Raw genomic sequence first — 71,686 nt, 5'->3', positions numbered from 1 at the left:
TGGCAGGCGAAATGTAAAGACTACAAGGACACCGAGAGACAAAGGTACAAAATTAATACTACCGGCAACAACCGCGACAACGCAACCTCTGTAGCGGCCAGCGGCCAGCCAGGCCAGCCGGCCAGCTGTGAATGTTTTCGCGCGAGAGATGGTGATGCCAATGGCGTATCAAAACGTGTATGAGGCGTACGCACTAAAAAGGATGACAATTAGTGAAATTGAGCTTCATTGCGATTGCTGTAATAAAAATGAGTGCTTACTTTTATTAAAATTAAATATTACGGCATGTAGCCATCATTTACCGCGCGATTTCTATTTAATATTTGCTTTTGTTTCTTAAGCACGTCTGGCTACGTTGGGCAGACGCTTCGGAAATGCAGACGCGAAGCGCGGCACGGTAGCGCTGCGTGTGGTTTGACTGGGCTCACGCCAGTGTTGTACGGAACGGCGTTCCAAGGAACGGCGTTCCTGGAACGCGTTCCTTTTAGGAGGAACGAAGGAACGCCGCCGTTCCATTTTGTATCTTTGGAACTGGAACGGGAACGCGTTACATTTTTACTGGAACGGAAAGAGTAACGGCGTTCCTTTTTTCGTCCAGTGGGGTACTTTTTATTTTATTTCTAACAGGCAAAGTTTGAATGTACAAAAACAATATCTTTACGAAGTGCAGGATCTCGTCAAATTTTTGGCAACTAATTTTATGCATTATTTTCTGTTGTCCTCGCTTGCTAAAAGTTTTCGGGTGCAGAAGAGCTGGTGGGCGTTGATTCTTTTTTGAGTGCCCGAAACTGCGGTGCACAAAGCAAAACTTTTAGTCGTAGGAAAAGGCAAAAAAGGAGGGCCGTTTCAAACTCAGCCCCTTTCTTTGGTCCCGCGAATCCTCATACACTCAGAAATCTAAGGCCGACTACAGCCATTTCTGAACTTCATAACAAGACCTACAGTTACAACAAAATCACAGGTTGGCAGACATCGAACGCAGCCTTGTATCCCAAACTTATTCACTTAAAAGATACAACTTTTTTTCCTTATTTTTATTTTTGAGCTGAACAAAATATTTAACGTTCACGAAGAAGCATTTGTAGTTTTCAAGACTGACCTTCCAAAAGCCCTACACTTTTTCTCACTTGCTCGTCTTGCGGACAGCAACATCGAGACGCCACTATTGTTAAGTTCTAACGAGGGACTTTGTTAAATTGAAATGTTTAAGGTTGCTGTAAAGTGCTCGTGCAATGTGGGGTAAAAGTACATTCGGCTCATCTGAATCGTCCTCTACAAACATGAGTATGGTTAAAAGCGGAAATTTTTAACTTGAATATATCAACAAATGAAACCCTGCTTCCGCTTGTTTTCTTCTCCTGGTGCCTTTCCATCACGACATACAAACTTGTATACTGCCTAATCATGGGATAGATAAAAACTGCTTGATTTAATTAAATCTGGTAATCATCAAAACACAAATGTAACGTATATGTAACGATACGTTCCATTTTTTAAACTGTAACGGGAACGAGTTCCTTTTTCACAGATGGAACTTGTAACGGGAACGCGTTCCAAAAATCAGAAGGAACGAGGAACGAGCTTTCGTTCCTTTTTTTGAGGAACGTGTACAACACTGGCTCACGCGTCCTGCGTAGCGCGCGCGCCAAGCCGAGACGCGCATCTAGACGCACTGAAAAACGCGCCATGTGGGCTAGCCTTTACCTCCCAAATGAGTGCACGCGCTTCTTTTTTCGACGGACCTCAACGCTAGCCTCCCATATACTGACAGAGCCTGGCAAACCGCCACGAGAAGCGACCGCCGAAGTGGAAAAGGTGGAGCGGCAGACAACGGATGTGAGGAAAGCCACGTGAGTGGAGCCCGCTGCGGCGAGACGCCGAAACGCAGCGTCTCACCGCTGCCGCGAGACGCTGCAGCGAGACGCGAGCACCCGAATGTCTGTTTCGGATCCTCGCCGCTGCAAAAATCTGTGCGTTGACGCCCAGGTTCCCCGAAAAATGGCTCTTTGATGCTCTGTGGTAGATCCTTGGGCTCCAAATCTGCGACTGGGCACTCTATGGCTCCGTCGTCGAACTGCTAGGCTTTGTTAATATAGACTACAGAGGATGCAATGCCTCAACAAATGACGGCGCGCGCTTATGCCTCGTCATTGCTAGCTCCTTGCGCGTTCTCTAGGCTGTCCTTTGATTGACGTGCCCCATGCTTGCGCTCCGGTGCGTCGAAGACTCATTTTGGAGCACTTGCTCGGCGTATAATACACTTAAAGGGCCCACGAAACGAATTTTAGGCTGGGATAAATCAATTTAAATTAGGATTTTACTAATAGCACATCGTTCGGTTGGCCAAAAGAAAAAAGGTAGAAAGTCAAACGCCTGACTTTCGGTACGAGAGTTTGAAAACGCAGCGGACTATTTGGTATCCCCTTCCCTTTTTTTTAATAATAATAAATCCTTTATTGCACAGTCTTTTGTACAGTGAAATTGATGACCGAAGAGGCGCTAGAGCTTACGAAGGCCGAGAGCTTACGAAAAGGCCTTTGTAAGCTCTCGGCCTTTTGACTGTGATACATCCACGGACCCCGCAGCGCGTCACCGGGTCCAAACACACGTCACACGACACAGTATACCTCATTTAATCCCTTCACCCCTTAGCTGACATTGCGGTGGAAGCTACGCGCTTGACGGACCGATCAGCCGCCTCCCTTTCATCACCTGGGGGGCTAAGCTCGCCTCTGGCGGGAATCTCTCCGATGCCACATCACGAGGGAGGGGAGGAGCTTCTTTTGACTCCGCTTCGGCGAGTTTCCCACTCCCCCTCTTACATTTCCGACCCCCCCGGCGGCGGCGAGTTCCCCAGCGTAGCTCCGATTTTTCCCTACGCTCCACTGTGAAGGGTTTTTATTTTATTCAAATCGGGGGATCGGTGGCCGGCTGGGCTAGCGCACACCAGCTCGGAGCACGTCGAGCGAAAGGTCCGTTGCAGAACCCAGGATCCTGAGTTCAATCCCCACCCCTGCCCTTTTCGATGTTGATGAGCATCGTACCGGCGTGCAGTCGTGTATCACTACTGCGGGATGGACGTTAAAGACCCCAGGCTAGCGGTTGTACGGCACTGGCTGAATTCCTCGGAGAATCGCCCCCGTTGAGGCAGACGACGTTTTCGGCAGTATCAACATACATACAGCCCAATTTTCCTTATTTAAATCGTAAATGACAAATAAGAATAGGTAACAGCAGGGATGCTAATTATACAAACATTGCTTGGACATGGCCTAGTTGTCTAGACATTGTGATGGTTTGCTGCGCCACGTAGATGCAAGAAAAAAGCTCTTGATAAAGATTGAAACTAAAGCAGAAAATAGACGAAAAACAACATACAGGAATGGCGCAGACAAACAACTGTGTAATTTCTTTCTCATCTTTCTCCCCCCACACCGCCACACAGACACATCGTGTTTTTCTTTTTTTTTTTTTTTCAAGGTAGGGTGCACGTGGAGCGAAAGCTCGCGCTGCAGAACCCAGGATCGTGGATTCAAACCCACCACTGCCCGTGTCGATCTGGATGAGCATCGTACCGGCATGCGGTCGTGTATCACTACTGCGTGCTGCACGTTAAAAACCCTAGGCTAGCAGTCATACTGCACTGGCTAAATTGCTTATCTACAGTAGGTAACAATGTCGCAATGTTCTGGCATGTTCTCCTGCTGTATAAACAACTAACGGCCAATTTTTTTTTGTCAAAATACGGTGTGGAAGGAGAAAGATGAGAAAGAAACCACACAGTTGTTAGTCTGCGCCATTCATGTACATTGCTTTTCTTCTATCATCTGTTTTAGTTTCAATTTTATCAAGGGCGTTTTATCTTGCATCTACGCAGCGCAGCAACCCATCAAAATAATTGTAAAAGCCTGTAGGTAATGATAAATTGCGTTCCTGGTTGCAGATTGCCGTAAAAACACATTTGTTTCTAGGTTTCACTTTGTAGATTTTGTATGTAGGATTCACGACGGGGACAACAGTCCATTCACGGCTCCATCGCCTCAAGCCCGGTTCGCAACGCAGTTCATCGCCACCTTACCACGTCTTTCTAGAGGCGATAGTGTTGTTGAAAATCAACGTCGTCCATGTCAAACACATTGGCGTGGTTTAAATACCTACGCCGACGGCAAAACACGAACGAAAACGCTGCCATTTTGGACGCTTCTCCCTGATCTCGCACCCAACTCGCCTAAACTCGCCTAGGTCGGAGCCGGCGAGCTTTTCCGATCCGCGGCGGCTTCTGCCACGTCACAATGACGTCACCGCATCTCGCCGCGAGTTCCGAATATGCTACTCTCCGACCGCCTCAAACCCTCCGTTTAACGTCACGATCTAGGGAGTGTCGGGGCGTGTCGTCATGCACGGCGCCGACCAATCGCGGCGGCGGCGAGTTTGGCGGAGAACTCGCCTCGATCTCGCCGCGCCGAGCTTAGCCCCCCTGCCCTCATTTTCTGCGCGTGGGTATGCGCGAGAGAGCGTCACCACGTGGAAAAAGTGTGGCTGGCCCAACGAGCACGTAGCTTCCACAGCACTGTCAGCTTCGGGGTGAACGGGATGGGGAAAGCAACCTTTGTCTGAATTTTGAGCGACGGGCTAATTTTCTATAGGGGAGAATGGCTGTGCCCCGGGTGCACAAACCAGGACCAACTTATATAAGGGTTGGTCCTGGCACCAACGAGAGTCCGAGCAAGAGGGGACTCCCCCCTTTCCGTCTTCTTGAACTGTTTGGTAGAGAATGCGCGATTTATGAGCTGAGGAGGAAAGCTAAAACAGGAAAATGTTGGAAAATCGTTTCATGACCCCTTTAAAGTCTAAATCCGTCAAGGGTATATGAATACCAGAAATATGGCCCCGAATTTGTGTTGGGGAGGGAACTTGCTCGACGCGCGGATCATTCGAAGGTGCAGGTCTTCACAACTCTCAAGATGATGTACAGGGTGTGTTCCACGTAACTTTATACAGAGTTTAAAAATATTTTTGGTGTGTTTTCAGAAGATGAAACCCAAGAAATGAGTTTGTCCATTGTTTGGAGCAAGTCAGGTCAATTTGTTTTTTTTTTTGTGTGTTTTGCCCAATAAACTAATGAATAAAGATGAATAATTTAATTTTTTAATTATTCAGTATAGAGCAAAAATTTCAATGGAAATATTTGTAGAGCGTCCTCAGAAACATCTAATTCAATATTTTTTTGTAAAAAAAAAAAACAAAAAAAAAACATTAAACATAATTTGTATTTCCGGGCCTCAAAAAAGCGCGCGAATTACGAAAAACACACACACACACAAACAAACACAAATGTGTCACCAGTGCACTGTCAACTACACTATTCAGCACGCGGCTCTAGTTTACTCAAGCCACGGCTGAGAGCGCTCCAATACAAGGCGCACAAACGCGAAGTCACGTGTTTCTTGTTTCATACTTCGCGTTTTGTGTTTTCTCAAGCCCATAAAAATAAAAACGTGTTAAGGTTTCTTGACAAAAAGCACTGAAGTGGATGTTTCCGAGGACACTCTAGAACATTGTCATTTGAATATTTCCTATGAATTGAATATTTCAAAACTTATTTATTTGCTTTTAATTAATTAGTTAACTTGGAAAAATAAAAGAAAAAATAGATTGACTGGCTCCAAACAATGAACAAACATATACCTTTGGTTTTATCTTCCCAAAGTACACCAACATATTTTTTAAACCTTGGCTAAAGTTGCGTATAACGCTTTCTATCGTAAAAGTAACTAGTCGTTTTCAGATCGGATAAAGTATTCGCAGTCCGGTTAGAGTAAAAAAAGTCCTCGCATTACCAATGCAGAACTCACTTTTCACGAAAAAAGCTAGAGATGGTCTCACACATCCGCTAAGGTGACATCTTCCTTCAGGTGCATCGTGCGTACAGTCGTTGAGAGGTTAAAAGCAAAGTGAAAGCTCCTTTCACCTCTATCCACTTTAGCAAAGCTAAGGCTGCAGACGAGGTCGCCTCTTCTCCAGAGTTTCCTCTGCTAAAGTGGAAAGAGGTGGGAGGAGCTTCCCCTGAAACCTGCTACCAACTGCAGATGATTCTACGAAGGCCATAAAGAAATCATGGACCGTGCTTGTATGATGGGAAGTATTTCTTAAACTGGATGCACGGAATCTCCGTTCAAATATTATTTTCGTCATTCTTGTCCAGCTCGCTTGCACCTTTGCACTTAATTGCATTATAATTTAAACCTAGAAGCATACATGGGTAAATTACTTCCAAAATGTAATGTGGCTACAATTGCTTTGCTCCTAAAGTAGTTTAACTGCAATTACAGTACTAGCACGTGAAAAGTCATTATTACAATTGCAGACTACTTTTAAAAACTAATGCAATTACTTGAAAATTACTTATTTTTGAGAGCTACCCTACTTGGGCTTAAACGAGTTGTTAAGAAATGCAACGCATTTTTTCCTTCCTTGCCCGAATGTTTGAAGAGGCTTAAACATCGCTGTATGAATGCCACGTATTACGCTTTCCTTTCGTGAATTTTGTTAAATTAATGATAGAACTTGACAGTTTGGGCTAATGAAGTCCTACGTTTTTTTTATATTTTCAATAAATATTAATAAATTAGTTCATACAGTCAAAGACGCCGGATCGCTAAAGTAGAATTGGGTTGACACTCTTGTTAGCCAGGCAAATAAAAATGCGACCATTAGTCATATGTAAATATATTAGCAGTGTTAATAAAAAACTACAATCCACACGCTCTGTTACGACCACATTCACGTACAAATGTTTCCTGTTGGTATAAAATATTTACATTGAGTTGAAATTACAATGGCTCAAAAATATATAAGAACCAAATCCGGGGCTCTCGAATCTATATTGACAGTATTCACAAGTACAAAGACAGTCTCCAAAATGCTTATGCAAATAATATCCAAAGTTATTGAACAGGAAATAAACTTTAAAATAATAAAAAAAAGAAACAAATACGCGACAGTACTGGAAGAGGGACGTGAAAAACTGGCCAAAAATTGAGAGCCCTTCCACCCTATAAAGAGGGAGGTCCAGCCAAGCTGGCGCTCTGGTGAGATTCGCTATGTCGGACTGGGAACAGCGGCAACGGCGGTTTCACGTTGGCGGCGTGCCCATTCTCGATCGGGACGCACCGACGCTCCTCGCACTCCCGCTGCTCCTCTTCGGAACGTAGTACAGCACTGGTGCGACCCACGCGAAGTCTGAAGTTCAACTGATAAGGACAGTGGCGCTACTCGCGACTCCAGCAAAACGAACGGCACCTAGCGGGAAAACACTGAACTGGCTGGAACAGGTCCTTTCGCGATTTCTGCTCGTCTCTTGTGGCTTCCGTGATTACATGCTGTCGGTGGCTTGCGCGACAGAACAGTTCTACCGGTGACTGTGTCCAGGGCCGTAACCAGGGGGGGGGGGGGGGTAGAAGTTTTGACCCCCCCCCCCCCCCCGAAATTTTTTTCTGGGTACGGCCCTGGTCGGTGCACTTGCAGCCAGCCGATTTTAATCTCCACCTCTGCGCACGCGCAGTGGCACCGGTCGGCTACCGGGTACCAAACCGGGACCGGTTCTTCGGTTTGCTATAACTCTCCATTATATGCCACCAATGCACATGATTCATAGGCAAAAATAAGACAAAATGGCCACCGTTGTCCCCGAAACCCCCCCCCCCCCCCCCCCCGAAATTTTTTTCTGGGTACGGCCCTGACTGTGTCGTAACCGCTGTATCCCCTTGTGACCCAGGTTGCTCTCCACGCGACCTATGGAACCGCGTGAGTCAGACATTCTACGTTTCTCAACGTTCATCAGCACCGTGGAAGGACAGTGGGCAGTCCTTTCCTCGTTTCCTCGAAGAAAGTCAAGACTCTGGAAGTTCGCTTACCCCCCCCCCCCCCCCGCCCCCCCCCCCCCCCCCCCCCCCCCCCCCCCATCGCCGCAGGTTCGAAACGTGGAAGATAAAATGCGAGGCAAGCCATTTTGAGTCGAATGCTTGCTTGCTGGTGCCGCAGCGTTGTGCGTTGAGCTGGCACATGGCACGGAAGGACCTGGATTCGACCGCCATATTTGCCCGATAGTGGCGTCCCCTATAGGTCGCTGGAGTCGCGAATTTTCCGCAGGTGGCCGCCGAAGAGCGCGCGGCATTGCACAATATCAGGGGGGAGCGAGACGCCGCGCGTTTTCTAAAGCAAAAGACTGAAACAAATGGCATCTTGCACGCGTGTTCGTCAACGCATCACGATCATCTGGTGGGCTAGTTGGTTGATCGTTAGTTCGTCAACGATTTATTTGGGTTATTTACTTCGAATCTTTTATACGAGGAAGGCGTGCTTGTGCGGCGCCGGCGTCTGCAGCATTAAAGGCTGAACTTCATGGGACGAATATGGTGCGAAAAATCGACGAATTTCGCCCGGCGGCTTTTGGTCTGCGCGTGGAACCAGCACAGTGGCTGCTACGTCACGCGCAAACTGAGCGCGCCGTCGGGCGATGTTCGTCAGTTGTTCGTCACATAATTCGCTCCATGGAATTCAGCCTTAAAGGGGTAGTGAAACGAAATTTTAGCGCCGATCTTGTTGCATAAATATGGGCTAGGGACAGGCACCACCTCGGAAATATAAATATTGCGCTGTAAAACACAGGAGAACTAATTTTAAACATAATTAAACGATTTCAAATTCTCATCTGGTGGATGGGGGGAAGTTCTCGTGACATCACTTGTGCCAAAATAGCAGCGCCGTTCTGCGGCAATACGGCGTGCCGGCAGAATTCGCCTAGGCCTGAACGCGTTTACAAAGCCTTGGCGGAGAAAGCCAAAGCGTAGTTGGCCACAGTGAGCTCGTTCTCGTTGCGGCTCTTTGCACGACACAGCCCGAGCACGCTTCTGGCACGGCCGGTATTAGTTGCTGCGAGTCGCGAGCTGCAAGCCGACGTTAAAAAGGATATGTTTGAACTACGAGGGTGGCAGCAAGAGCCACGCAAATGCCAAATACCTGTTCACACTCGGAGCGGACACGCGCGTTTGATCGAAGTGCTGGATTCGCTGTTAGACCGCGTTTCGGTAAGCGCTTCTGGACCGATCTTTTACGATTGCAACTCGATACTGACATGACACTCGGCAAAGAAAGGTTAGACCGACATCGCGTAGCTCCCACGAACTGCTATAGCTCGACACTGACGTAGCGTCGAGTCAGAATAAAAATGGCATACTAATAACAGTGTACATACCGAGTTGCCAAGGTAATCCGTATGGCGTTTATTTGAGCTCTATATCACACAAAACAAGGAGATAGAATCAATGAGAGTCCCTTTGCGACGACAGCGTTCGTCACCGCTGTCTCGGAAAACAAGGAGATCGAGATGACAAGGGGAAAATATTGACCTCTGAAATTTAGTTCAGGGATCAAACTACTCATCCGGTAAGGGTCCACAAGGGTCGCGCGGGCATATTCCATTCAGCAGGCCAGCCGGTCATGGACAGACGGTCTTGGCCAAGGACCGCCGGAGCAACGGTGCGCCGAGTCGATGTTGCTGCTAGGCCTATATATTCTGCCGAGCTCGCTCGGTCGGCAGAATCGTGGCTGTTGGAGCTCTTCTCGTGTGTTTGTGGATCCTGCGTTCTTGATCGTCGTGGTCTGTTTTAAGTACTCCTTCCTTTTTTCTTGCTGGTCGAAGTCGGGACGCACGAGAAGAGCACGAAGAAAAATAAATGTCCGTTGGTGGCCGATACCAAGTAACTGAGCGACGCTGTCGGCCTTGTTAATTTGATCGTAAAAAGTGCGTAAGACAGCTTCGGAGCTGTCGTAGGATTCTGTCGTAACCTGCGCAAAGGTTACGACAATTTCGTTTCGGGAGCACGGGTTTTCTCTCAAATTTGTCGTACGCACTTTTTTCGTCGTGAATTCGCTTTGAGAATCCGGCCTCAGAGCTGGTTTTGTCAGTGCTGCCGTGGTTGCCGACCTGCCGTGGTCCCGTGGTGCAGCGTGCGTGCAGCCCTTGCACATCTCAAACGGCCACGTTGTCACAGGTCGTAAATCGTCGACGCGCCACCAAGTGGCAACGCTCGTAACCACAACATTCACGCCGTAGCCTTTCCCGACCGGCACAAGTGACGTCACGAATGCGCCCAATATCCCAAGACGCATCGCGCTCTCCGATGGCCGATTTTTGAGCGCGCGCCCAATCGGGCCCATCAGGGTGAAAAATATAGCCATCCGTTCAAAATACAAACGCGCGATTATGATTTATGAATATCATTGATCATATTGAACCTATTTCTGACCATAATAGGTGTATTTCAAGTTTCGCTTCAGTATCCCTTTAAAGGCCCGTTCACACACATGCGTCCGTAGCGACCGGAACGACCGGAACAACCGAAACGACGGTTGCAAGGGTCTGCAACCGTCAGTTGCCATAGCGACGGAGGGACGCACGCACGTGTCGTTCACGACGCAAGGAGTTGGAGCGAGCCCAACTTTCCCCGAAGCGTTGGAAACAACCGAAGCGACCGCAACGACAGACCAATCACAGGTCGAGGAGAATGGGTCGCGCGCATTGCATGCCGGTCGCGGGCCGGCTCCGTCTGTCTGCAAACATGGCGTCGGTGGTGATCGTCGACATGAACGGCGGGGTGAAAGCTCACCGTTCCGCGACTGTGAATTTTCGTCGTGTGTCGCTATGATAAGCCAGCACGTATTAGAAGGGAAAATCCTCCTACTCGTGCGGCGATGTCGTGGTTGCACTCTCAAGACAGCAGAAACGCCCGTGCCGTCCTGTTTGTTTATTTCGACTACAGTGGTGCTTTCTAAGCATTTGTGTCCTCGAACATCGCCCGTATTCCTGATTTGGCGCATTTCATGCGTGTGCTCAAGTTCAAAGTATTACTGACGCGTACCGTATAAAGGATGCGAATTTTCACGTGTTTTCATCACCGGAGAAAAGTGACTAGTGTAGCTATCCCGAACGCTCGCCACGTCTATCTGATGACGAAATCGCATTTCTACGTTGCTATATCGATAATAAGATTACATCGTCTTTTATAATCGTAGAAAAGGCGTGTGGCGAGATTTGTGCTATTGGCAAAGCCGTGTATTAGAGTCGTGATCGTCCAAGACGGCGTACTGCAAATTTTTCTTTTCTTTTTTTTCATCCACTGTGCCCTGCAAGCCTATCATGGAAAAAAACATATTAATAAAGCTTTAGGCTATAGAAATATGTCTGTCTATATTCTGTTGCGGTATTGAGTGGCAGTGCGTCCCCTTTTTAGGGGCACCGCTGAAACAGCTGGCGGCGGCGTAGAAGCGGTCGCCGTGCTGCCGACCTGCTGCGCTGAAAGCTAAAGTTAATGTTTGTTTCTTTCGATATATTGGTACGTTTATGCTATTGCTTTCTGCCCGCACCGCAGACCGTGCCACAAGGCCCCGTTGAGGCAGGCTCCAAAGGGGATTGTCTCTCATCCCGCAACGAATGCCACAAAACAACAGACAACGCGACGCTATTTTTGTTGCGCATGTGCGAGTGCGTGTCTATGTGGGCGAGTGTGTCAACGAGCGCAAAGCTGCTTCTGCGAGCGCTGAGGCTTTCAGAGAGGTTTCGTTGGCGCCGCAAAGTCTTGCAAAAGTAGTTATAATTGAACCCTGAAATTTTCCAATTACTGAGTAATTATTTTACAATTACAATTCTTTTAGCCGAAGGTAATTATAACTACATTTACAGATTACAATGGAGTAATTAATGTACAGTAATTTCATTACTGTTATTCAATTACTACCCAACCTTGTCTAGAAGTGAGAGTTCGTGAAAAGGCGGTGTTTTTTTCTTGATTCGTACCAAATTTTTTTTTGTCTTCCAGAAAAGAGTAATTCTAGTCTATATTTATTTTCCTGTAGCACTATCATTCAAGTGATATCAGTCTAGGTTGCCCTAAAGGGATCTTTTGCACTTGTTGGCACTGTCGCAACTACAGGAAGCGCTGGTATAATCTCTCTCTCCCCCCCCCCCCCCCCCCCCGCCCCCCTTCCCGTGCTCAAGAGTGCCCCAACCTTTCGCAACGTGAAATGACATCTCATACATCACTTTTTGTTACCACTTGGAAAACCGGGCACTATATACTAACTATACGAGCCCGTTTCTTTCCTTCATGATTATACTCTTTGCTCTTTGCACCGCAAAATGTCCCGTTCGGGTAGATTGAAATGGAGTAATAATGAAGTTTCCTTACCTTTTTTTTTTCTTCTCGTTGTTTCTTTTTACCGTTTTTTTTGTCCCTCATCTGTTCAACTATCGAGGAAAACTGGTAAGAAGTGAACAAAAAGGTATCTCTCTCTCTCTCTTTCTCTCTCCCATGTCATTTCTGCTGAGCTCGAGGTGGGTAATTCGATATAATCGATGCCCTCGTTCGCTGGCAGTTTACAAGCTACCCATTAAATTACTTTTTTTGTTTGTTTGTTCGTGTTGTTTTGTCTTTGTCGCTTCATTTTATGCTCCCAAATATATATAAATATACATTTCGCTTAATTCGTTTTTTTTTTTTTTTTTTTTTTTTTTGGGGGGGGGGGGGGCGAATACAGGAACCGTTACCCGATCTCATGAGATCCCGTTTCTGAAACCCTGAAATGCCACAGTCGCAAAAAGAAAATAAGCAAAACAGAATCTAACTGGAACAAAAGAAAACGGGGAAGAGAGGTTAGGCGAAGGCTGGGGGAAGTTGCGTGTGTCTACAGCAAAGCAAATATAGATATAAAAAGGAAGAAATATATACGGACTGGGGAGCGAAATTCGGAGTCGCGGCGCAAGAACGAACTGGGATTTCCTTTCATACTTCCCTCACTCTCTCTTTCTCTCTCTCTTTCTTTTTCTGATAAAAACAAAAGGTTTAAAGAAGTAACCAATGAGCAGGTATCGTATATCTTGAAGAGTCCAGCTCTTTACTTTAAGTTTTATTTTTGGTTCCCCAAAGGGATGGATGGGTTTGCAACGACGACGTCGAGCTGACCGATATATTTCAGCTCCAGGCGGTGGCAACCAGAGTCCTGGATTGGAGGGAAAAGGGGGGGGGGGAGGGAGGGAGCTTGCGGTGACCGGTTCCAAGATTTCGATTGGCCGCTGGCCCTCGAAGAAGAATAGGTGCGTTGAACCGCATCTCGTTGCGGTGACTTTGTGGTGATGCTTTTTGGTACGTGGTAATGCGAATGGTATCCGTTGCTGTAGGACTCTATTAGGGAATAGAGTGATATACAGAATGGCGCTCTCAAAGCGCGTTGGTATTACTACGCTTAAAAAAAAAATATATATATATATATACGTTTGCAGCGACCTTAATTTTTGAAGTCATACACTGCATGAAATGCAGTATTTAAGGAGCTATGCTATAAGTTTGTCTAGAGGACATTAAATGGTCGTTTCGGGGAGTGAAGGAGAGCCTATATCTTTATGAATTTTTTCGCTATATTTAGCGGGAAAAATGAACTGGTCTAAAGATCACGTGATGTGAGGTTTCTCCGCTACATTTAGCGTGTATACTAAATTTTCATACAGATGACGTGACGTCAGGTCCCGTGACGTAAACTTTCCCGCTAAATTTAGCGAGAAATACCAAGACGGATGGATACATTTTCGGGAATTTGGGGGGTGGGGTTCGTCCAAAAAGCATTTTTGGCTTTAAAAAGTGTGCGGTCTTACTTTCCTGGAGAACACGAGCGGAGACAATGAATCAGAAAGAAATGCAATGTGTAAAGAGACAATGAGAAAGTGAACTTTCACGCTGATCGTACCTGCGCACATGACATGTTTTTGTTCTAACTGCATTCCGAGCTTTATCGTTGGCGATTGACTCTCACTTTGTTGTGCAGGAAAGTGAACTCAGACCTTTCGTAGAGCGTATATACTCAGTGAAAGCTTAAAAAAAAAACCTAAGGAGGGGCGAGTCCCCATAGCTCGTTCTCATCGCTCAGCAGTCAATTCGTCTGCGGTGCGTGGGAACACCGCGAAGCAAGAAGTGTAAACCCGGGGCCACACTTCTCATGCATCATACAAAAGACAGTCTGCAAACACGAGCCACCGCAATATCCGTGGTTCGAATGCCGCGTGCCAAGTTTTTCTCCTTGAACTTAATGCTATGCGGCATTCGAAACACGGGCCTCGCGGCGACTCGCGTTCGAATCTGTATGTAGACTGTCTTTTCCATGACGTATAAGCAGTGTGACCCCCGGCTTAAGGGCAACCTATAGACGCTTTACACACGGACCAGATTACAGCCGCCATTGCCGACCATCACCTGTCTTGCCAAGTACCGAGCCACTGAAACGGGCGTTGATGAGCCTCCACGAAGGCCAACGCTGAGGAGGACACAATGAAATCTAAAATGACAATTACTTGGCCTGCAATGGTAAGGATGAAGTGATCTGAATGGAATAAAAGGAAATAAAAACTTAAGTTTGGTTATGGCGGCGTCCATGCACTGTCTCGCCAGCGAGCGACGCTAGTTCGCCACCTGCTGTTGGGCGCGGGCATGCACTCGTGAGAGGACTTTATCTAGTTCCAGTCGATTGCGTCTCATTGTTCCTCACGCCAGTGTCCTCACCGAAAGAGTATATATCTTGTGAACAAAGTATAGTTTGTATTTAGGGTTCATTTGAAATTCAAAGTCTTTTGGACAAATCCGTATTGAAAGATAATTTAGCAGCGAGTGTTTTTCGATTTTTTTTTTCGTATTTGCCCGAAAACACGCAACTTTAATGTTTTCTGACAAGAAGTCGCCAGTTAAACACCTTTCAATTCGGATTTATCCAAAAGTTCTTGAATTTCAAGGTCACTATAGCTAAATAAAAAGCAAAAAAGACGGTCTCTTACAAACACATTTTATAAGGGTGCAGGGTCAATGGTCCTGAAGAGAGGTCGCTTCAGTTATCTTTGAAATCTCGGACTAAACACGAATGAGGGTTCAACTCTTAGAACTCTTAGTTCGTGAAGGTTTGGTGACCGTAATGGTACCTATGGGTCACGACAAAAGCCAATTGTTAAGGTTTCTAGTTTCGGCTATACTATTTGTACTTCTGGGGGGCAGGATGGATGGTGATTTTATAACAGTTAAATCTACGAACATGTAGATTTCAATGGAGGGAGAGAGCAGCTTAAAGGCCGACCACCAGACACGGGATTCTGCAAGGCAGAAGATCCTCCTCACCCTGGGAGAGGAGGAAACAGGCAACGGTGGACAGGGTAGAAGGGGGAGAGGAGGAAGCGGGGGGAAAAGTGGGAAGCGCGAACTGGTCGTCGGTCTTTAAGCTTCCATGCTTCCCAGCGACTACGTCCAGGAGTATACTTATTTCAAAGTACGACTGTTATTGAGGCAAACCCCTTTGCAACATTAATGTCGCGGAATAGTTAGTAGTGCCAAAAGTGCGCTAATGCCAAATGCAGCTGCAAAAATATCATTTGGTACACCGTACAGGTGAGTTCTGGCGAATTTAGGGAAGTATTTGTGTCCGAACTTCATTTTCAAATCTTAAAAAAATCTGAAACACAGTGTATACATTAAATTTCAAAGAGTCGGGAATCTAATAGAAGTAAACTACGATAAACCACAAATTTTCAACAAAACGTAAACTCCGGAAAACCGCCTCCGAATTTCGCGAGAAATAAACTCTGAAAACTCGGCGTCCTACTTATATGTTGTTCTTATTGAATTTTAGTTATTTCCGAAAGTATTTGTGTTTTCAATATAAGAGCATAATTTGTTTTCGTTTATATCCGTTCTATCTAAAGTTCTAATTATCTAAAGTTTCAGCAAGAACCGATATTTTAGTCAATAGTTAAAAGTAGGGTTCTGTGTTTTCGGAGTTTATTTTTCGCCAAATTCAGAGGGTGCTTTTCAGAGATTATTTTTTACCGAAAATTCAGAGCTTATCTGAGTTCATCTTTTTTTTTCAATGTTAAGTTATCGAAAATTCAAAAGTTAATTCTGCAATTTTGTTATTCAAAATAAATAATATCCGGGTGTCAACGTGTGCTAGATTCAAAGCTTGTATCAATTCATATTTCTTCAGCTGGATTCGGCGTTTGCGCCAATGCCATTAGATATATTAACTTGTCCCATGACATAAGTTGCAAACAAGTGTCGCTTCGATAAATGTCGAAACTTTAAAATCAATGAACTCCTAGAGGTAGTCGCTAGGAAGCTCGTATTTATCCTATCGATCAACAGCCTGCGGCTACGCGGGGTGGTGTGATAAAGGGTGTAATATAGAAGCATCAACTGCCCGCTCTCTAGCTCTTTCCCCTTCTATGAAACGTCTATGATACACCGCTTTTACTGTTACAAAAACACAACCCTCTAAGAGGCACAAATAGTGCGCACCAGAAAGAGCTTTGTGCGCACGCGCCTAATCTGTCCAGTGTCGCCGCATTCCTCCTCGGCACAGCGCTGGTCGTCCCGGCGGTCGACGCTCGCGTGATAATATTAAAAGCTTGGGCCACTGTACCCTGACGAGGTAAGCGGTAGGATTCCTTTTGTCAATAGCCTGAGATTTTAAGAAAACACAGATTTATATTATCTCTAGATGATTGACTTTGCGCGCTCTCCGAACTTAATTGTAAAATACCATATTATTTTGTTGTTGTTGTTCTTGTCGTTGTATTGCTCCCCCCCCCCCCCCCCCCCCCCCCCCGGGCTCGTAAAAAGTATATATATATTAAAATTTGAAGTTTATTGGATAAATCCGTACTGAGGACAATTTTACCGCCGGGAGTTATCCGAAAACACAAATTCCCAGTCATAAGTGACTTTCTGAAAATTTCGATGGGAAAATGGTGCACGTTTTTGCCCATTTTTGGTATCTGGCGTCATAGAGCCCCTTGTATTCAAGAGCTCCGTCGGCCAGCATTTGAACTTAAAATTTTGAGATCACATATAGGTTTTGAACAAGATATCGCTTCGGGCTGAAACTTTGGCATTTGGTTGGGACTTCCAGCGCTACCGTTAAGCGGGGAATGAACGTTCGGTGGGGAATGAACGTTCGGCGATGCGTAGTTTATGTGTGCAATGAAAAAACAAAACTGTAAATATATTTTTTCGAAGACACTCTGTACATTTTAAGTGGAACTCCTTCCAAACTTGACAGAGAAGGGACCTTGTTTTTTTTTTTTTTTCATATTTGGGGACGTTATCAACATATGACATGAGGTGCAACGGACTTAGTAGCAAATTGTCTTCATCATGTGGTATGGATAATATTAATTCTACGTTTCTTTAGATTTACTGAAGTACGCAGTGCGATGTTTCTTTCCATGATTTTTTGAAAATCCCTTCAGCGGAAATCTCTTTGAGGATTGCAAAATTCGTAAAGTGGTTCCACTACATAAATCAGGCGACAAACACTGTCATAGTAATTACAGATCCATCTCCCTAATTAGCACTCCTTGCAAAATCTTAAAGCAGATTATTTATGCACACCTTGTTACATTTCTAGATTCTAACTCAGTCTTCTCTTCCTCCCAAATGGCTTTCGAAAATCTCTTTCCTGTTAAACTCAACTTCTAGTCTTTACCAACTGTTTATTCTCCCATCTTGACCACGGATCACAGGCTGACTGTAGTTTTATGGATTTCTGCAAAACATTTGACAAAGTTCCCCACAACCTACTACTCTTAAAATTAAGTTAGCTCCATCTCGACAACGCGCTAACATGGATTAAGTCTTCTTTAACAAACCACTCCCAACTTGTGTCTGTAAATAATTCTAATTCCCCTCTGAGTTCTGTAACATCCGGTGTGCATTAGGGTTTGGTTCTAGGACCCTTATCATTTCTCACTTACATCGACGACTTACCCTTGTGTGTTTCATTACCTCTTAGCGTATTCGCCAACGATTGTGTCATTTTTCGCGAAATTAATAATGACTTAGACGCACTTCTTCTTCAAGATTATATAAATTTTGTTTCAGAGTGGTGTAAACAGTGGCCCTTAACATAGATCAATGTAAATCAATGAGAGTTTCTTGTCATAACATACTGCTTCCCACCTACTTCCTTAATAACAGTTGTGTGCAATCTGTTACTTCCTCTAAATGCCTTGGTCTACACATCACTTATAACTTATCCTGGCTAATCTACACCAATCACATAGTTGCTAAAGGCGCTTCCATGCTAGGACACTTAAAATGTAACTTTCCTTTAGCTCCCGTATCACTTAAGCTTCATTCTCAGCAATTATCATCGTATAGCCAGTGTAACATCCATGAAGTTCAGCCTCTTTACCTCCTCTTTTGTTCTAGACTATGCTTCTCTTACAAAATGTATCACTCTAATACTAATCTAAGAGAAAGACTACTGTTGAACCCAGCTTACATTTCTTCACTAATCGATCATCAGTTTAAGTATGGAGTCCCTCAGTGCCATACCTTTGCGTATCTCGATTCCTTCATTCTCCTGACATCAACAGAGTGGAACCACCCACCGACAGCTTTAACATCAATACCATCACTTAACTTGTTTAAAACGACCGTTACTAATTATGTTCTTATAATGTCTTGCGACTTCACACATACATATATATATATATATATATATATATATATATATATATATATATATATATATATATATATATATATATATATTGTGAGGACAAGACGAGGAGTTCCGGGGACAGATTTATTGAGTGCTCGAGGCGATCAGAGAAAGAGAAAGTGAATATTGAATAATTGGGAACGGCAGTGATGATGATCATAATGAAGATGAAGTGGGTGTTGTCCTTGAGCTTCCTCACAATATATATATATATATGTATGTTTTGTGTTGCTTTTGTTTGTTGCTTCTGTTGTGTTTCTTTGTGTGTGATTATGTGCCCACGCCTCGGTAATGTCCGTCAGGGCCTTGAGTGTATTGGAATAAATAAAGACACTAGATACCCTGTGGAGTGGAAACATCTTTACTAGGAAATTATAATTTATAAAGAATGTATATATATATATATATATATATAATGCGCGTGAGCAAACACCTGAGTTTTGTGAGGTGTCTGTACATGGGTCGGGCCGACAGCGGCACCACCGCAGCTGCCTGACGTCAGCGCGGCGTGTTAACGTATATATTGTACAAAAAAAAAAGAAAACCCGCGAGCATTTTTTTAGGTCGCTTTTTATGTTAAGCTTAAAAAAAGGTGATAACGCCACGCGAAAAGAGAGAGCATTTCCATTTATAGGTCAGGCTACACACCCCACGTTGCAGAGCTGGCAACTTCCCAGAGCCGCAAAAGTCGAACGTCCGATACCGAACAAGGAATGCCCATTGCAAACCCAAGTTATCTGATTTTAGTCTTTTTCTTTTGCCCTGTTTTTTTTTTTTTTTTTCTTTTTTTTTTTTGGGGGGGGGGGGGGGGGGGTGAGGGGGCGGGTTAGAGGGGGGAGGGGCGGTTTCACCTTATATTTCGACTTTACTTTTGTATATACACTTCTTTTCATGCTGTGTATTCTTGATTATACTTCTCTCTCGGCCGAGCGGCAATATGGCTGGGTTGAGTCACAATCCTTGAATCCATTTCGGAATAAGATTGATTTGGATGCTTTTGGTGCGAGGCCAATTCGTTCTATTTTTTACAGTTTGTGTTTGATGATTTGAATCGAAAATCTTTTTTTTTATATTTATTAAAAAGGGGTGTGTTGCGGCTGTGGTAAGAAATGTCCAAGGGCAGCGCTGATGCTTTTTTTGAGACATTGAATGGGGGGCAATATTGACGTGCGGAGTGATTCTAGGATTCCCCCGTTGACAGCGCAGGATGCCTACTCTACTTTTATATTTCCCATGGATCTATTTATTTGAACTCCGGCACGGACACCTCAGTCGGCCACGTTAAAATAATGTCACCCGTAAACCAAAAAATCAGACTTCACTTTACACGCCAAAGGGACTTCAGATATACCGCACTCATAAATCGAAAGTTATCTCGATACCACTATAGTGAAACGTTTTCTTCCCTCGTAATACTTCTGTCTAGACATATATTTTAAAATTACAAAGCCGTTTCTTGTAATTTTTGTGCGTTGGAATTAGTCTACGAAGTGAGATTCAAGAAGGCAGAAAGCTGAATAAGTTGGTTAATCATCTTACAAATAAAACAACGCAAAAAAAATCTAGACACAAGAAACAAGGAATCACCAAACACCCGTTGTCCCAGGTGCCACGGCTGTTCTGTACCAGATTACTCTCAATTGTGAGAGAGTATTCGCGACTCCAGTGACCTATAGGGGACGCCATTATCGCCCAAATATGGCGAACTAGAACAGGTCGTGCTGCGCCACGTACCAGCTCAACGCACAACGCTGGGGCATCAGCGGCAAGCATTAGACTCAAAATGGTTTGACCCTACTCTTATCCCCCACGTCTTGAACCTGCGACGATGGGTTTGCGTAAGCGAGCTTCCAGAAGCTTGGCTTTCTTTGGGGAAGCGATGAAAGGACTGCCTACTGTCCTCCCACGGTGCTGATGAACGTTGATAAACGCGGAATGTCTGGTTCACACGGTTGCGTAGGTTAGGCTCAGGGCAACCTGGGTAACACGCAGATACTATGTCGAGACTAGGGATGTCGCGAACCACCCCAGGTTCGATTTCGAAAGGTTTCGACATTTGCGAAGCGAACTGAGGTTCGATTTCGAAAAATTTCGATATTTTCGTACCGACCGAGGTTCAAATTTGAAAAATTCGCAACTTTCGATCTCAGCGGAGTTTCGAATTCGAAAAGTTCGCAGCTTTCACGGTTTCTAAAATTTCGAATTCGAATATTTCGAATATTTTTTTACTTCAGGTTCGATAAATTCGAAGATTTCGAAATTCTTTGGAAATAAAATTCGAAAACTTCGAACGCTTCGAATTTTTATAGACATGAAGTTCGAACAATTCGAAGATTTCGAATTTCTTTCTGTATAAAGTTCGAAAAGTTCGAAGGTTTCGATTCTCTTTTAACGCTAAACTCGAAGAAAAAAAAACTCGAAGATTTTGAATTTTTTTCTAGTCCAAGTTTTCAAAGTTCGAAGTCCGGTTTTCAAGTTCGTCCACAGTTTGTTTCAAATAACGTTTTCACGACTCGCTGGTTTTCACAAAATCAAGTTTAGAAAAGTTAGGGTGTGATATCTAGATTCTGCGAAGTTGGTCAGGCAATTAAATGAGACGACGAGAGTTCCGGATGGTGCTGGAATATTTGGCAGTGCAGAGTGACGTGTGACCATAGATCAGTAATTGTGACCGCCAGTCCGGGGGGGGGGGGGGGGGGGGACTTTAACCTCATTACGCAGTAGTGATCACACGGACAGACTGTTTTACGAGACTCATCCAGTTCGAAACGGCCAGGGGCGAGCGGTTAATTGAGGCTTAGAAAAACCTTGTAGCGACCTGGCAAACTACCTCGCCACCCCTTGCACGCTGGTAGTAATCCGATCGAACGCCGCCCGAATGACGCTGGCATATAGTAAGTTAGGTTTGTAATTGTCCTGGAGGTTTATTTTCAGGAACGGAGCAATCGCCTCGCAAAAAGCCGACACAACTCGAGGTCGAGGTGCGTTCTACCATACAAGTGGCGTCGGAAGAGGAAAAACGGGGGAAAGAGGGTAGCGGGGGGGGGGGGGGGGGGGGGGGGGGCGGCTTCGGTTTCCTTCCCCCCTTCCAGATATTTCGGACTGTTAAAAAAAAACAATACGGGGAAAGAGGGCGTGGTCGAGCTAATTTTAATCTGAAATTATTTATGCATATGTATAGCTATAGTACTGTCGCTCTTCACTGCATAAAAGATTGCGTAGATGGTCATTGTTAGAAACACTGATCTCTATGACAGTCATTGAGATTGAGATTGTCATTGAGATCAGTGGTTATACTCCGTGTCACTAGTTGCGTTCAGTAAAGGCGAAGGCAACGCCAGGCGAGGGGAGACAGGCAAGTACCAGGAAGGCTGGGGATCGAGGAGAGAAACCTCCTCTCTTCTCTAACGTTCGCAGTGCTCTCCCTTTCTCCCCTCGCCCTCCACTGCCCTCCTCTCCTGTCCCGCCTTCCCAGCGCTCGCACTGCACACAACTAGTGACACAGAGTGTAGAAACTAGTTGTCAGAAGGCACTACTCGTCACATGCTTAGTGGTTCGGAAGTTCAAAGCTATGCCTTTTCAACCTAAATACCTGTGCCAATAGTAAAAAAAAATAAAAAAATATACATAAATAAAAATAAATGCGGAGATAAAAAGCTGAAAAAAAAAAAAAACTATCACGAATTCACCGGAAGTGTTGTATTCTTGCATATTTAGAGGTTCAGAACTTCGAACAAGTTTCTTTTACCAAAATGTGTACGGGCTAAAAGAAATACTTCCCAGGAACGTGAAGCGAAAAAAAAAAAAGTTTTCTTTTAATGACGTGCTGAACTTGAACACTATTAGAAATCTCTCATGAGTTAATGACGTGAAAAAAAAACATACAATAAATACATTATTTTGTATTCTGCAGATGGCAATGATATGTACTGTCCGTGGTGTTAATTTAAAAGCGATACCTCAAACAACTTAGACAAAAATAAATATCAAGTTTAGGGCATAATTGCATGTAGATACATGTTTGGACATTTCTTCAAAACTCACGTTGAATAACAATAATCACATCTTAAGACGGCACTTACCTAGGCTATACATAGATCATTCTTAAAGAAGTATAACATCTCTACCACAAATAGCTTCGGCTACAGCGCGCTTCAAATCTGGCACAAACGACGATCGTCAAAAACCCGTCGTCCTTCCTCGCCCCTTCGGGAATTTATTTCTTTAAAACTAAGCATGCCAGAACATTGAAACAAACGGCATTGTCTTTCGTAAGGAGCGCAGCACCGCGTGTAAATGTTCGAGAAGAAAAAAATTACGAATGTACCTCACTACTTGAATTCAAATGAAACCGTCCGCCGGTCTTTCGAAGTTCGACGAACGTCGAACTTTTACCATAAAAGTTCGAAGTTCGTCGACCTTCTGACTTTTCAGGATTTGAAAGTTCGAAACTTTTCGAATTTTCTTGATAAATAAGTTCGAAAGTTCGAAATTCATAGAATTTTTTGGTCAGTCAAGTTCGGAAGTTCGACAAGCATCGAACTTTGCAGCGCAATAAATTCGAAAGTTCGAAAAAGATCGAATTTTTTTGCGTAATAAGTTCGACGGTTCGAAAACCGTCGAACTTCTTAGCTTAACAAGTTCGAAAATTCGTCTTTCGTCGAATTTTACGATGTAGACAATTCGAAAAATCGAAATCTTTCGAATCTTTCGAACCGCTTGATTCGATCATCGAAACTTCGATTCGAAAAAAGTTCGCGGCATCCCTAGTCGAGACCGGTTATAACGAAGTTCATGGGAATCGGAAATCTCTTCGCTATATCTTATAACCGACTTCGGTTATAACGAAGTGCAAAAGGGAATGGGAAGTTGTGATCGCTTCGCTGTAGCCGCTATTTCGTTATAACCGACTTCGTTATAACCGGTCTCGACAGTATACACGTTACGACAGAGTCTGCGGGACGACTGTTCCATCGTGCAAACCACCGACCACATGCAATCACGGAAACCACAAGAGGGGAGCAGAGCAACATGCACCCACTCCTTACCCGTAGGTCATCTTGCAGTGCTCTTAAAGGGCAACTCCGCTCAATTCCAGAAAATTTAGGCTTACATGTGATTCCATTTCACAAAGCACTACTAAACAGCTCTACGTCCTCGGATTCGCGAAATGTGGAATACTATTTGTGTAATCTTAATTTAAACATCAGCTGATACCGAAACCGGAACTTCAGTTGCGTCAGGCAACATTGGTCTCGTGCCGTCATAGTCATGGCCATGTCACGTCGAATCACGTGGTCTTGTGACGTTCGGAGGGGCGAGGGACAGGACACGCGACGCGAGCAGGTCGCTTCGCATGGCGTGGACGGTGATGGCCCGGGGGAGAGGGGGAAGGGGAGAAGACGAAAAAGGAGAGGGGGAGCGGAAAAACAAACCGATAAGCGCGCAGGGCAGCGCAAACTAGCGCATCCGCGTTACGGTGATCACGTGGACGCCGGTTCAGCCAACACCGGGAGGAGAAACTCATGGCGTCATCGTTCAATTTTGCTCTGAGAAGTAAAAACAAACAAAACGTGAGAATGACGTAGTCACGCCTCTGACGTAGTGGCTCAACGTTGGTCGCTCGAACTCCGTCGCATCGACTGCGCTGACGATTGCGCCTCACGTCGCACGCTAGAGTTGGCAGATTTCGGCGACTTGGCTAACTTGATGGTTTGCTGGCCAGTTTATTAAATATATAGACGGAATTAGATCGTAATATTTGACATGGGGTCTTCCTATATGATACTGAAGAGGGCTACATAGTTTTCTAAATATCAAAAATGAGGCGGAGTTGTCCCTTAAAGGGATGCTGAACCGAAATCTGGATTCCCCAAAACACGCGGCAAAAGCGTGCAACGGGATGCTACAAACACCAAAACATCACTCATACAGCGATATATCGAACGGATGACCGTATTTTTCAGAAAAGAAAACGCATTTGGCAGGAATGTTGACGTCATATTTCTTCGAGAAGGAGAGTTAAAGGCCTCGCGTCTTCTTCGCCTCGCGGCCTTGAGGGAGCGAAGCGAAGAGAGGAGGAAACTCGGTATCTTGACGGTCACGCGCCTCGTCGGCCTGGTTCAATCTCGACTTCTTTTTCCAGAAATACGGCCGTCCATTTGCGATATCGCCTCACTAGTAGTGTTGTAGGGATTGTAGCGTCCCGCCTACATCTCCAGTATTCGTTTTTTGAAATCCAAATTTCGGTTCACCATCCCTTTAAGCAAGTGCGGCTACCCCCCTTCATTGGCTGATATAAAGATCTTGGCGCAGAGCAAAAACAAGACAGCAATAAAGATTGATTAAAGGGGTACTCCACCGTTTTTTTCATTGTCTCCGATTTGCTTGAAATTTTGCTAAACTAACCAACAAACATTGCTAAAATAGTGTCCCAAATATTACGTCAAAATATTGTTTTTTCGCGAAGTTATTGAATTTACAGTTTTGGTCTTCACCATGTTTTTCAAACTGAAAGTCTCTACTGGCAACAACAACAAAGTGACGTCAGTGGAAGGCAGGGGTTAACTGTTTGGACCACAGAAGTTGTTCCCAACGGATTTGAAGCAGTTTCTTGGTGTCAAATGAGTGCTTTGGAAGCTCGCTCCCGTATCCGGGCTCCAGCACGGAACAAATGATTGACATATTCTATTTTTAGACTACTTGCTCAACTGGCAAGCCTACCTGCCACTGACGTCACGGCACTAAAAAGTGAGCGAATATTTGAATATTGGTTTTTGCACCATTTTCATTTGCCGATTTCACAATACCTATTATGAATTTCGCGACGCTAAATAGCATACCGGAAAGGCTAAATGCCTGGGAGTCAGAAAATATAGTTAGTTGAGGTAGCTCAAAAAATCGGTGGAGTACCCCTTTAAGCTTTTCTTTTCGTGTGGGGACGATTCATTTATTAGCACACCCTCAGTATCGCTGGTGGACTGACGAAGCAGGGTGTATTCAGAAACGTAGCAGATTTGTATGAAGGTGATATGGCACGGTAGAAATATTTATATGGGTTCTTTTGTTTCTTTTGTTTCTCTTTCCCTTCTTAGTACCTTGTCCCTAGTTCTCGAGAGTCCATCTTCAGGTAAAAGCCGACATGTACAGGTTACCAAAAAAAGTAACTAAATACCGTTACTCCTTACTAGCTCCAAAGGAACGCGTTACCCTTATTTAAAAAGTAACGAGCGAGCTACTTTTCTCGTTACTTTGACGTCCAAATACACAAGTGCTTTTGTTTGATGGCTTATTGTTTTCTTTTCAGTAGTCGTTGCACTTCAGCAATAGCGGCCTCTCAAAGTTTTCAACGGTTACGCTTCCCCGCTTTTTGAGAATACATCTCCGGCGATGGTGAAGAGTCGTTCAACTGACGCGCTCAAAGGATCATAAAAAAGAAACTAAATACGTTACTTGTTACCGAAAAAAGTATCTAGGTAGAAATAACTCGTTACTAGTAACGCGTTCGTACATGTCTGGATGAAAGTCGGCGCTGTGTCTGTGCCATCTCTGTTTATTGTGTCTCGCTTTTCACACTGTTTTACCGTGTAATAGTAACACGTCTTTTCCGCTTTCAAGAGAACTAAGAGCAGTACTAAAACATAGCGCTTGACAAATTCGTTCGTTTCATTTACTTTCTTGAATAAATAAGTTATCTTGGGATGAAAGGATTAACCGAGAACCACAAGCTACCTTGTTAAGGAACCCCCTTATGCTATTTACGAGAGTAATTTCTTGTAGGCTCACAAAATAATTTGACTTGTATTCCTCTGATGCCTCCTGTTTTTGTGCAGGCTGCGCTATGCGAGCATAACGCGTAAAGAATAGCCATAGTAACCGACAACTTAAGAAACGTGTGGCGTGGCGAGTCAGCATCTTATTATTGTCCATCAACCAATGAGACTAGCATATTAGCCGATAGGAATACAATGGAACGAGCTGCAAAGGAATAGGTGTGAAAGTAATATGCCACGCTCTGCTTTTTAAGCTGTGTTATGCGAGAGTAACACACAAAGAATGGTCAGTGTCACCGACAACTTAGAAAAAAAGCAGGTTGTGGCGAGTCAGCACCTTATTATTGGGCATCAAACAATGACACTAGCATATTAGCCGATAGGAACACCGCAAAGGAATAGGCGTGAAAATGATAAGCCACACTGCGTTTTAAACTCCGTTATGCGACAGTAACAGTTTAAGAATTTGTATAGTCACTGAAAATTTGGGAAACGCAGGGTGTGGCGAGTCAGAACCTTATTATCGTCCCTCAACCAATCATATTAGCATATTTGCCGATAAAAATTCCGTAAGACGAACCGCAAAAAAAAAAAAAAGCATGAAAACAATACGCCATGCTCTGCGTTTTTATAGCTCCTCTATGCGAGTGTAATGCCCGAGTTCCACTTGAGCGACGAACAACGTTAGCAAGCTTTCTTGGCAGCCGTTTAGTCGTTCGGTGCTCGTAAAATAAGCACGAGTTGTTACAAGCTTGCCAAAGATACCTTTCCGGGCATTATGCTTGTGTTACAACATAGCCTCCCTTATCCTACAAAGACTGTCAAATCGCGAAAGAATTTAGTTTTGGACGTGTTGCTCTTGATTGTTTCTGTTTGTCGCTCTAGTGGGACCCGGGCATAACAAATAAATAATCTGCATAGTCACCGTCAACGTAAAAACGCAGAACGTTGGCGAGTCAGCATCGCATGATCGTCCCTCAACCAATGAAACTAGCAAATTAGCCGATAGGAATGCCGTAGAAACCGCGAATGAATAGGCGTGAAAATAAGCCACACTGCGTTTTTTAAGCTTTGTTATGCGAGGGCAACACGTAACGAACTGGCATGGTCACCGACTACGTAAGAAACGCAGACGCGGCGAGTCAGCATCTTATTAGGGAGTTTTAGAATAACGTACGCAATTTTAGCGCACGCTAGCGCTAAATTTAGCGCTTGTATTAGCGCACGCGACGCAGAAGAGTTTTAGAATAGCGTTTCTCCGCCGCGACGCAAAAGCCCAAGCATCTCGCGCTTGCGACGCCACCAATATACAGTAAAAACTTTTATTTCACACACGAAATGATGTAACTTTAGAAAAGAAAACGAGTTTTTTTGGTCCAGAGTAGCATTTTAATTTGTTTAAACATGAGAACGCGACGCGAGCGGTTCACCGGTCGTGTCCGCTTGCGTCGCCTCGGCAAGAGAGGTCTCGTGTACTGACCTTCGCCGTGAAATGTTCGCGCGTCGCAAGCATCAAGTTGCCGGTGATCGCTGCCAAACCGAGTACAATTTCGTCCCGTATTGAAAATTGCAGTCGCGAGGATGCCGCCGACGTCGCACCCACGACGCCGCCAAAGCAGCCGCCGACATAATCCTGGACGCCGCCATTTTTTTTTAACGGTGCTGGTCTTGGCTTTAGCCAACTTCTCATCATGAATCCTCCTTGGAGAAGCGCAAAGACTCTTTGCGTACGCACGCTATTTCCGAGAAATAGCGCGCGCTAAAATTGCGCACGCAAGGCGCAAAACCTGGTTTGCGTTCGGAGCATGCGCAGTGGCGACGACGCTATTCTTTGCGTTCGCAAAGCTTTAGCGTGCGCTATTCTAAAACTCCCTATTATCGTCCCTCAGCCAATGAGACTAGCATGTTAGGGGCGAAGCTCCTTAGGGGCTAGCCATGTCCGTATGTCCGTCCGCCGTCCGGCGTGCCCCTGCTCGTGAGCTCACGAGTAGGAGCTCACGAGCTCGTGCTCGTAAGCTGAGCCGCGAGAGCAAAAAAAAAAAAAAAAAAAAGATGAAAAAAAAAAAGAAAAAAAGAAAGAGAAAAAAACATAGGGGTCTCTGAGATGCTATCCCATCGGTCTTCTTAAAAAAAGAAAAAGAAGAAAACCACGCATCTTCTACTGACATGAATGAAAACGGTACCATCAGCACTACCTATGACAAAAATCAGTATCAAAAAAAAAGAAGAAAAAAAAAAGTGTGAGGGGTTCTGAGTTGCCATCTCATCTGTCTTACAAAAAGAAAAAGAAGAAAACCACACATTCTTCTACTGACATGAATGAAAACGGCACCATCAGCACTACCTATGACCAAAATCAGTATCATCAGCACCACCCGAGCTTCGCCCCAATCAACATCGCCGGACGTGGCGAGTCAGCATCTTAGTATTGTCTCCTCAGCCAATGAGACTAGCATATTTGTCGATAGAAATACTGTAGAACGAACCGCGAAGAAATAAGCCTGAAAATATTAAGCCATGGCGTGCGTTTTTAAGCTTTGTTATGCGAGGACAACACGTAAAGAACCGGCATAGTCACCAACAACTTAAGAAACGCCGGACGTGGCGAGTCAGCATCTTGTTATCGTCCATCAGCCAATGAGGCTAGCATATTTCTCGATAGAAATACTGTAGAACGAACCGCAAAGGAATAGGCGTGAAAACAGTAAGCCACGGCCTGCGTTTTTAATCTTTGTTATGCGAGGGCAACACGTAACGAACCGGCATAGTCACAGACAATTTAAGAAACGGCGGACGTGGCGAGTCAGCATCTTATTATCGTCCCTCAGCCAATGAGACTAGCATATTTGTCGATAGAAATACTGTAGAACGAACCGCGAAGAAATAAGCCTGAAAATATTAAGCCATGGCGTGCGTTTTTAAGCTTTGTTAGGCGAGGGCAACACGTAAAGAACCGGCATAGTCACCAACAACTTAAGAAACGCCGGACGTGGCGAGTCAGCATCTTGTTATCGTCCATCAGCCAATGAGGCTAGCATATTTCTCGATAGAAATACTGTAGAACGAACCGCAAAGGAATAGGCGTGAAAACAGTAAGCCACGGCCTGCGTTTTTAATCTTTGTTATGCGAGGGCAACACGTAACGAACCGGCATAGTCACAGACAATTTAAGAAACGGCAGACGTGGCGAGTCAGCATCTTATTATCGTCCCTCAGCCAATGAGACTAGCATATTTGTCGATAGAAATACTGTAGAACGAACCGCGAAGAAATAAGCCTGAAAATATTAAGCCATGGCGTGCGTTTTTAAGCTTTGTTATGCGAGGGCAACACGTAAAGAACCGGCATAGTCACCAACAACTTAAGAAACGCCGGACGTGGCAAGTCAGCATCTTGTTATCGTCCATCAGCCAATGAGGCTAGCATATTTCTCGATAGAAATACTGTAGAACGAACCGCAAAGGAATAGGCGTGAAAACAGTAAGCCACGGCCTGCGTTTTTAATCTTTGTTATGCGAGGGCAACACGTAACGAACCGGCATAGTCACAGACAATTTAAGAAACGGCGGACGTGGCGAGTCAGCATCTTATTATCGTTTCTCAGCCAATGAGACTAGCATATTTGTCGATAGAAATACTGTAGAACGAACCGCGAAGAAATAAGCCTGAAAATATTAAGCCATGGCGTGCGTTTTTAAGCTTTGTTATGCGAGGGCAACACGTAAAGAACCGGCATAGTCCCCAACAACTTAAGAAACGCCGGACGTGGCGAGTCAGCATCTTGTTATCGTCCATCAGCCAATGAGGCTAGCATATTTCTCGATAGAAATACTGTAGAACGAACCGCAAAGGAATAGGCGTGAAAACAGTAAGCCACGGCCTGCGTTTTCAATATTTGTTATGCGAGGGCAACACGTAACGAACCGGCATAGTCACAGACAATTTAAGAAACGGCGGACGTGGCGAGTCAGCATCTTATTATCGTCCCTCAGCCAATGAGACTAGCATATTTGTCGATAGAAATACTGTAGAACGAACCGCGAAGAAATAAGCCTGAAAATATTAAGCCATGGCGTGCGTTTTTAAGCTTTGTTATGCGAGGGCAACACGTAAAGAACCGGCATAGTCACCAACAACTTAAGAAACGCCGGACGTGGCGAGTCAGCATCTTGTTATCGTCCATCAGCCAATGAGGCTAGCATATTTCTCGATAGAAATACTGTAGAACGAACCGCAAAGGAATAGGCGTGAAAACAGTAAGCCACGGCCTGCGTTTTTAATCTTTGTTATGCGAGGGCAACACGTAACGAACCGGCATAGTCACAGACAATTTAAGAAACGGCGGACGTGGCGAGTCAGCATCTTATTATCGTCCCTCAGCCAATGAGACTAGCATATTTGTCGATAGAAATACTGTAGAACGAACCGCGAAGAAATAAGCCTGAAAATATTAAGCCATGGCGTGCGTTTTTAAGCTTTGTTATGCGAGGGCAACACGTAAAGAACCGGCATAGTCACCAACAACTTAAGAAACGCCGGACGTGGCGAGTCAGCATCTTGTTATCGTCCATCAGCCAATGAGGCTAGCATATTTCTCGATAGAAATACTGTAGAACGAACCGCAAAGGAATAGGCGTGAAAATAGTAAGCCACGGCCTGCGTTTTTAATCTTTGTTATGCGAGGGCAACACGTAACGAACCGGCATAGTTACAGAAAATGTAAGAAACGGCGGACGTGGCGAGTCAGCATCTTATTATCGTCCCTCAGCCAATGAGACTAGCATATTTGTCGATAGCAATACTTTAGAACGAACCGCGAAGGAATAGGCGTGAAAATAATAAACCACGGCCTCCCTTTTTTAAGCTCTCAGTAGCTATAGCCTCACGCGTGTAGGTCGAGTCTAACAAGTATGCCTATGATCATTATTCGGGAATACTTTACGTGCCGCTTTCATTTCCTGAAAATGCGTAAATTTTGTAAGAGCCATTGTTTTCTTAATATATTTTTTAAATGTACGGTGGACAACAATGCGAGTCTAAAGTTTCCACTTCCGGCAGCCCACCTCTACCAAAAAGAAAAAAAAATGTATTGCATTTAGTATAGGGTATTAGTACTACTGTTTTTGCGTATTGATATCATCATCATCATCATCAAAGTGCCTTTATTTGTGCCAATGAACAACCAACAAAGGTCTACAATATGAGTGCTATGGAAATACCTTCATTTGGGGGGGGGGCAATTTTAGTAATATTGCTCGATACGGACGTCTTGTTTTGTGTTACTAAATAAAAAATAAAAAAATATATTATTCAATTTAAAAACGTGCAACATTTTATTGTTTCTTTTTCTTCTTTTAAACGAGCAGAGGCCTTACGTAAATCAATATGCAGATATTTGATATATTTCATCTGACATGAAGTGTTTTACGCTTCAGCGGTTCTTTTCTTGCCGATGATACATTACATTATTTAAGAATTTAGAAATGCGATGGAACCAATAAACGAATGTCAAGAATGATTTTATTTTATCTTAGACCAGGGGTTTTCAAACCTCGGCCCACGGATGGCCGTGGTCGTTCCACTGACGCCCGGCCCACAGCCCGCGGCCCGCTGCTACCAACGCAACAAATAAGTGCTCGTAAAAAAATAAGTTCCGCGACGGGCACCAAAAGCGCACACGAAGATATCAGAATGAAAAAAACTGTAGCGTTGTACGAATATTCGAATTTTCTAGTAGTAAAGTTGGAATAATAGGCTATTCGATGGTCACTTAGAGTTGAACTTTGGTATTCGTATTTTTTCGAAATGTTGACCGCGGCGGGTTAGCCCTGTAGACCGCGCTTCTGACTGAACATCTGTGCACGACGGACAAGAACGCCCGCGGAGCTCGCTTCCACGAGTGTTGTTTCTCCACAGTACACCGGTGTTCGCTAAAAACCGCGCACAACGAGGCTAACCCATCGCGGTCCAGTTCAACACTTCGAAATTCGCACAAATATTGCGGTCACGTTTGTAAAAAAAAAAAAATGAAAAATAAAGCCGACTTTAAAAGCAGGATGGTGCACGCGCGCGCGGGGTGTGTCTAAAAAGAAACGAAAACTTCGTGAATATTGATATTTACACTACAGTAAAATTTTCAATATTCCATTGTGGCTCTCATGCAAGAGTATAGTTGGGCAGATATATCCTGACAACCTACGTTCATTGGTCATGATCGTCGCTTGTTTCTTTATCAAATTCTAGATTTAAAAAGATTATTTGCATATTAAAAGAACACTCACAAACCCCTCAATTAGGTAAGGCTGGGCATCTCTCTGCGGGGTGCAAGTACGTCTACTTCTTACACAGGGGTTCCGATAATGTTTGAACGCCAAGCTCTTATTGACTGATTGAAAAAAAAAAAAAAAAAACAATTGTGGGTACACCTCAAGGCCTTTCCGAATGTGGGTAGCTTTCACGATTGTGAGTAGCCTTGAGGTCTACCCACAATCCTTTCAATAAAAGCCAATCACAGCTCGGAGTAATTCTGACGTCACCGCAACTCCTGGGCAAGAAACAGAAAATTTGATCTAGGTTTAATTTTATGTAAAATGCATCGCGTACTTGCCATCCCCGTGTAGATAATTACATTTCTGAGGTGACAGTCTATAAATATAGCTAGATAAAATTAACTTCGCTTAGATATGGACAAGTGGAAGCTTGGGAACAACCTTTACGAGTTCAGATGGGTTTTCGTTTAGGCTTGGTGCAGTAGCGAAAAGCTTGAAGAAACTCTTCGATATTCGGTTTGAAAATATTCGGCGAAAACCATTATTCGCTTCGAACTCAAAATCCACTATTCGCAGATGCCTTTGTAAACTGCACCAAAACGCAGGTTCTTTTCTCATACTATTAAATATGCCATAATATTATATACTATATACGTATTGTTATCACCAGAATTACAATTCGTAGTTCCCTGCTTCATGTCTGCGTAACTATAAAAAAAAATTTTGTTTTTCTTTGTGTTCTCGTGTATATCGCGCAGAGTGATCTGATAAGATCTACCATTTTCATTCTTGTTCTGCCCGGTCGGAATATTCCAGAGTTCCTATGCGCATTAATTTATATCTGGTCAGTTCTTAGGGGTCACAATTATTTTTTTAATATCCCGAAGAGTAAAATAGTTTATTTCTTTAATTTTTGCTTCAGCTTAATGTTGTCGTGTTTAAATGCGTATTATCTTTCCTAATTTCCATTTTTATTATCTTTCCTAATTTTTGGCATTCGGACTGCCACAGGTCCTCAATCCGGACCCCCTAGCCAAACGTTTGCAGACCCCTGCCCTAGACCACACCGAGTAGGGAAAGTAGTGTTCCATAGCAAAGGATTCGGAGCGCATTTTAATAAATCCCGCTAACACGTGCAACCCAAGGAAAACCTGGCTCTCATGCAGAAGTATATATATGTATATTTATATATTTGTTTTACATTCTATATGTGATTTATAGACGAATGTGAGCATTCCGTTATTCATCCGGGAGGGTGAAAAATTTGTAGGCCATGACAGAAGTTTGTTGACAAGCAAAATATACCAAAAAGAAGAGAGAGAGAGAGAAAAAAACGAGATGTAGAAGAGGCGAACATTCAGAATGGCAGTAAATCTCGGACGCGTGAATATATGACAGCCACCCTTCGGATGGTTTCCGCCGCATGTGAGAACTTCTAACATTTTTTTTTTCTTTTATATTTCTTTCGGCACGTCGTAAGTTTTGAAATCCTGGCTGGTAGTTTCACATTGCTACGAGATGCGCCCGAGGATGAGAGAAAGCGAAGTAAAGGATGAACACTGAACCAAATACTTCACGGAACATTAAATCATTTGGCATTTTAAGATTTAAAAAAAAAAAAAAAGAAATAATATAAACATATATGGACTGCTTTTGGGGATATATGACTCAGCTTGTTTTTCTTCTCAACGCATCCCAGAATATCACAAATCTGGCCTTCCCCGAAACCGACTTTTTGTTTGTTTGTTTATGCAGTATGTCTTTCGTTTAGTTTCTGTTTTTGTGTTGTTTCTTTTTTTATTTTGAAGAGCATGGAGTGATATGGCTTCTGAAGTAGGATTTCTATTTGCAGCCACAAAAAGAAATACGTTTTAAGCATGTTATTAAATTCAATCGCAGAGTGAGAATTGGAGTAGTGTAGTTAAGGGCGTGTCTGAACTCAGTATAAATAATGGAAAGGAATGCAAATAAACACAACGCGAGAATTAAGCTCAAATTCAACGAGGTAAAGGGATGCTGAACCGAAATTTGGAGCTCACAAAACAAAGTTGGAGCGATAGGCGAGACGCTCCAAAACTAAAAAAAAAAAAAAAAAAAAAAACGGAACAAAAAAACATCCCTGATACAGCGATAGCTCTAACGGATGGCCGTATTTTTTGGAAAAGAAGAGCGCGAGTGAACACGACCGGGGAGGCCGACGAGACACGCGACGTCGCCACTCTCATCCCCTCTCCTCTTCGCTTCGTCCCCTCGAGCAGGTGAACCGAAGCGAGGAGGAGAGAAACGAGGTCGCTTCCCCTCATTCTCAACTGTTCGAAGAGAATCGTGACGTCACACTCCTCGATTGATCGCGCTCTCCTTTTCCAAACATACGGCCGTCCGTTTGAGATATCCATGTATGAGTGATGTTTTGAAGTTCGTAGCGTCTCGTTCAACGCTTGTGCGGCCTTATTTTGCGAAATCCAAAATTCGGTTAGAATACGGCTATAAAGCACATTCTTAGCTAAAAAAAAAAAAAAGAACTGTCACATTTACATAGATGTGTCTCACTTAGTCATAAGGTGCAGTCGACAACCGGCACCAAGGGTTATTTCGAGCGCGAACAGTGGGAAACGCCGGTATTAAGCCACGTCATTGGTTTCAGTTACGCTTTCAATGGCGGATATTAAAAATTCCCAGACACGAAAACGACTAAATTGAACATTTATATTTAAATCATTAACGCTTAATAAAAAAGTGGCCGTGTTCTATGATCATAGTAAGTATAGAAATCAGCTATAAATAACGAAATACCGAGAATGAAACATGGCCAATTTGAATTACGTCACGTATACCTCGGTGACATTTTTTTTTTGTGTTTGATTTATGGTGCGTTTTTTCATCAAGGACAGCCGGTGTAAAAACTGCGAAGCATTTAGTTTCATTTGTAATGTATTCTACTGGCTCGTCGTGTACAATAGACCGATCTCACCAGCTATACTCGTACTTATTATACAACGCCGTCAAAGCTGCTGGCGCGAACATGTGGTTTGATCTCACAGATATACCCGTATTCACCAGGCGCGACTAACTAGCGCCGTTTTAAGGTTAGTAGCACGACTAAGTAGTCGCGAGCTAAACAAGAAATCCGCGACTAACAAGCGATTATGTTCTGCGGTATTCACGAGCGCCGATTTGCTCTGTGCGAGCGGGCGACTATCTAGTCGGGAGTTACACGGCGGAAGTGACGTCAGCGGCCTTATCACGCATGCGCTTAGGCCCTACCGGAAAAAAAAAACCGGATGTCAACAACGCGACGCGCACAGTTGACATCCGGTTGTCGAGTTTAGCCGACAGAATCCAGTTCAATCCAATCCGACATCAGCCGTCGCGCCAATTTGGTCAGGTGTTTTGGTCGTGCTTTGTTTTGTGCGTGATGGGTTCGTCCACCGTTCGTTCGTCCTCGGCTCAGAAGCAAAAAAGACCGCGAGGTGAAAACTGGGACCAGACGGAGAAGTTAAGGCTCTTGGATCTGATTCTACCTTACGTTGCTGTCATCGAGGACAAGTCGAACGACCACGAAGTCAACGTACAAAAAAAGAAGGCCTGGCAAGTAATTGATTCAAACTTCAGAGCGGGGTCGACAACGAAAGTTCGCGACCTCGATCGTATCAAGGAGCATTGGAGACGCATGAAGCTGACAGCAAAAAAGAATTGGCGGGATTACTCCGAAGAACTCTCGAGGACGGGAGGTGGTGCACCACCGAAGGAGCCATCCGCCGTGGACACCGCGATAAAAGACGCTCTCCCTCACGAATTTGTTAGAGACACGAGTGCTTACGACGACGACGTGGAAATGGACGGAGAAACGTGAGTTCATCGAGTTATTCTACTTCGTCCTTATAATAAATGGGAAACCCTACTTTTTCACTTTTTTTTAGAACGACCGCACCAGAGCAACGTTTCGACTGCGTCCAAGAAGATTGTGTATTGGTGGAAGAGGCCACACTGGAGCACGTACCTACACCAGTGGAGTTGCTGCTAAGCACGTATGTCCTACTTTTGGGTGTATTTAGAATATAAATAATAAATAAATATTTTTCTTATCAAACTTTATTGCACAGAATTCAAAATTGGCTAGGTATTTTCATTTCTTGATATTTCCTACAAAAATGATGACGACGCATATGGAAGAGTAAAAGAATTTCACCAGTGCACACAAAAAGACGATTACATCCTCCCCCCCCCCCCCCCCCCAAAAAAAAAAAATTATGAAGATGCGAACCTTTAGTGGATTTGTTAGCTGCGAACAATAACTAACCAAGTATGGGTGCTAGCCAAGCAAGAAAAAGCGTGAATCTTGTAATAGAGGTTACTGTACTACCTGCAGCCAAGTGCCTGCGCCGGAACACCTTGATGAACCGGAAGAGGTGCTGCTGAACACGTGAGTATGCTGATGCAGATGCTATTACCTGACAGGGAACATATCTGATGCAGGCTGAATGTGAAATAGAGTATCTATCTTCGGTAAGGAAACAAAACAAAACAACCTGTATTGAAGTGAGTGCTCAGTATCTTGACTTTCTTCTGGAGGTTGTGTGATGTCCGAAGTAACCTCACTAGTTTTCCTGTGGAAAATCATATTTTTGAGTTTTTATCTTAATCTTTGCAGCAAATTTGCTAAATTTCTAAGCAAAGCATGGAAGTAGAAGCTGGTAGAGAAACTTGAATTTTGTCTTGAGAGTACCGGTCTAATTAATCAATGATGGTACCTAGTCTTAATGCATATGTGTGTGCGGTTTCTACTGTGTTGTGCTGTGTATGTAAGAAACTTAACAGTGCATCATCACTCAGTGAACGTCCAGTGCGCCGCCTGTAAAACCACTACACTATTGTGCGTTGAGTGACTTACTTCCTTGTGCTGTGCTTAGTCAGGTATGTCCTACTTGTGCGAGCTTCAATGTGTGCATTGAGTGCTCCCCCTAGACCTGAAACTGTTCCCTGTTTTCTTCCTTTTTCTTGCCCAAGCAAGCCTACCACAAAAGTTACCGGTCTCACCTTATTGTTCTATTTCCGTAATAACAGAAATACCTTAAAGAATCTTTTGAGCTCCAGAATGGCTGAATACGTTTGCTAGTCATTTAGTTAAAGGTAATTTATCATTTCTAGATCTTAAATCCATTCCTTTTCAGCCTGATATGCACCAACATGCCCAGGATAGTGTGACCGAGTCATGACATAATAATCTGATGTGTCTTTAACTATGTGGAATGCAGCCGACCATCCAACCTTCATTTACCTCCTGCTGGATCCTTGACTGTAAGAAGGAACAACGGTACTGCCACTACAATGCAGCGACGTGCTGGGATCAGGCATCACAGAAGGTGTGCATTCTTGTACTCGTTGCAAAACTCCGCATTAGGGAGTGAGTATTGAGTACGCTAAAAATCATGTTATCATATAAAACCTATGGTGGCACTATTCTTTGCATACACAAAACGCTTGCGTATGCTATACTAAATCTCTCTAGTACATCGCAGACAATACTTTTACAGGGGCGGCAGTTGGGTTGCTCTAGGGCAAAAGATTTGTCTTGAAGCATTATACGCCTAAATTTTGGGGAAAAAAAGAGGGCCTTGGAGCTCTTACTTTCAACATTCCTTGGGTGACATGGTTCCCCAAAAAACCTTTCCCAGGTTTCAGTTACCTCAAGCCACAGGAGCAGCTAATTATATCACTTTTATTGATTTTCCACCGCTGAAGTGACTTGCATTTTTTGTAAAACACTTTTGTGAGTGCAAACACGTTTTCTCTTGCTTAGGCAGCCAGGTCTCCGTGGCAGTGCAACAAAGCGTACCGAGCTCGTAGCTGACTGCTATAATGAAAAATTACAGCAGCAGATGCAGTTTGACCAGCAACAACACGATCTTCAAATGAAGATTTTAGAGCAACAATTCAAGAGGGAGGTCCAGCAGCAACAATTCCTGGAAGAGCAAAACAAGCTTCAGCTGAGTGTGCTTAGCGAACAGTTAAAATACTGGCAGCGAAAAAATCAGACAATGCCAGCACAGGACTAAAACAACCGTGATGGCTTGTGAGAGAAAAAAACATCTTTGTCACATAACTTCGTTCCAGGCCGTGTTTTATATTGGCAACAGGCACGTGTCTGTTTCGGTCTAAAACTTGGACAACACTACCTAGGTCATGCATAAGACGTGTTTTAATAGTGAAATAAAACTTTCAAATCATCTTCATTGTCTTTTTAAGCAGGATTATGTGACAAGGATGCTTTTGTTTACAGGCCACCAGAAATGTTTGATGTCCGTAGTGTTAACTTTGGTGGTACTCTATTTCTTCGACCAACATGTGCTTTTTTATTTTTTAATTTTTACTTCAGTCGCTTGTCAGCGCTTCTGTATTATGTGGTAGTGTAGTCGATACTGCACGACATGCACCTAATACCCCAAGTTAGTAGTTGTACTGCACTAGTACATTGTTCACGCCAGGGTGTCCCCATGCTTCTAAGGCAGACCAACTTCTCTTCGTCTAAACATTTATTTTGCTTGTGTTTCACTGCGTTGGCCGTGCTCTTTTCATGCTTTTCACCACTAGGTTTACATTTGTTTCATGTACCTGAAGAAAAATGGGTTTGTATGAACTGCGACCTGAATGCAGTTCCACTTGGAGGATCCTCGGGAGTTTCATCACTTTCGGAACTGGTGTCACTTGACTCGCTTGATTCGTAGTCCGTGTCAGAGTCTGAACTAAAATCATCCTCATCTAAAAGAAAAAAATGTAGGCCGCATTGAGTCGAGTTTAAAGTATGGATGTCTATTCCATTCATATTATGCAATCTTTTTACCGTTGTGGTCCTTGGCAATGTTGAAGAGCACACATGCCGCTACTATCACAGCCTTTGTTGTGTCTAAGGAGATTTCAAGTTTTCGGATAAGGCACCTGAACTTGTTTTTCAGTTGCCCGATCACTCTTTCAATGGCATTCCTTGTAGATTTGTGTCGTGTGTTGTACTCTTCTTCTGGACTATCTGGCCGTGCACCGAGGACTGGTGTCAAGAGATGCTGACTGCACGTATATCCGTTGTCTCCCAGTAGGAGGCCTGTCACTTTCTGTGTGTAAATAAGTATAAACTGCATAAACATTAAAATATGTTCACAAAAGAGATATGTGTCTTTATTTCAGAGTGATTGAATCCCAATACTTATTATTTTTTAAGGCTGGGCAGTAATGAGGCTACTATGTACCACTTTAGAATGTTTGCGAACAATAATCATAGCAAACACTAGCTTACCCCCTCTTGAAACTTCTCCCGAAGGGCACATTTCTCCCATATCCTTGAATCGTGAGCACTACCACGCCACCGTGCCACTACGTTGGTTATTTTCTCCTTAGCATCACAAACCAGCTGGAAAGGAAAATGCAGTGTTGTACGTAACATACTCTTCTTAAGTTGCCCCACCCAAAATACGTTTTAGGGTGGGTTGATAGTTTTCAAATAATTTAAAAAAGCCAATATTTGGTACGCTAACCTATCAATACCTTTTGCAAGTATGTTGTACTCATTTGCTACATTGGACGTAAGATACCCCCACATTTTTCATCGGAAGGCGGGAAAGTAAAAATATGACTAATGCAGTGCTTTGCGACCACAGGCTTTTTTTTTTCTTTTTTTTTTAGACACTCTTGGACCGAGATGCAGCACCTACCTCTGAGGTAGGTACTGCATCTCGGTAAACAAATGTGCCGCCTCAGTGTAAGCAGACACACGTCTCTTGGCAGGGCAGGACACCAAAGACATCTGCTGGCCGTTCAATTGTCGCTTTGCACGCCCCAAAGCGTTAGACACAGCCTAGAGTTTGAAGCAGGAATGCCTGTAAGCGAGCACCAGGGTACGTATACAAAGGCAGGGTGGAATGACGTATTCCTTATAGGCTCATAGCCAGGAAGCACTGCCACAAAACACTGGTAAAAGCCTATAGTAAACTGATGTTCTATTTCCTAGGAATCTGGAAAGAAAGGTGAAGTGACAAGGCACCTTTCTTTTGAAACCTCTAAAAAGTTTTTACTGGTTAGTGATTTAAATATATTCTACTTGAATACTTTTTTGAGAGATGAGTATTAGGTAGTTGCTGTTTTGCCTGGTACTCACTTATTTAACTTAAATACTCTATTTGGATATCGTTTTGAATGTCCACAACTAGCGTACTAGGAAAGGTGGAAATAAATTTGTTAGCTAACTCACTTGAACGTTTAGGACATGGAACTTCTTCCTGCAGATGTACAAAGCCTGCATTGGCCCTCCTGGATTCTTTATCCGTATGTGAGTGCCGTCGATAAGCCCAACCACAGAGGGAAACCCGTATCGTTCGAAGAAGAGCTGGATCGTGGAGCGCTGCTCCCTGCGGTTTTCAGGAAAGTGCACAAACTGGGCGCGTCTTCGCGCGAGAGCCCGAGAGACCCGACCTACGATCCGCGACTGGGTGGGCTGGCTGAAGCCGTGAATGTCTCCAGCGTCGTCTTGATAGCTGCCTTTCGCAAAAAAGCGGAGGGCGCTGAGGACTTGAAGCTCCGGCGAGATTGCGTTGTTCACCGAAGTTTCGTTGAGGTCTGACCGAAGCAGGTTCACAACAAACATCACAGTCTCCTTCCTCAGCCTGTACCGCCTTTTGAAATTGTCGTCGCTCCATATAATGAATGGGTTCTGCCGGTCGCGTACCGTACGGGGCATCACGCGAAGCGCTTGCACTTGGGAAAGCTCTTCGAGCTCGAAAAGATCTCGCAGGTCGGCCATATTTGCCCCTAAACGCCTACTAGTCGCCCGCTAAACTAGCCCTACCCCATGACTAAGATTTGTTAGTCGACTTCTTAGTCGCGCGGGGCGACTAGGCCCTAAACAAGACCGGTGAATACCAAGCGCTCACTTAGCGGCGACTATCGCTCGCCACGTGATCATTTTAGTCGATGACGTCACTAGTCAGTGGTTAAACAGGCGCTACTCGCGCCTGGTGAATACGGGTGATAATGTTTACGCGTTCTCCAGCCAACGAAACCATAGTTAAAGCCACGCGTTCGCGCCAGTAGCTTTGACAGCGTTTTATTGGCGACATGCACGACCGAAAGCGTCGCTTCCCACGATTGGCCGAACGCTGACTATGACGTCGGAAAGGGGATTTATCATCGACGCAAATAAGAGGAATGAAAGAACTTTAATTTTGACGGTGTTGGCAGTGTTCCTTTGAGAGCGCAATGATTTCAAGCTTTCACCATGCTATTTACAAACACCATCGAACTTGTTGTTTGCAAGGTAATGACGTCACAAGGGGGAACCATAGGAGGGCGCCACCAAAACATCTCGCCGCTAATAGACGACTGCAAGCGTGGCGACTGGCGGCCGCTATGTCTTGGCCCGAGCGGGAAAGCTCGTGCAATTGCAAGCTTGTCAAAGCTATGTTTACGTGCACGTTGCACTCGCTCGCACGAATGATGCGACCAGTCGGACGCCATGCTTGCAATTGTCTATATCAAGTAGGAAACCGAGTATAGGGGTCGTGAGACCAGGCACCGACGCGCGCCATGCATTGCTGTGAAGCGGCGAGCGTGGAAAGGTCTCAGACGTACGCAGTGGCGCTTAGGTAGCATCGGCTGGAGTATCCGAGCGTTCCGAGGGCCTTCGATGGGCGTATTTGGCTTGGCGGTTTGACAGCGCGAACTGGCTCCCGTTCAGGTCTTTCCCCCCGTGTTCTCCGCCGCTTATGTCGACTGAAGTGCAATGACGAATGGACGACGACGACGACGACGACGCCAGTAGCGCAGCAAATGCTACGCGATGCACGCGCTACTAGAGCCCATGCTTTAGTGGCGCCCTCTCGTGCCACAGCCCTGACCCGTGAGTGCTCGCTCAGTTCACCACCCCTCCTCGAGTTCACCTTTAGTCTACGCCACATCTGTCGACATGCATCATGGGAACCGGGGGGGGGGGGGGGGGGGGGGAGGACTGTAATATTTCTGCACTCGCGACAACCCCTCAAGGGGTTTGCGCGTGCAGAGCACGAGCCGGCGCGAGCTATCTCGTGCACAGGTGTTTCCGCTTGTGAACTACAGTAATGGCTGCGGCACGCATGCGTGAAACGTTTAGTGAGATTGGTCTATTAAGCTAAGTGGTCTATGTAAAACACACAGATAAACTACACATTTCGGGGAAGGGGAAGAGCGGGTGAAGTGCTTCTATGAGTAAAAGTTGGAGCTAGCCTCGCCTTCCGGCTGGTAATTATCCCGCCCGTAACTACGATGTACGTATAAATAGGATGTGAAAGCGGTGTTAGGAATCAAAAAGGCACAAAGCTGCTTTCGCGCGCGTTCATCTCGCTCTTAAAGAGACACTAAAATTAAAAAAAAAAAAAAGTTATATTTTTAAAGTTTAATTAGGACATATTTCATTTTTAATTGAAAACGAAAAAAAAAAAACATTTGAAGCAATATTTTCACCCTTTGTCGCAATTTAAGTGGGGTAGCCCTTCCCTAGGCCCCGCCCAGCGCTTACAAGACTAAGCACCTTTCCTCGGTTCTCACTGGTTGGAGAGATGTCTGACGTGTTAAATGCTGCTTGAAAAAGTTGTACCTTCGTGCCGTAATAGTATCTTAATCGGCAATTTCTTTTATTTTTGAGACACAAATAATCCAGATAAAGTTAGTATTGTTTTCAAAAGTATCCCAAGATATCCTTTTCCGCATTTGTGTGAAGCGATAACGAACATGGTTACCGGCGTCTGTGGAGTGCTCAACGCAAGTGAGGCTCCTCGCGAGCTCTTCTATTTTTATGAGTGCGTGTCGTTTTGCCTTCACCGATGTGTTTAGAGATATATTTCCTCTAGCAACATAGTTGAAACGAAACAACTGTCGCAAGTAAGCGCCTTTGGACGCGCTGTGCGGGTGCTTGTTTTCGTAACGGGACTGGCCTAAGCCTACAGCGGCCCACAACAACTATGTCGCTTGATCTGGCTTGATTTGTTCGTTTGTGTGTGTTGATGCTGAATAAAGACGTTGGTTCCCGGAAAAGCGGCCCCGCTGCTTGGTGAATTGTACAACTTTCGTAATTTCAACCCTGGTTTCAATACCGAAAAAATGCCTAAGCATGTAAGAATTTGCGAGTCATTCGGCTGGAGGCAATCCGACGTTCGGCTCGCATCAAGTTAGTCCAGGTTTGTTCCACTCATATCGCTTGAAATGGAAAGTAGCTCTCAGTTTTCGTGGTGTACCTGGCCTGGCAAAGGGAATATTTTTAGGTAGCGTTTTAATTGTGCGTCATGACGCTCACTCATCTTGCTCACGGATGCTGTGCGAAAAAAGAATAAAAAAATAAAAGCTATGACTGCATGTTTATTTTTTGCTGATTTTTGTAGTCCTCAGTTTTTACCGTGCATTGACTGACGCTGACGAGTGTTGCCAACTCACAAAAAAAATGCTGTAGGAATCTCAGAATATGGCTGAAAACCGCTAAAATATAGTCGCACACAATTTATTGGTAAATGTTTTCTAAGAACGGTAAATAAATAAAAGAGCCCTTAGAAAGGAGCTATGTTGTTCAACTCGGGTCGCTTCCATGCCCGGAACGATGTTCATTGAATGATTTCACATTTACCATGTGTTAACAGGTGTTACCTGGGTGATATCTTCTATGCCAGCCGATTTTAGTGCAATATATTGTGGCAGTTCAGAGCTTCAGTGACGAACTTAACAAATTTAGTAAAAGCTCGATTTCCAGGGAATGTGACTTGTACAACGTGTCTTGGAGCTTCCATAATCATTCATTTATTTATTCATTTATTAATCCTTAAGGGTCCTTTTTCGAGGACATTACATAAGGAGGGGGCAACACAAGAAATTATACAAGAAATAAAAAAAAAATCAACAACATAAAGATACATAACAACGCACACTCATGCAACGTAGCTAAACAAAACCTAACTTGGTGTGGAAAAATACAACATGATGGAGCTTTTCAAAACCACAGGGTCAGTTACTGTAATGAGCGATTCTGAAAGACTGTTCCAGTCCACAATTGTGACTGGGAGAAATGATTTGTTAAAGGCATTACTGGAACCCGATATACGCTGAAAATTGTAAGAGTTATTGAGCCGACGAGATGACCGTGCATGAGTGCACAGGAATGAGCTTTGAACAGTAAGATGGTAGTGGTAAAGTTTATGGAGTAAGCAAAGACGGTGCAACCTTGCGGCGTACCACCAGAGTTAATAAATTTCGGCTCGTTTTCATGGCAGAGACACTGTTTTTATAGTCATTGTTCGATAAAATGTAGCGGGTTGCTCAATTTTGAATTGCTTCGAGTTGGGTGATCAAGTAATTTTGGTGCGGATTCCATATTGTAGATGCATATTCCAATTTTGGTCGAATGAAGGTCCCGTATGCAAGTTTCCTAAGCTTTGGAGGAGCAGCATTCACGCAACGCTGGATGTAACCAAGGGTCCTTGCTGTGTCCGAAGAAATTGTGTTAATGTGATTAATCCATGTCATATCGGAAATTAGTACGACACTGAGATATTTATACCTATCGACTCCTTCAATGATCTCGTCGCCCAGCACATACTGCAAGGAGGAAGGAACTCTTTTACGAGAAAAGTGGATTAATTTGCATTTAGATTTATTTAGTGGCATCAACCAGTTATTACACCACTGAGATATATTGTCACGGGTGGTGACAAAAAAAAAACAGGAACTAAACAGGAAGAAATAAACGTTTAATGTGGCGAACTTGTGCCAAAAATAAAAGGGGTACAAAAGATAATAACAGAGCGTCGTGCGCGTCGAAGTCGGCGTAGCAGCAGAGTCGAACGCTGGGGCGAAACTGACTCCGCTCGCCTTGTGGAATACCTTATGTGCCCTCGTGGGTTTCCGGATCGTTCGGCGTAGAAGGTTCGGCGCGTAGAACATTTTAACCTCGAATCAGTAAGACGGTTCTCGAATTCACCAGAACATCACATTACAGTGTCAACAAAAATGTGTAGCCGCGGCCAGGAATCGAACCCTGGCCTGCGTTTAAGGCAAGCGCGATAACCGTTAGGCCACGCGCGCGCTGCCTACTTGGCCAGTTGCGCGCGCGGCATTACCCCCCTTTAAAAGGTGCATCGTCCCGATGCAACCCAAAAACAAAACAAAGCAAACAAAAAGAACGGTAAACTAAAGAGTCATTTGGAATACGTAAGGTCCACTGTCCTATCGAGTGTAGTACGGCTTCATGCGCACGACGTGGACGACTCCTGGTCGTGGAGGGCGGCGTGATGAAGTCCGTGTTCCGTCGGGCATCACCTCGTAGTTCAGATCCCCGAGTCGACGAAGCACTTTGTAGGGTCCAAAGTAGCGCTTCAGGAGTTTCTCGCTGAGACTACGGCGACGAATGGGAGTCCAGACCCAAACCCTGTCTCCGGGCTGGAAGTGGACGTCCCGACGACGAAGGTTGTAGCGGTCAGTGTCGATACGTTGTTGGGCTTGAATCCGGAGTCTGGCGAGCTGACGGACTTCTTCTGCCCGTTGGGCGACCACCTGGGCGTCGTCGCTTCCGTCGACAGTCGGTTCGTGGGGTAACATTGCGTCCAGCATTGTCGTCACTTTGCGACCATGAACCAGTTGAAAGGGTGTAACCCCGGTGGTTTCTTGCACGGCCGTATTGTAGGCAAAGGTGACGTACGGCAACACCTCGTCCCATGTCTTGTGCTCCACGTCGACGTACATGGAAATCATGTCGGCGATGGTCTTGTTGAGTTTCTCCGTTAGCCCGTTGGTCTGCGGGTGGTACGCCGTGGTGCGGCGATGGCTGTTGTGGCTGAGACGAAGGACTTCTTGCGTCAGCTCGGCCATGAATGATGATCCACGGTCTGAGATCAGGACTTCGGGAGCGCCGTGCCGGAGGACGATGGACTCGATGAAATACATCGCGACCTCAACAGCCGTTCCTGATGGAACGGCTTTTGTCTCGGCGTACCGCGTGAGATAATCGGTTGCGACGATGATCCATCGGTTTCCTTGCATCGACGGTGGGAAAGGTCCGAGCAAATCCATACCGATTTGCTGGAATGGGGCAGATGGCGGCGCAATAGGCTGAACAAGTCCTGCCGGCCTCATCGGTGGCTTCTTCCGTCGCTGACACTCGTGGCAAGATCAGGTGTAGTGGTGCACTGTCTTCGCAAGCTTGGGCCAGTAGTACTTTTCGCGTATCCTGGCAAGAGTCCTGCTGTAACCAAGGTGTCCCGCCGTTGGGTCATCGTGGCAGGCTTGAAAAATTTCTTCTTGAATACTGGAAGGGACCACCAACAGCCACGCCGTGCTGTTGTCGCTGAAGTTATTCTTGTAGAGCACACCTTGAAGGATGGAGAAGGTTGGTAGAGTTCGTACGAAACCGCGGGGAACGGCGCTTCCTTGTCCTTCTAGGTGCTCAATGAGTGTTCGTAGCTCAAGGTCGTCTCGTAGGAGTGCTGCCATGTCGCTGACATCCAGAGCGCCGAGGAAACACTCATCGTCGTCCTCTTTGGTGCAGGAAGGACCGGCCTCGACTGGGGCTCTCGACAGGCAGTCGGCGTCATTGTGCTTCCGACCGGACTTGTACACCGCGGTCATGTCGAACTCCTGCAGTCGTAGGCTCCACCGGGCGAGGCGTCCGGAGGGGTCCTTCAGATTCGCCAGCCAGCAGAGGGAGTGGTGGTCTGTGACCACGCGAAAAGGACTTCTATACAAATATGGGCGAAACTTTGTTATTGCCCAGACGACAGCGAGGCACTCCTTTTCAGTAGTTGAATACTTCCTCTGAGCATTAGACAGCGTCCGACTTGCGTATGCGATGACTCGCTCTGCGCCGTCCTGTATTTGGACTAGTACCGCACCCAGACCGGTGTTACTGGCGTCGGTGTGGATCTCGGTTTCAGCAAACTGGTCGAAGTGGCCAAGAATCGGGGGCGTCTGGAGTCTTCGTTTGAGCTCGTCGAATGACCTCTGGTGCTCTTCTGTCCACTCGAACTTTACGGCGTCCTTCGTGAGGTGTCAGCGGTGCGGATAGTCTGGCGAAGTCTCGAACAAAGCGCCTGTAGTAGGCACAGAGTCCGAGAAATCTTCTCACTGCCTTCTTGTCGGACGGCGGCGCAAATGCATCTACGGCGCGGGTCTTCTCGGGGTCAGGTAGAACACCTTTGTTGCTCACGACGTGGCCGAGGAACTTTAGTTCCCCATAGGCGAACCGACACTTTCTTGGCTTGAGTGACAGGCCGGCAGTCTTGATGGCTTGAAGCACGGCTCGAAGTCGTCTGAGGTGTTCATCGAAATCTCGTGAGAATACCACGACATCGTCCAGGTAGACGAGGCAGCTCTGCCATTTCAGACCTGCCAGCACGGTGTCCAGACGCGCTGGAAGGTGGCTGGTGCTGTACGAAGTCCGAACGGCATCACTTTGAATTCGTACAGTCCGTCGGGAGTGACGAAGGCAGTTTTATCCCGGTCACGTTCGTCAACTTCAATCTGCCAGTAACCACTCTTCAGGTCCATCGACGAAAAATATCGAGAGTGGCGCCGTCGGTTCAACGTATCGTCGATGCGGGGGAGCGGATTGACGTCCTTCTTCGTCACAGCGTTCAGTCGACGATAGTCCACGCAGAATCGCAGGGTTCCGTCCTTCTTCTTTACAAGCACGACTGGGGACGCCCATGGACTTCTTGAGGGTTGAATGATGTCGTCGTCGAGCATCTCCTGAACTTGATCTTGAATCACTTTCCTTTCCTTTAAGGAGACTCGGTACAGCGACTGGTGGACAGGGAGTGCGTCGTCGTCGGTAATAATGCGATGTTTCGCCATTGGTGTTTGGCGAACTTTCGATGTCGTGGCAAAACAATCACTGTATTCGGCGAGGAGATCAACCAGTTGCCGGTACTTCGAAGCTGGGAGCTTGGGGTCGATGTCGAGCGGCGGCGGCGTCGTGCTCTTCTGCTGTGGCGACGAGGTTTCTTCAGAAACTGCGGTGACCACGGCTGGCGCCTGAAGCTCCTCGACGTAGCCCATGGTGGTACCCTTCGTTAGGTGCTGCGGTTCCTCTCGAAAGTTTGTCACGAGAACAGTTGTTCGTCCTTCTTGAAGATCCGTTACGCCTCGTGCGACGCCAATTCTTTTTTCAAGGAGCAGTTGAACGCTGCCTTCCAGAAGAGCTTCACCGTGCATAACTGCGTCGGTTATGACGGTGACGAAAACACTCGATCGCGGCGGCAGATTCACATGGTCGGCTAGAACTCGGATTGCGGATGACGTAGTGTTGGCCTCCACCGAAGGCAGAACAGGCTTTCGCAGCGTCAACTGGTTTGCCCCGAGGTCGATGACGGCGCCATACTCACAGAGAAAGTCCATTCCGAGGATTACGTCCCTCGAACAGTCTTGAAGAACGACGAACTTGGCAGGGCACGTCTCACCATGGATCTCGACGCGAGCAGTGCATCTCTCGACTGGTGTAATGAGGTGTCCTCCGGCGTGTCACGATCTTTCTCGAACGTGGACGAAGGGGGCCGAAGCACCCTCCGAGAAGAGACGACAAGCAGCCTGGTTGTGAGGGTGGACGATGACTGGCCGGAGCGGCGTACGCTCAACGGCGTTTATTGGGCGAGGTGAACAATGTTGCCCGCCGAGCCTGGCGGCCGCAGACGGGCGGACTGCAGGGGGGCGCCACTAACTTGTCACACTACTCGCCCCCAGTTTGTTTGTTCTAAAACAAAATGCATGAATAAACACACAAGGCCGACACCATCTCGGCGTCTGGTCATGCAAAGTCCCGGCCTGTCGACGATGAAGGTCACCCCGGCGAGTAGCGGTCAGGTGGCCTCCTCTGCCGTGCACTCCGCCTGGGCACTGGTGTCGACGGGCCAGGTGTGGCAACGCCGGGCGCTGCCTGAATTGGTCGCGCTCCACCCGGTGGAGCTGCAGGGACCGGATTTGGTTGTGGCACCGGTGCAACTGGTGCCACAGGAGTGGCGACGCTTGTCGCCTCTGGGGTGGGTGGCGCTCCGCTGTCCACGACTGGTGCTGTTGGGCCCACTGCAGGCTGGTCCTCTGAAGCGACGGCCGAGGGTGCAAGCCAGGTCCCGGAGCGAGGCCTGACATGGTCGGCGTGCCGGTGCCAGGTGGTCCCGTCGGGCATGCGGACGAGCAGCGACGAGGCACTCGCTGGTGAAACCACACGCCCGGCAGACCAGGGTGGGCCAGGACGGAAGTTCCTGGCGTAGACCGACGCTCCTGGCTCCGGCAAAGGCCCGGGACGGCACCCTCGGTCAGCAGCCAGCTTCTGCTTCAGCTGCTTCAGGAGCGCCGTGGACCGGAGGTCTTAATGCAAGACGTCCAGGGGGGTCTTGACCATCCGGCCCAGCAGAAGCTCCCAGGGGGCACGGCCAGTGACCTCATGGGGTGTGGTCCGGTACTGGAACAGTACCCGGGCCACCTGCGTCCGGAAATCCCCTGGCTGGCTCTTCTTCAGCTTGTTCTTGAGGGTCTCTACCACCCGCTCTGCTGCACCATTGGACGCAGGGTGGTACGGCGGAACCAGCATCCGGCGGATCCCATTTTAGAGCGCAGCTTTTAGGGGCCCGTTTCCAGCCTGAGCGGCGTTGGCGTCGGCGTAACCGGGGGGGGGGGGGTCACGTGACGCCCCTCCCCGACGTCACGTGACCCCTCCCCCCCCCCCGAGGTCAGGTGACCCCCCCCCCCGAGATCACGTGACCCCCCCCCTCCGAGGTCACGTGACTACCCGCAGGTGACGTGACCCCCCTCAGTACCTTTCCCTACTCCTCCTCAAGAGCTGCGCTCCAATTCGGCGTTACAGGGATTTGTAAACGGCTTTCATTTTTTCTGCAGCCAGTCCAGGTACTCGGCGCTAGCGAAAGCGGGACCATTGTCGGACACAATAATGTCCGGCAATCCCTGCGCCGCGAAGACCTGCCGCAGCGCCGCAATGGTCGCGCTTGCCGAGGGACTGGCAGTGCCTCCACCCACTTGGAAAAGGCGTCCACTACCACAAGGAAGTAGTGGCTCTTGAAGGGTCCCGCATAGTCCACGTGCAAGCGGGACCACGGCTTCTGTGGGAACGGCCAGGGGGTGATCTCCACGTGGCGCGAGGCTCGCTCCCTGTTGAAAATCGCTCTGATGGGACTTCAGGATTTTTCTAAAGGGTGTCAAAGGGACTTCAGGAATTCTTGTGATGGTTGAAAGGTGCACCGATATTTCCTGGTGGGTTCGTTGGCCCCGTCAGAGGCTCTCCTGAAATGTCTGAAGTCCCCTTTACAGTGCCTTGAAATGTCTGAAAGCCTGTCAAGAACTTTTCTAATGGGGTCGGAAAAACCTTCAGGCTTCTTGAGATGTCGGCGGGCCACGGCTTAGGTCGAGAAAACACATTTCGCAGAATTAGAATATAGCCTTATTGTACGCTACGGGGAAAAAAAGTATTTAGAGAATGCCGATCGTATGTATGCACGGTCAGATTTGTAGTACTGCTCTTCTATCAAATACGAGTGGGCCGTCTGTCACTGCCCGGGGGTTCGGTCGCCAAGGAGGCCACTGAGGGCGACCGCCCCACGTAGAGAATCAACGAGCCGCTGGCCGAGTGGTGCTGACCGAGCGGTGTTTTGAGGCGAACGCAATCCTGTCCGCTGGAGGCGAAATCCGTGGAACCATAAATAAAAAAAATAAAATAAACAAGCTGACAGCACTGCGCGCTTTCCAGAAAGAGGGACCCTCGCGGGAGCGACTCGTTCCGGGAACCGGTTCTTCCACGGGAGACGGTCCCCAAAAGCAAGTCACACTGCCCCTCTCTCCGCCCGGCGATGGGGAGAGGGTGCAGGGCTGCCAGGCAACACCTCCTAGAAGACAAGGCCGTAGTGCTCTTCTCGTGACGTCGCAAAGGAAGGCCATCGGGGGCGCGCGTCGAAGCGAATGCAACGCGCGTAGATCGACCGTCGTAACGCGTTTTTAGTCACATACGCGTGTCATATTAGCTAAAATGAAAGATGCATATAGCAACGGGTCTAGAAAACATTTTATTACACGAGCAAAATATTACACCGCTAAATAATCGGTACGAAATGGCACGAGGTATGCGTACAAGACGTCTATCGAAAAATGTGATTGTTTTAAGTCGAAAACATTGAGTCATGCAATTATTGTTGTAGGAATGCATATTTTATACAGAAATACTTTGACAAAATGGCGAGACATGCAGTGATTTTGAAACAGCAAAACAGAACAGTTAAAAATCAAGTAGACATAGTCAACGCGGACAAGGCAAGACAAGCGTTTCTCACGATCATGTAAGCGACGTTATCGCGTGCAGTCACTGAATTCTTGCATCATACCCCGGCCACATGGCAAAATTAATGTAATTTCGATCGAATAACATTATAGGGTCGACAAATCCGCTTGCGGCGCTCGTATAATCACTCAAGACCGCGAGCTGATTAAATCCTATATCACTGAATGAAAATATATGAACGTTTCCCTGTGGCAGGGGTACTAAACTTACTACTTAGTCTACTAATTTACTTCTCCCTATGGGCTCGAGCTGCTTTAGAACAAAACATAACTTATTTTGTATATAATAATACTATCACCTTAATACAGTTAAGATTCTAGTATAAACGCAGAAAAGGCAATAAAATAACTTCAGTATAAATAAACACAGAACCACAAACAACTCACTTTCAATAATCACACAAACTTTATTTTCATCTTCCAGTGAAAACTAGATTAGCGCGCATATTTACAAATGTCGACGCAACTGCATACGAATAATGACAAGGAACAAAATTGCAATTTATCATGCGATTAAAAAAAAACGATTGCAGCATCTTACTTGCGTCCTACATGAACAAGAAAGCCCGTAAATAAGTTGTTTCTCACCTGTCGATCGTATCCATACGTCCCACAATATCCGTGACGAACACATTTGAACACCAACTCCAAGAAGCCTCTCTTTGTCGAGGGAGAGGTCTATCGATTAGTCGACCAGAGCCTTCGTTGGCTAGTTGTCACACGTCACTCAAACCGTAGCAGGACTTGTTTCACGAATGCACGTAAATTCCGTAGTATCAAGCGAACACAAAAAAAAACAACTACCCGAGACTACGGTGATGACAGAAATGCGACGGGAAACAAGTCTCAAAAGTACCACACACGAGAGCAGCGGCGACGAAAGGCTTAACGTTGTCGACCCATCTCTTGCTGGTGTGCGCTCCCTGCGACAACGACTGGATTTCTTTTCGGTTTGCTTCCCTTCTGAGATGTCTCAGCGTTCCTTTACAGACAGTCAGCAGCTCACACACAACGTAAATTTACCAGAATCGGAGCCATGTGGCATCAGCAGCATCGCAGCCGGTCCTTTCGAAAAGTGTGGGGTGCTGCGGAACTGCACGCAGTCCCGCGGTTACGGGAATACTCATAAATATAATTTTGGTACTCTCAACCTTGGTAGCGCGTTATATAATACGTTTATATTATATATATAATAAATTGTACAAGACTGCGCCTTTAAAACGTATATTAATGTCGGATAAACGCGCATGAACGAACACCACCGCGCCGCTTGTCGAGGGAGATTGTTTTCACGTCGATAGCGTATTCTCACGTAGTTGCGCCATGGACTTCCTTCCTCCGCCATTGTGATGTAACCTCTCAGAGCGCTCTGGCCTTCTTCTCTAGGAGGTGTTGTGCCAGGCCAGCGGTCGGCGGGAGAGGGTGGTGTGTGCAAGCGGGGGAGGCCAGCCGCCAGTATAGCCATTTTCTCTCTGCTCGTGGACAGTTCCGGTTAGCCCACGACAGCGGATTTTTGGAGCGGACCGATTTCCTCCAGCAAGGTGAGCATGCATGCCTTTCAGGGCTCGCCCCTTGGTCTCTTTTGATTCTTCCTTGGTTCCGCAGGTGCACCATAGTTCGGCGCTGGCCGCCTTCAGCACCGTTCGAGCGCCGTCGTGTTCAGCGCATTCAAGGAGATGGTGGCCGGTGTCGGCTTACTCGCTGCAAAGCCTGGCAGTCGGGGTCAGCGTCCCACCGCATGTTGTGCCTGCGCACCGGGATTATGGCGCTGTGGGCCCTGAGACGGTGGATGACGGTCGCTGTCCGGACTTGGTTTTTGCGCCTCTTCGTCCGTCCGACTTCAGAAGCATCCAGCGAGCAAAAAATACGCCGAAGACGCCGGCGTATTGTCATCATGGACGAAACCGTGACTGTGCTCGGGATTTCTCAACGGCGGCGGGTGCTAGCGCTTGCGACTTCGTGGTTTTCGCTAAACGCGCTTACTAAGACTGTGTATGTGTACGTGAGGTGCACCTGCTCGGTTTTATTAGCTGAACTACCGCACATCAGGAATATACCCAGCGGCATTGTGAGTACTTCGAAATATATTTTTCTTTGTGATAAAGAAGTCAGTTGTCCCTGTTTGGTGTGATCTCTTTCGTCTACCGCTCCTTGCGCCGGGTTTCAACAAACGTTGCTTTTTATCACCTTTTTGAGTTATAATATGCATGTAAAACTAAATGTCTGCAATAAATTTTGAATAATGTTTTGAACGGCATTTTGTCTATGGTTCACAGTCATTTGCGCGTCTAAAGGGGTGATGGACTAAAGGGTCTGGCGGGTTGAAGGGCTGTGGGGCTAAAGGGTTTTTCTATGGGGCATCCCTGAAGGGTTTTTCTGTAGGGTATTTTTGAAGGGTTTTGAAGGCCTGTGAGGTCCCATAATCCTTCAAGGCTGACGGGCCCTTTAGAAATATTTTCAATAGGGCTGGTTCTCCTGGCAGACCTGGCAGCCTTGCACCTGGTGCACGATGTCCTGGTCCAAGCCAGGCCACCAAACGTGCGACCGTGCCACCATTTTGGCCTTTTCAATGCCAGGATGCCCCGCGTGCAGCAGCTGCAGGACCTTGGCCCGCAGACTTTGTGGAATCACCACCCTGGAACCCCACAGGGGGCAGCCCTGGTCCAAGCTCAGCTCGGCGGTCTTGTGGCTGTGCGCCTGGTGACGCAGCTCCTCCCCTCGGGCAACCGCCTTGACCACCTGAGACAGGACCGGGTCCCGACTGGTTGCCTGCGCCACCGCTGTCCTGGTAAGCACCCCCGGGTAGGCCCGCTCCAGCAGGAACACGTCAGCTGGCTCTGGAACGGCAGCAGGCACCTCCGGCAGGGGCCGGCGGCTCAGGGCATCGGCAGGTCCCAGGTCCTTCCCAGGGCGGTAGACCAGCTTGTACCTGTAGGCTGCCAGCGTCAAGGCCCAGCGTACCACACGAGGCGATGCTTGCACTGGAACTGCCTTGTCAGGTCCCAGCAGCCCCAGCAGCGGCTTGTGGTCCGTGACCGCATCGAACTGCCGGCCCCACAGGTACTGATGGAAGCGCTGGACCCCGAAGATGAAGGCTAAGCCTTCCTTGTCGAGCTGGCTGTAGCGTTGCTCTGCCGCATGTAGTCGACGAGAAGCAAACGCCACAGGGTGTTCCTGACCATCCTGACCCCGGTGCGACAGGACGGCTCCTACCCCGTACGGCGACGCATCCACAGTGAGGACTACAGGCTTGGCCGGGTCGAAGTGCACCAGCACTGGAGCTTTAACGACGAGCTCCTTGCTGCGCTGGAAGGCCAAGTCCTGCTCATTCTTCCAGGCCCACTGCTGACCGTCACGAAGCAGGCGATGCAGCGGCTCTAGATGCGTCGAAAGGTTGGGCAGGAACCTCCTGTAGAAGTTGATGAGGCCGAGGTAGCTCTGAAGCTCCTGCTTGCTCTTGGGCTTCGGCGCCTTGAGCACGGCCTCAATCTTGCGGGGTGCCGGGGCCAGGCCAGCCTGGGAAATGATGTGTCCCAGGTACTCCACGCTGGAAGTAAGGAACACGCACTTGTCCAGCCTCAGCTTGAGACCGGCGTCCTGCAGTCGTGTCAGGACTTTGCACAGGTTCTGCAGGTGGTCCCCATCGTCGGTACCGGTAACCAGGATGTCGTCCAAGTACACCGCCACGTGCCTCATGCCCCTGAAGAGGTTGTCCATCTCTCTCTGGAAGATGGCTGGGGCTGAGGCCACGCCAAACGGTAGGTGCGTGTACTGGAAGAGTCCCATGGTTGTTGAAATGGTGACATACTTCCGGGCGGCATCCTGGAGCACCAGCTGCTGGTAGGCATCTCGAAGGTCGAGCTTGGTGAACTTCTGTCCCCCGGACAGAGCCGACCAGAGATCTTCTACCCGAGGCAGCGGGTACTTCTCGACGGTAGCGACGGGGTTGATGGTGACCTTGAAGTCCCTGCAGATCCTGACGTGGCCGTCTCGCTTGAGGACTTGAACAGTCGGCGCGGCCCACTCGGAAGTCTTGACAAGCACTAGGACACCCTCTCGCTGCAGCCGTTGCAGCTCCTGGGTGACCCCGTCCTTCAGGGCAAACGGCAGCGGACGCGGCTTGAAGAACCGAGGCCGGGCTCCCTCGGGTATGTGGATGCCGACCGTCGTGCCGGCGAAGGTGCCCACCCCCGGCTGGAACAGGGACTGGAAGTCGGTCAGGAGGCTCGGGACGTCTTGCACCACGTGCAGCGCAGCTTCTTGGTACTCCGGCAGCCGAACACCCAGCGAGTGAATCCAGTTCCGGCCCAGCAGCGTCGGCGACGGCCCCTTGGTTAAGTAAAGGGGAAGGATTGCCTCCCTGTCGCCAAGGCGAACGCTGACTTGGGCCCGACCCTGGACCTGGGAAAGCTGCCCGGAGTAGTGCGCAGCATGACGTCTGACGCCTCGATGGACACGCCGGGGAAGGTCTGCTTGAACAGCTTCCCGGGCATGACCGACACGCTGGCCCCTGTGTCCAGCTCCATGGTGATGGGGTGGCCGCAGCTTTCGACAGACAGCATGTGTGGTGGCACAGACGATGAAATTCTCCTGGTGTGCCACACGTCGAAAATCTGCGGGTCCTCGGCCACGACGTGGACCCTGGCTGAAGACAGACCCGGGCCTGGCGCCGCTCGTCCCCGCCGCGTTTTCTTGCGACGACCACCCTGGCCGCGGGCTTGGCTGGAACCCGGGCTTGAACCAGGCTGCTGCTGCTGCTGCTGGCCGCCGCTCGTCCTCCCCCCTCGGCAGACACGTGCGAGGTGCCCAGTTCTCCCGCACGTGAAGCATCGTGCTTGGACGAACTGGCACGGTGAGGGAGAGTGGGCAGCACCGCAGCGGCTGCAGGCACCGCTCCTTGCCGCCATCTTGTTCACCGCCGCTTCCGTTGACGGTGAGCCGGCCGCACGCTCTATCTCGCTGGCGTCCTTAGCTGCTGCTTCCATCGCCTGCGCTGCCTTCACCGCGTCGTCCAGCGAGGGGTCGGGGAGCTCCAGGAGTCGCGTCTGCATGGCGGGGTTGTTGATGCCGCAGACGAACCGGTCCCGGAGTAGCGAGTCCAACTGGTCGCCGAAGGCGCAGGTCCTCGCTAACCCTCGTAGCGCAGCGACGAACTGCCCGAGGGTCTCCCCGTCCTGGCGGCTCCGGTTGTTGAAGCGGAACCGCTCCATAAGCGTGGACGGCGCCGGGCTGAAGTGCCAGCGCAGCGTGGCGAGCAGCTCACCCAGCGTTTTGACGTGCGGCGTGGCCGGCTTGAGGAGGTCGAGCAGGAGGCTGAAGACGCGGGTCCCGCAGCTGGCCAAGAAGATGTCCCGTTGCTTCGCCTCGGGCTTGTCGTTCGCCCGGAAGAACACGTGGACCTGTTCTTCGTAGACAAGCCAGGCGGACTCATCTCCCTCGAACGGCTTGAGCCTCCCGTACAGCGGCATGGCGACAGGAGCGGGGGGCAGTGTTGCGACTCTCTCGGCGGCGTGGGCCGAACCGTGCACGTTGGTGGCCTCCAGTGCCACGGTTCCTCGTCGCCAGTGTCACGATCTTTTTCGAACGTGGACGAAGGGGGCCGAAGCACCCGCCGAGAAGAGACGATACACAGCCTGGTTGTGAGGGTGGACGATGACTGGCCGGAGCGGCGTACGCTCAACGGCGTTTATTGGGCGAGGTGAACAATGTTGCCCGCCAAGCCTGGCGGCCGCAGACGGGCGGACTGGAGAGGGGCGCCACTAACTTGTCACACGGCGGTTCTTATTTGTGGTCCATCCCACGGCGTCATGACTTTTCGCAGGCGGCGGGAGAGCCTCCCACTCAAGACTGAGTAGTCTGCTCCGGTGTCCACGAGTGCCGATGCGTCGAGGCCGTCGATCACAACGTTCAGGTTGTTGGACACCGATGCAGAAGCGTCGTTGTGATGCGTGGCGTCGGGAGAGTGGGAGCGCTCCGTCGTTCTTGGAGGCTCTTTACGTCGGTTGTCTTCGGCAGCTCCACCTCCAGGGGTTGCCGCGCCTAGTTTCCCCGGCGAGGAGCGAGGGGTGACAGGCTTTCACGTCGGGGTCGGTGCATTGGCGAAGCTGGACGTCGCGGCGATGGCGACCGGAACTCTCGGCGGGACGCAAGCTCGGGGGTCTGGGGTCGTCGCAGGTACTCGTCGATCTCCCGAGGGCGTTCACCATACCAGGGGCGCGGGTCGTTTGGGTGGAACCCGCGCAGCCCGAGTCGTCGGTATGGGCATCGGCGGTACACATGGTCGGCTTCCCCGCAGTGGTAGGAGAGCGGGCGTCGGTCGGTCGTTCGCCACACATCGGTCTTCCGGGGTGCACTGGGCTCCTGGCTGGCGTACTGGGGCTGGTCGTCGCGACGTCGGTCGTGCTGCGGCGCAGGAGACTGGCGTCGGGGCGGCGCGACATAGGCGCGAGGAGGAGGCGGTGGCCGTCGGGCCACTGCGGCGTAGGTCACGGTGGGTTCCTCGGGTGCAGCTACGTTGGCAGGAGCCTCCAGTTGAATTGCCCGCTGAACCTCGTCGCGGACAACTTCGGCTATTGACACCGAAGCCGGCTGGTGGGTAACAGGTAGGAGCTTCTTAATTTCCTCCCGGACGACGTCCCGGATGATCTCGCGAATGCTTGGGATGCTGGAGCCAGGGTCGCAAGCGGACGGCGGAACCGCGCTGACGCCGGGTAGCCTCTGGTAGTGGCTGGCTGGGGCTTGCAGTGCACGCTCAATGTTCGTCGCCTTGGTTACAAATCTTTGAATCGTCGTCGGTGGGTTGCGTACGAGCCCATCGAAAATGTCGTCTTTCACGCCGCGCATCAGGATACGCAGTTTCTTTTCCTCGGTGGACTGAGGGTCGGCGCGGCTGCTCAGGCGGAGGACGTCTTCAACGAAGCTGGTGACTGTTTCGTTGGGCCCTTGAGCTCGTACTTGAAGGAGGTCTTCCGCTCGCTGTCGTCGTGTCTGGTTCGTGAATGTCTCCTTCAGGCCATCGATACAGGTGTCTCACGACGTAAGAGACGCCTCGTGGTTCTCGAACCACTGCCTCGCGGTACCCTCCAAGGAGAAGTAGAGGTTTTGGAGGCGCTGCTCAGTGGTCCATCCATTATGGCGTGCTACACGTTCGTAGTGCAGAAGCCAGTCCTCTACGTCTTCGTGGGTCTCGCTATGGAAGGTTGTCGGGGTTCGCTGGGCAACAGGCAGGTAGACGACGGCGGCGGCGGTCGGGGACTGCGATTGCTGGTCGTCCATCGTCGGCCTCGTAGGCTGCCTGGTCCTGGGTGGCAGAAGTCCGTATTCCGGGTGTAGACCTTGGGTTCGGCGACTGGTCCGAGTTTCAGGTTCCGCGTTGAGTGGTCTTCTCACAGGGCTTGGAATCGGGCTTGCACTGCGGGCCCTATAGGGCAACGCTGCAAGGGCATGCGGTACCCCGCATTTCCACCAAAATGTCACGGGTGGTGACCAAAAAACAAAAACAGGAACTAAACAGGAAGAAATAAACGTTTAATGTGGCGAACTTGTGCCAAAAATGAAAGGGGTACAAAAGATAATAACAGAGCGTTGCGGGCGTCGAAGTCGGCGTAGCAGCAGAGTCGAACGCTGGGGCGAAACTGGCTCCGCTCGCCTTGTGGAATCCCTTATGTGCCCTCGTGGGTTCCCGGATCGTTCGGCGTAGAAGGTTCGGCGCATAGAACATTCTAACCTCGAATCAGTAAAACGGTTCTCGAATTCACCAGAACATCACATTACACTGTCAACAAAAATGTGTAGCCGCGACCAGGAATCGAACCCTGGCCTGCGTGTAAGGCAAACGCGATAACCGTTAGGCCACGCGCGCGCTGCCTACTTGGCCAGCTGCGCGCGCGGCAATATTATCTAGGTCCTTTTGGATGAGTTTGCGGTCATTAGGTGAAGTGATCTCGCGATATAGAACACAGTCGTCTGCAAAAATACGTATGTGAGAAGAAATAGAATTTGGAAGGTCATTAATAAATATTAGAAAAAGAAGAGGCCCAAGGACTGTGCCCTGGGGCACGCCAGATGTGACATTAATTAAATCAGATTCGTACCCATTTAAGACTGTGTACTGCATTCGCGAGTCAAGAAAATTACGTATCCAAATTGAGACGTGGGGGTCTAGATGAAGGCGAGAAAGTTTAGAGATTAAACAAATATGTGGGACACGATCAAATGCCGTGGAGAAGTCTAAAAATATTGCGTCTGTTTCGTTGCGAGATTGAAGGCTGCGATGAAGGTCATGTGTAAATTCAAAGAGTTGCGTCTTACAAGAGTAACCTTTGCGAAAGCCATGTTGGTGATGGTAGAAGAAGTCATTGTAATCTAAATGCGACAATATGTATGAATAAATGATATGTTCAAGAAGTTTAGCTGGAAAGGAAGTTAGTGAAATGGACGATAGTTAGAAGGCAAGGAACGATCATCACTTTTGTGGACTGGAACAATCCTACCTACTTTCCAATCGGATGGGAGGCAACCTTCGGATAGTGACTGATTAAATATCAGTCGCAAAATATCACTAGATAAAATTTTAGTATTTTTCAGAATCTTCGATGATATGTTATCTGACCCTGAGGATGATGAAAGCTTGAGCCCATTGATAAGAGTGGCAATACCGGCCGATGAAACGTTGATAGGGACCATGGGCTCGTAGTGAACAGCGGGTAGCTCAGGCACATTTAAAGGACACTCGTCCGTGAAGATGGATGCGAAAAAGGTATTCATTACCTCTGAGCACATTTTTTCCTCAAATGGGTTGCCACCCTCATCGACAAGTTGAATGATATCATTGTTGTTTTTTGACGTGATTATATTCCAAAACTTTTTGGGTTTGTCCTGAAGGATAGTTGAAAGGTCCTGATTAAAATATTTTCTTTTTGAAGCTTTTATTAGATGAATATAATCCTTAAGGCAATCATATTACTTCTCCCAAATATTTGAACAGCTGGTCAGTCTTGCTTTGCGAAAGAGGCGTTTTTTCTTATTGCCAAGTGATATAAGTCTTTTGTTATACCAGGGCTGGCAACCTTCACTTCGGATCCGCAGAGTAGGTACAAATGCCTGAATAAGGTCATTCAATTCATTTTTATATAAAATCCAGTTGTCATTCACACTCCTTAGATTAAAATGGATTTGATACGACTGCAAGAAAGTGGTCAGATTTCCGTTCATTGACACGAAATCTGCTCTAGTGTTGTCCCGTATCACCTTTTTAACAGGCATCTTCACCAAAATGGGAAGGGACAGCGAGATGTGCAAAAGTTTACGGTCACTGAATCCCTTGCTGTAGGTAACGAATCGAACAAGATCAGGGGAGGACGTGAGTAAAAGGTCAAGGATGTTATCCCCACCGGTTGGGCTCATAACGACCTGGGTTAGATTAAAAAGCAAACATAGTTCCAGAAACTCGCGAGAATCACGTGATGCATCAGCTGTTAGACTTGAGCAGCTTATATTGGGAAAGTTGAAATCTCCGAATAACAGAAGGTTCGGTTTTGGAAAACGTTCAGTTATCTCCAATAGGACTTTATGCAATTCACTTGTGAATGCAGAGTCACTATTCGGGGGTCTGTAGCAGACAAGTACAGTTTTAATTATAGCCGAACAAAGACAGACACAAGTAATTTCCAAACTGCATTGTAACTGAATACCTTTTGACTCCGATAAGAACACCACCACCGCGTTGGAGTGGCCTGTCCTTTCGGTAGATACAGAGATTAAGGTGATCGGGAAATAGCTCGTCATCGCGAACATCTGGCTTCAACCATGTCTCGGTCAGCAGAGCAATATCAGAATTACTATCTTCCAAAACACTGCACAGTTCCTCTCTTTTATGCATGAGGCTGCAAATATTAGTGAAAAAAACGTGATATGACGAACTTTTTGTTACCGTACGTGTTAATGAACTGGAAGCATTACGAGATGGGCTTATTACAGAGCGTAGTTATGCAGAAAATTCTTTTACACGGTCTGATGCAGCGTCATATACGAAGCATTTGTTTAGAATACGGAGTTTATCGAAACGAATCTTGAATGGGACGTTTTGTGGCGTTGCGAATTGAAACAGCTTACTCCGTGCTAATTGAACAGAGGGTGATAAGTCTTCTCGGACAGCAAATTGGGAGCTCTTCAGTTTAGATCCCGATGCCAAGACTGCGGTTTTATCTTTGAACCTCAGATACTTTACAATGATCGGTTTGTTTTTCACAGGGCAAAAACGACCTAAACAATGAGATCGTTCAAGATTGTTGGCATCTAGCGTTAGTCCAAGCCTCTCCCTACAGAACTCGAGTATCTTCTCTTCTGCTTGAAGCCAAGATTCAGAATGCGAATCTGGGATGCCAAGAAACAAAAGATTTGACCGCCGAAGCCTGTTCTCTGCGTCGTCACACCTGGTCCTAATTTCCAAGAGTTCAGAGTTTTCTGTGTTATCGTTGTCAATGGGTGGGTTCTGGGGTGCTTGTAACGGGACAGCCGCGAGTATCTATGCTTAGAATTTGATTGCCCCCATGTTTTCTTAATTTTGTGGATAGTTCACTGGGCCCATTTCATCTAGCAGACTCGGAAAACCAATGCAGGCATTCATACACAAATGCGTTGAAGGCGTGTTTCGAGGTGTGTCATTGTAATATCTCAATTGCATAGCAGGGTGATTTCAGATAAGATTGTCCACTGGGTGTCTGCTCGCTATTCTTAAATCTACGAATGTTTTTATATACCATTGTATAGCATCTGGTATAAACGAATCCGCACTTAGTTTTGAGCAGAAAAAGCTTTGGGGACAAGAAAAGTCGTAAGGCATGAAGAGCTGGGCATTTGCATTAACGCGCACTGGTAGAGACACCACAGACTAGACAATATCATATAAGAACATCAGTTGATTTAAAAATGTCGACCAGCGACCCTATGCTCGATCTTATCTGAAATCACCCAACAAGCGTTGCTCCCACTGACAAGCTTGCTGGCAGTAAGCCCAAATAACGTCCAAATTACTGTAAAGCTCCGTTCACACATTTGTGACCGAGTACGACCGAGAGACCGGTTTTTAAGCCTCAGGACCGGATGCGCTGCTGCGGAGCTTGTCCTAAGACGTCGCAAGAGGCTTAAAACCCGATCTTAATTGTCTCTCTCCGTCCTACTCAGTTGCAAATGTGTGATCGGCGCTTAACTGAACACCGAAAACATCGGAGACATTAAGAAAACGGTAAGATAACTTGAAACCCTCTACAAATCCAACCGTCCGCAAAACTAACAAGTCTCCCTTTAGACGACTAATAAAACATCTAGATTTAACGGGAAATCACTAAATTTGCGACACTGACGCTGACAGACGCTTGTATTAGACGGTGACTCGTGCATGATGGAACGCTGGAGCGCCGCTCTCATGGTCGCGTCTTGCGAGCGTTGGAGAAGTTTTTAGGCGGGGGCGGAATAGCAGACGAACGAAGGCGAAAACGGACTCAAACGCGCAGCTTTCGTTTCTGCGTCTCATGGCATTGCAGACGACGATAGACGGTGGTGGAATCGGCACGCGATGCCGGAGGCTGCCGTGCGTCTGCTCGCACGACAAGCAGGCGGTGTCAGACGCTGCAGACTACACGCACCGGGTGTCGCGAAAGGGAAACACTAGGCTTCCAGTCATGTTCGGGCCGAGCAGCCAAGCCAATCCACTAGCGATGGGCGGGGCTACTGATTTGTGGGCGGGGCTAGAACGGTCCGTCAGTTAAGCGAAACTGTGGTACCACATCTCCCTCAACTCCTCTTTTCCATTCGAGAAAGAGAAAAAAAACCTCCTCCGTTCTGCGGGTCGTAGCTCGAAGCCTCGCTCCTGTGGGGACAAGAGAGGAGAGGGAATGGGGAGAAGGAAACCGGGAGCCGGTTTTCTTCCTGACAGAAGCCGACGATTTCGTCGTTCCGCCTTTAACGACGGCCAGTTCGCGCATTTGCGTTTGCGTGTGAAATAGTGAGTTGCGTCAATACCACCTGTAAGTCAAAGCCTGTAAAACATATTTTGGTGCGCGCAGCCCTTATCGTAAGACTCGCAACGGACGTCCGGGTGCACACTTTATCTTTTGCGTTCACCGATATCTCTGGGGTGTTTTGGGGTCTTTTTAAAGATTAATCTAGGGTACTGGCATCCAGAATAACGAGAACAAATTCCTGTATTTTCAAGTTCGTTCCCAAAGTATCTCTCCATTGTTCGGACTGCGGGTTTCCATATTAATGGGACAGAGTTGCATGGCAAAAGATGGGTCGCCGCAAGTTTCGTCCATAATGCTGCCGCAGCCCTCGTGTTCAATGCAAGCTCGGAACGCGTGCACAAACAATGGCGTACTCTGATTATTCTAGAAAACAGCCACTAGACGGCGCTCACTTTTGAAAGGGATGAAGTGAAGCGAACTAACAATGCGTACGAAAACAAATAGGAGCATGTACACTTGGAAAGTTTTATCAAAGGAAAGTAGAAGGCGACCGCAACACAAAGCAGTTCGTTTTAACAAGAAATAAACTTGAGGAGTCAGTTTTTAGTGGAACTTCTTGGAGGGCTGCGGCCTGAGTGGGTAATAAATTTACGCGTCTAGAGTTTCATTAAAAGGACTTTCTAAGCGCCGTTTGGAAGATTGATGTGAAAATGGCGAATTTCGCCGCATACTCTGCCCCAATGTTTGCGTTCTTAATTATACGCCGGAACTTTCAACGACTTGCACACGTACACACACACAAAAGACAAAGAAAATGATATTTATAGATTTTTATACAAAAGTCCGTACTCTTTCACAGTGTCTTTCATGCTCATAAACTTGAAAAGTTACAAAATTCGACTCTTTAACGTGGAGAAATTGTAAGTCTCAGAATGTGGGAGCTCAAACTTCTTTATTCTCGCTTAAACAATGAATGAATGGATGCCTCGAATGAAGAAAATATTCAGCATTAACGTCATTTGATAAAAGTTCAAAATTATTTTGCGACTTCCATATCTTTTAGGTTTTATTGTTATAGTTCTGTTCGCCAGTTTATTATGCATCCGTGGCTGAGCGTTTGCACAGTGCTTTTTTGATGCTGCTAATTTTCTGGTAATTTTATCTTCGATGTACACTTGGCACCACTTTGGAAGAACTTAATGCGAGCCTGCACGCTATTGTTCACGAAATGGCACTTCAAATGCCCCCCCCCCCCTCCCTCTCCCTTTGCCCCCAAACAACAATTAATACTGACGACAGCCACAAGGTTTATGCAAAGCGGGAAGATTAAAGGAAACGCGACCTGTCGGATAATTACCGCCTTTCTTAGTTTATTTCATTTTTTTTACACATTTATTTCCGATCCGCTAACTCGTATTAGCATCGAATGTTAAATACCAGATTGGCCCGAATTTTTTATCCCTGATTGCACCTGCCCCCCTTTTTTTTGGCTGGCGGCGGGCAAAGAATTGTAATGTTGTGCTAATGGCGCACGAATATAAAATTGAGCACAGTTTTTCTTAGTCCTGTCCCCGAAAGAATTCTGCTCGTTCGCAGCGGCTACACTCTAACTTTCCGGAAGAAGCAGATCGTACGAATCCGTAAGATCCAAATAATAATAATAATAAAAAATTCTGCACCTTGAATAGAGATTTGATTGCTTATGTAATTTCTTTTTCTCCTTTTCCGTATTTTTTAACGCTTTATTCAACTGGGTGCGGGTGATTTTTCTTTTGACGTTTCGACCGCAAAACTCATTATCCACGTTCGTGGTCGATTGCCTCCGAATATATTTCTCGGCGCAAATGGCGGCCGCTCACGGCGTCGCATTTTTTTTTTCTCCCATTCCAAAACGGTATAGCAATCAAGGCGAAATAAAAACAGCAAAGTAAAGATGTACATATAGATAACAATGACAGGGGAAATAAGGGGAAATAGCGAGAAGTATTGCCGCCACCGAAATTCCGGAATGTGCGAAGGCAGGCTGTGCAGCGAAAAGAAATTGCTGTCTTGCGAACAATTTTTTTTTGCTTATTTTTTCTTTTTGCATTGGTGGGGTTGGGGCGCAAGCACAATGGAAATTACATCTCGCGGAACTGTAGTGGCGACGCTCACAACGCTCTCTCCTCCATATTTTGCTTTGCGCATGACGCCACCAGAGATGATAGAAAAAATCTGTGTTGGCAGACCTACAGCCACTAAATAAGCTACGCTTTAGAGTAGCGCGACACTTTGCCATTTTGGTGCAAAACATCCTGGTTGCCAGTTATCTGAAGCTTTGTCTGAAATCGCAGGAAAAGCTTTTCCGTCCTCCAGAAATGTTAAAACACTTCGCAACAAGAGCAAGACGATATTACCCGTGCTTTGTAACATCGCATCTAAGCCTGAAGAAGTCGCATCTTTTAAATTGTAATGAGCGAGATTGCGTCTGCTCTGCACTAAACACCAAAATGGCGGCGCCCACTAGCAGACTAAAGAACGGAGTGCCGATTAGGGGTGTCGCGAACTTCTGTCGAACCAGATTTTTTGGTCGAACTTTCGGGGTTCGACTGGGTCGAACCGGTTCGACGAATCTTCGAACTTTTCACCAGATTCGACCGGTTCGACTTTGTGGACAGTGTGGCCAGACCTTGATACAAGCATGTCTAGGTTTGGAGAATGTCTTTTCTTATGCAAAGGGTTATTTTATTTTGTGAATAGCTGCAATTGAAAGAAACTAATTCTATTCACTGAAGAAGTTAATAACTTAAATTTTAGTACTGTATTGACTGAAATAGCCGATCAGCGCTGCACTTAATTCATCTCTTAGCCATTACCATCCAATCCGAAGCCAACTGGTCAGCCTATCGCGCATGCGCACACGAGTCGAACCTCAATACAAGGTTCGACGAACTTTCCACTAAAAGTTCGAAAAAGTCGAACCTGGTCGAACTCGAACCGCGGCCGGTTCGCGACACCCCTAGTGCCGATACTCTAAGCGCATCTCATTTAGTGGCTCACGAAACACTTTTCTCCAGGCAGACGAGAGAAAAGTTCCGTCCTCCCGCCTTTTCTTCTTTCGGTTTCGTTTTTCGAGCTCGTCGTTCGCGTTGGTTAATAAACGTTGTTGAGTTGAATGAACTTAAGCGGCAGCGAAGGGTGCGCCTTTAATTCCGTCTCCCAGTCCAAACGTGCAAATCATATCGGTGGCACTGAGGTTATTACTACTAATTTTGTCAAACAAGAAAACGAAGCCGTTCGAAACAGCCAAGTATCGGAGCAGTGCCAGCAGAACTACGTACGTTGGGTTAAGAAGGCAAGTGTGCTATACTGGACGCCATATATAATTCGGTACACTTCGGCTTGGTCAAGATTTTTTTTTTTTTTTTAATACTGAAGGAATTTGATTCAAGGCATCAAACATATCCACATTTCATACCCAGGTTAACAATGTCCCTATCCAAATCTGAACTGCCACTGACGAACTTTCAGGCGGCTGCCAACAGGGAAGCTGTCTTGCGAAATAAATTTGGCCCCTTGTGCAGTATACCTTAAAGACACCACCGCCGTCCAAGCACGTCGACCTCCCTCACGCAGACGCACCAGAAATGCCTGGGAAGACACTTGATGGATGTCCCGACGAAGTTACAACTCCAGTAGGCGTTTTTCTTTTATTCTTTTTTTTTTTTTCGGTTTGGTTTAGTTGGGTGCCCCGAGAGAATCTGGCATTCCTTTGGCGGCCCGGGGAAAGTTCGGCTGGCGGGCCTCTGCGATCGCTCTGAGGAGGAGAAAAAGAAATAACAGGGGTTACACGTGGTGGCGATAAACGAAAGGAGGAAGACGTTGAAGGAAGGGAATAGACAGAAGGGGAAAAAGGAAGCGTGCACGAGAAGGGGCGAAAGTGGGGCAAACAGAAGGCAATTACACGCTGTTGTTTGGGTAGTCGGGCCTCTTTCCGCTTGCATCCGGAATTCGCTCAGTTTGTCTTTAACGTCATTTGTCTGCAAGAAACGTTCTTCTCTTTCTCTCTATTCCGCTCTCTCGGCGAGCAGCGGGGGATGTGCATTTTCTCGCCTCGGTTTCGCGGCTCGACTTGTCTCGGCCCAGCTCGTCTCGTCTCGTCTCGCAAACTCACGTTTTATTATTTTTTTTTAGTGTATTTGTTGCTTGACGTGTTGGGAGGTTTCCTTATTGGCTGGTATAGTCAAGTGGAACTGGCGGGTTGGCGGATGGGAGCGGCGGCGGCGGTCTTGTGCCGGGATAAATGCGCTCCAGATAGTAAACCATGAAGGCGAAACGGCTGCCGTTCTCGTCATTAAGACTCGTAGCAATATAAAAGCATTTATTTTTTCCAGTGAGTGGGAAATGAACGAATGACTGAGACGCAGAATAATAATGATGATGCAATTTGTTCTCTCACAAAAAAAAAAAAAAGCACAACGACCAAAATTACAAGAATGTGAGTGTTACACATCGTCTGTTTATTATTAATCGTTACAACCGGAGTCTTGACATCCTCCCCCGTAAGATAAGGAAGCTGATACCTCGTCGCTGATTATTGCTTGGTGCTTCATTGAATCATCCACAGATACAGTATTCCACCATATGCAATCAACATCTGTGTAGTTGATGATTGATCTGTAGGCTAGGTGGATAGTTTTTGCAGCTCGGTATGCAATAAACGCTCATTCAGGGCCGCAGCGAAATAACGTGCTCCGGCTTGACTTCGTTGATTTGAATTTCACCGACAGCAGCTTCGTTTTAGTGCGGGTACCGTGTCTGTGTGCAATGAGATGGGCACCGTGTGAATATGAATTACACGTAAGCTATGTCGTTTGGTAATTCACCTTTTCCATCGCACGTTGCATGTTCGTGTTCTTGCGCGCACGATTTCTAATCCTTATTTAAATAATTATGGAAAATTTAATTTATTACCAGCATTTTGTTTTTCAGAGGTTGGTGGGGTATTTGTCCTTGAGAAAACATTTCTTTTTATGAATATGCCTAACTCTTACCGTTTCTTTCGTCCCTCAAGCTCATACAAGCCTCCACTGCATTAATATAAAAATTTATTTACTTCTTTTTTTCATAAAAAGAAATGCAAGACAATGAGATACCATACTTGCAGCATGACTGGGTCTTACGTCGTTCACACACTATGACAACAGTAAGCAAAACTATTTCTAAGGGAACAATCAAGTCAACCACCAAGCAACAGAAGTTAGAGCACACTCATCCGATTTCCAATATCATGCTACGTAGCACACTCTGATTCCCTACTAATATCAGCGTGTTTACTTTTCGGTTTGTTAAGGAGTTGTGTCAATGTATAACTTCAGGAGGCCGGAGTTCGTGCGACGAGTGATAATATGGCAACTCTCGGCATGTCGTGCTTCGGCACATCGTGTGCGTGTTCCCATGAAACCTGACAATTCAGACAGAAAACAAAAAGTGGTTATAACTTGTTACTACAACGTTATGCACTTCCATCCAGCGATAGTTGTGCAAGTAATTCATTGTCACTAATTAATTTGACAAACAAATAAAAGAAAAAGAAAATCAGCAACGTACTTTCCGATGCATCACGTTTGAATACAAAACGTGTTTGGGGATCGGAATGCGAGTTATCACTAACGCAGCTACTCTCCGCAGCATTTGCGGAACTTTCATTATTCATACTTGTTAGGGCTCACTTTGTGTATCCTCGGAATTGTTAATGGCGATTATAGTTAGCGAAGAACACACACGGAAGTGTTGATAGTGCAAGGGTTGAACTGAGAGGCTTACAAAATGTCGTTCATTTTAAGCTCTCATAAGAGGCTTCCTTATAAAGATTTTTTTTTTTTCTGTCTCTCTTGCACGTTTCTGGAAGATAATTACCCGCACTGTGTTTACCGAGGGCTACGTGCTTCGAGCTGGGGCCCGAAATAACTTTTCGCGGATTTTGAAATTTCACTCAGGGAGAACGGCACTGAGGACAAAATAAATGAAACGACCACTTCCGTTTCGGCACGCAAAGCTCTCATCATTCCTGACCGAACGGACCATATTTTTAGAATAAACATTGGAGAATCATGGAAAGGTGAAGTGGTGTCGTCGTTCAATTTTCAAATTATCCGTGTGTGATGGAGGCATTAGCAGAGAGATCAGGAGGAACTAATCTCGTTCTCGTTTCGTTCGAAGCACGAATGCCTCGTTTATTAAATAAACGCAATCGCTTTCGATTAGGAGTTTGATCTAGTTTAGGTTTTACTGCTTGGGAAAGTGAACAAACTAAGTTCTGGCTCACGTGCCAATTCTCAATGCGAGCAGAAGTGCACACAGACAAAGCGGTCAACCTGACAGCAAGTATTGTTCTGCTAAATTATTTATTTTTAATATAAAAATAATAAACGGGAAGCATAAATGGGGTGTCAAAATAAAACCCTTGACGTTCCGTTAACTTCTCAAAACTGTTCAACGTGTTTGAATATGACTTTCGATAACAGCAGCAATTAAAAGTTGGGGAGAACACTCGTACATTGGGGGACGCACTGCAGGTCTTTAGTGAGTAAAAACAACGGTACCAATCAATAGATGGGGGTGATTGCGGAACACCAGAGCTCCTTTAAACTCTTGCCCTGAGGAGACAAACGCCTGTGCATGTTTGTAGTGCGATTTCTGATCACATTATACGAAGCTTTACTACACAAACCACCACAGAAGTCGAACATTGCGAGGTATCTATTTCTCGAAGCTTATGCGTATAGCATCTGCAGAGCCTCCTTGGTCTATTGAAGTGTCTGATTACGACTGTTTCTTGATTTATTTTATTTGTTGAATTCCCCGCAACTAAGCTACTTCTCAGATAGAGCTCAGACTCCCACAGGATGCAACGCTAGCGTTATCGGATAAGACTTGGCCGTTTCAGCTCGCAGTGTTCTTTAAATAAACAGATAGGGGCAGCTTTTCTTAACATTTTTAATGAGATGTTAGCGGATGCAATCCATTATCACCTGATTGGAGGCTCTATATGGTGCCCGCTCGTACTTCGAAATGTGCAAATACCGATGTCACTTTTTGATTTCGGCATTGTACACGTTGGCCCCAACTATCGTGGCCGAGACCAGTATACATTCAAGAGATTTCGAACCAGACAGCTTGATACGTAGCATGCGCTACAAAACAAGTGTTTGCTTCTCTCGCAACCAACTCGTATATATTTTTTAAAGTTAGATTATAAGTACCACAGGATCAGACCGTAATAAACCACGTAACCCTAACACTGCTTTCATCGTAATATTAAAAATAGCTGCCGCCCATGCTACGGAGTTTTAAACCAGCATCCCCCTTTTACGAGAAACACACATCTTCACTTCGTATCCTATAACGACAACCAAAACCTCCACACAAGCACGCAAACCCCCGCTACAAAAACGACGGACGGTGTCTTATAACGATAACAGTCAAGACAAAGGGGACAAAAACAAACAAAAAAAAAGCAAAAACCAACAATAACTACAACAAACTCTTGACGAGAGATGAAACACAGCATCCATAGATCACTGCGCGGGTCCCGCGGCCATGCACGCACGCCCCATAATGCCTACGGAACGTCGGCGAACAAGACAGCAGAAAACGGCTACGAAACGTCGGCGAACAAGACAGCGGCAAATGCCTACGAAACTTGGGCGAACTGAGACAGCGGCAAATGACGATGGCTCCCACTTGGCGGTGGGGGATACTTTGTGAGTAG

General features: G+C 46.7%; 2 protein-coding genes across 3 annotated transcripts; one reads left to right on the top strand and one right to left on the bottom strand.

Annotated features, from left to right (window-relative positions):
- Positions 1–36,363: 36,363 nt before the first annotated feature.
- On the top strand, positions 36,364–39,095 carry LOC120841936. Of its 2 annotated transcripts, XM_042289277.1 has the most exons (5): positions 36,364–36,484; positions 36,556–36,663; positions 37,005–37,058; positions 37,891–37,998; positions 38,436–39,095. In XM_042289277.1, exons 1-5 carry the CDS (start codon positions 36,471–36,473, stop codon positions 38,689–38,691), a joined length of 540 nt encoding a protein of 179 aa, XP_042145211.1. In that variant the 5' UTR covers positions 36,364–36,470; the 3' UTR covers positions 38,692–39,095. The 2 variants fall into 2 exon arrangements, with proteins under 2 accessions (XP_042145211.1, XP_042145210.1); XM_042289276.1 differs by having other exon boundaries at positions 36,364–36,663.
- A 38-nt stretch (positions 39,096–39,133) lies between these two features.
- Positions 39,134–41,423, bottom strand: LOC121835195 (putative nuclease HARBI1). Its single transcript, XM_042289173.1, has 4 exons — positions 40,875–41,423; positions 39,924–40,037; positions 39,477–39,762; positions 39,134–39,394 (listed from the first exon to the last, which is right to left on the bottom strand). Exons 1-4 carry the CDS (start codon positions 41,421–41,423, stop codon positions 39,240–39,242), a joined length of 1,104 nt encoding a protein of 367 aa, XP_042145107.1. The 3' UTR covers positions 39,134–39,239.
- Positions 41,424–71,686: the final 30,263 nt, after the last annotated feature.

Source organism: Ixodes scapularis, unplaced genomic scaffold (genome assembly GCF_016920785.2).
Source record: "Ixodes scapularis isolate PalLabHiFi unplaced genomic scaffold, ASM1692078v2 PGA_scaffold12__126_contigs__length_90152505, whole genome shotgun sequence".
Taxonomy (NCBI): Eukaryota; Metazoa; Arthropoda; class Arachnida; order Ixodida; family Ixodidae; genus Ixodes; species Ixodes scapularis.
The sequence above is the reverse complement of the archived record's forward strand: the minus strand, read 5'-3'. Positions and strand labels throughout refer to the sequence as shown.

Coding starts and splice junctions, on each gene's coding strand:
- LOC120841936 (XM_042289276.1), top strand. CDS start 36,524: ATGGGAAACCCTACTTTTTCACTTTTTTTTAGAACGACCGCACCAGAG. Junction 36,664..37,004: donor GTGGAGTTGCTGCTAAGCAC/GTATGTCCTACT, acceptor TACTACCTGCAG/CCAAGTGCCTGCGCCGGAAC. Junction 37,999..38,435: donor GGGATCAGGCATCACAGAAG/GTGTGCATTCTT, acceptor TCTCTTGCTTAG/GCAGCCAGGTCTCCGTGGCA.
- LOC121835195 (XM_042289173.1), bottom strand. CDS start 41,423: ATGGCCGACCTGCGAGATCTTTTCGAGCTCGAAGAGCTTTCCCAAGTG. Junction 39,763..39,923: donor GGGAGAAGTTTCAAGAGGGG/GTAAGCTAGTGT, acceptor ATGTTTATGCAG/TTTATACTTATTTACACACA. Junction 39,395..39,476: donor CATTGCCAAGGACCACAACG/GTAAAAAGATTG, acceptor TTTTTCTTTTAG/ATGAGGATGATTTTAGTTCA.